General features: G+C 38.5%; 1 protein-coding gene across 1 annotated transcript; it reads left to right on the forward strand.

Moving 5' to 3' along the window:
- Nucleotides 1–12,914: 12,914 nt before the first annotated feature.
- BARX2 (BARX homeobox 2) lies at nt 12,915–39,374 on the forward strand. Its single transcript, XM_072156705.1, has 4 exons — nt 12,915–13,311; nt 31,599–31,905; nt 33,574–33,658; nt 34,142–39,374. Exons 1-4 carry the CDS (start codon nt 13,125–13,127, stop codon nt 34,439–34,441), a joined length of 879 nt encoding a protein of 292 aa, XP_072012806.1. The 5' UTR covers nt 12,915–13,124; the 3' UTR covers nt 34,442–39,374.
- Nucleotides 39,375–72,089: the final 32,715 nt, after the last annotated feature.

Below are 72,089 nucleotides of genomic sequence, written 5' to 3' on the forward strand. Positions count from 1 at the left end.
GTATAGGAGTATCTACGGCAGTGAACACTGACCCAAATCCAGAAAGGTAATGAAAAAATTCACATTTATTAGTGTCTTACAACACATAAAATAAAGTGATTAAAAGCCTTAAAAAGTGCTAATAAATAATGTAACTTCTGTGAAAGTTACATTACTTTTGAGATGTAAAAAGTGATAAACTATCGCATTTGATAAATAAGAGCCAGCCTTAAAATGCCTTTTGTACAGGCGCCACAGTACATGACATTGCTGGGACGTATCTACCTGGTGGTAGAGAACTGTGGTTAGGATTCTTTTGTAGTGATCTGTTACAAGAAGAAACCTTAATATGATGATCTGAATGAAATGTTTTCTTCTATGTTGCCCATTGGTCTTCTCAATTTTATGATTGCCTAACTGATCACCCCTGCACGATTATAGGTATCTAGAGTTTGGGTGGTGAATTTGCAGCTGATAAGACAAGTGTCTACTGGAATGAACAACCACAAGTGTGTTTTTCATTTCTTAGTATTTAGAGGATTGTATTAATGCTGGGGTTCAGCCTGTTTATCTCCTCTCAGGCAATGAGGCAATGTTTCCATTTTGTAATGTGGGGGGTTCCTTTTTCATGAATGGGAATAAACACTGCCGCTCCCTTATGCAATAAATCTGTAATAAGAAATAAAGAGCAATGTGTTGTGATGATGACACTGATGATACCGGGCGGGGGCTTGTCATAGGATTATCTGCCATACAACAGCTTTAATTATGAAAGTATTTATCAGAGATAAAAATGTCAGGGAGTCATTGGGAGATGTCAATCAGTCTGCAAACGGGCAGTAAAAATTACTGTAATTAAATCAACACTACACTGGAGTCTTTTTTTTCTATAAATTAAGTCATTTGTGCAAGAGGCCAAAACCCTGACAGAGGTAAATGTGATTGATGAACATGACAAAGTAATAATGGCATTTCCGCTGTTTTATGCTTTGTTCGCCTTCATAGTTTATCGCTTATGGATAGAAATATGAAACTGGAAGCAGTGGGGAAAGGGCAACTAGTGAACACGAGAAAAGGTACAAATCTTTCTATTATGCAATAGAATGTAGATTCCATTCTTTTGTAAAAAAAAGAATTTTTTCTGGTGACATGAATTTTTGGTAAATGCATTTTTGATCAGCAGCAAATAGGTGACATGTCTGCAAGGGTTGAGCTGCGCAAAATGGTGGCATTATACGTGATTGTGACTGGTTTCTGATGCTTTGGAATGGATGCAGGATTACTGCTGGGGTAAGACTAATGCCACTGCCGCCAACTGATAATTATCACAGTACCCTTAAGGATGTTTAATTGTTTAAATTCCATGGGCATTTAAATGGCGGTGGTGCATGTTTGCTACCATATTGGTGCAGATCTTCACTCATCATGTTGTCATCAAGAGGCGGCTATCTGTTCCCATGACATCTGGGAGTCTATTTGAGACTCCCAAGTCTATCATTTGGCCACATCTGTAATAGTCTTCTAAGATCACAGTGTAACAGATGAGCAAGGAAAATCATCATGTGCTACAAAACAGTTGGAATTGCAATGTATTGTATGGGCAATCGGACACTGAGGGTTTAAAGGGAACCTGTTATCAGGGAGGTCATTTTTACTTGAAGACAAGTTCCAATAGCCTATAACATGTTCATTTCATTAATCCCTTTGCCAGCAGCATGAATAAATCCACAGCTTTTTAATTATTTATTTTACATTACCTAGTACCTGCTCCTTGGGGGAGTACAAATGGCGCAACTCACTTTCTTCTCAATCCCTCCTCTCTCAGGGAATAAGGGAAAGGCTGAAGGAGGGCCATGAGTGAGGAGAAGGGTTTGAGGAGGACACAACTTGTGCCGTTTGAACTGCCCCTTCCCCGTGGCTCAACACATGCAGCTGGTAGGGAGGCAAATCATTTAATTAATCGAATAAAAAACACTGAATTAATTCCTATTGCTGACAAACGCATTATTGAAATGAACATGACATTGGCTATTGGAACCAGTCTTCATGTAAAATGACCTCCATGATGACAGCTTCTCATTGAGTATCCCAGGGGCCTATAAAATAGTAAAATAATCATTTAAAAAAATGTTTAAAAAATAATAAAAACCCCCACCCCCCATTTCCCTATAACTATAAATAAAAATTAATTAACATAAACATATTAGGTATCTTTACATCACAAAATGCGTGATCTATCAAAATCTAAGAACAATTATTCCCAACAGTGAACCTCACAATGGAAAAAAGTCTCCAAACGTCTGAATCATCACTTTTCGCAACATAAAAATGTTTTAATAAAAAGTAATCAAAAGGTCTCAAAATCCCCATCATGAAAACGTCAAATCGTCCTGTAAGAAAATGACACCATCCATAGCTCAGTATACTGACGGATATAAAAGTTATGTGACCAAAGAAGAGAATTTTAAAACTGTATAAATTTGAAATCCCAGAGAAACCATTCAAATTGTGCAAAGAAACCCATAAAATTAACCCACAAGAGAATTATGTTTTTTCAATAATTTCACCACATTTGGAATTTTTTACAGCTTTACAGTACAGTGCATACAATATAAATACTGATACTGGAAAATCTAAAATGTTACAGATAAAACAAGCCCTCATACAGCTCTATACATGGAAAAGTAAATAAAAGTTATGGATATTGAAATAAGGGGAGCAAAAGATGTAAATGCTAGATGGAAAAGGGCATCGGCTGCAAGGTGCTGTGTAATCAAACATAGAAGAGGGCTCATGCATTATCCTTACTATGTACGTAAAATGGTTTATACCTATAAATGCTTCATACCAAAGTTACTCTCACATCCAAAATCCTCTTCAAAAGAGAAGGAACAATCCCTACATCGAAATCGTCTACAAATTTCTCAAAAACAATATAACCTGCAACAAAGTGGACTATTTACTTATTGACACACATGTTTCACCCAGAGGTTAACAGGTTGACGAAGTAGGAAGACCCCACAGAAAGCACATGGCCCAGTCCTGCTGCCAGCTGGTCAGCTCATTCACCCTGTTCATTAAAGTTGTTAAACCAAACAAAAACTCTAATTTTCCTCAACTCCCAGAGTACAAACAGTGTGATTGACAGATACAATATGTGCTGTGAACATAAACACAACATACATAATATGACTAATGAGAGGTGATGAGAAGAGCTCTGCAATGGAAAACAAACTCAACACGTCCCAAGCTTCCGAATACAGACTTAGACCTGTGCGCAACTGAGTGCAGCTCTATCTGCAGAATGCAGCCCCATTACAAAAGCACAACTTCAGTCCCTAAGTGCAGGCCCAGCCTATAAATGGAGCCTAAGTTCCTGTGGACAGCCCCCAACCCCAAAACACAGCACTACTCCCCAGCCTAAAGGCATTTTTCATACCCTATGCCCTATACTCCCTATACTATGTCCCCAACTCCACCCCCTTAATGTGTCCCCTTTCCTTTGGCACTCCACTTAGCCCCACTGTATAATGCCTAACATGCTGTAACCAAATTAAATTATTTCCCTGTAATGTGCCCCACCAACTAATATTCCCTCCCTTTCTGTGCTGCACCAATTATAATGTCCTCCTTGTTATAGCCCCTCTTTATAAATCCAATCATTTATTTAATACACACTTACAATAGCCCCTACTTACCTCTCTTGGATCCCCCATAGAAGTTTCCTAGACTGTCCATAGACTGTCATTGCAGTCGCTACTATGTGCAGCTTTGAGACAGTAATAGTGTCATCATGTCACACATCCTGGCTTCAATGTTGCAGTAAGCAGTGGCAGAACAGTATAGTGGAGCAGGGAGCTAATGACTTACTGCTCCATCAATGTATTCATCTCTACATACATGCAGGAAATTAATTTTTCCACTGCAGGACAAAGTCCCAAATTTGTGACCATCCTGCTGAATGTAGGACATTTGGCAGAAATGGATTAGCCCTAGCCATGGCAGTCGTTATGGGCAAAAATAAGACTTTTTACTGAACGCAATCCAACGCCAGCGCTGGAAGTGAGGGGTGTGCTTGTCAGTCTATCTGGAAGTTGCTGGGGTGGAGCTTCCGTGTCCCTGTAAACAAAAAGTCTGCAGGATTGATGCACGGGACACCAAGAGTGCTGGAGCAGGTGAGTACAGCTTTAATTTTTTAAGAAGCCCTCCCCAGCCCACCTGCTACATTTTGATAACAGTTGGACAACCATTAATTTGTTGCTGATTGTCTGGAAATTGTAATATCATAAAAAAAAATACATCAATCCTATAAGAAGTTTTATGTTTAACACTTTCTGATTACACACTTTTTATAATTATGTTCCTATTATTTACCTTGAAACTTGTGTATCGGATGTGTCACTACAATCATTGTTATTAAGAGACCTGGGCGACATGTGGTAAAAAGCAATAGCCAGTAATCTAAATCTGCTGAATTGCTGGTGACTTTAATATCACAAATGTAAAAAAATTGATGATCCCTATAAGACCACATGCCCATTTTTTACTTGCAAAGCAATCATGGTGGCGCTGTAATCTTTTGCCCATCGATGTGCCACAGTTGCCATGTGTCCCTAGCCCTAAAGGAAATCTACCATCAGTTTAACTGATGGTAGACGTGTCCTAATAAGAAGTTTTGCAGGACTTCTCTTATTACTCACGTTGTGGCAAAATTGTGCTAATTAGTCTGGTTGCTCAAGCTCAATCACCAGAGGACCTAATCTTTTAATTTATCCACTCCCCCCTTTCTAGGACTTGTATCAGAATGGGGGGAATGAATAAATTAAAAGACAAGACGGGCTCTGACTACGTAGACAGGGAGCCCTAATTAGCATAATTTGTGTAACTCTTTTCTGCCACAATCGCGGTATATAGAGTAATAATAAAAGAAGTCTTGAGGAAAATCATTCCTCAGAAATATCTAAGTAGGACACGTCTACCATCAGTAAAACTGATGGTAGATGTCCTTTAAAGGGATTGTCTGGTCATAACAAGTTATACATTATCCACAGGACAGAATGTTTTGCTGGAAATCCATTTTACCAAAATGAATGGAGCCACAGGTTGAGCATGTGAGCTGCCACTGGTGGTGCTTGACTATGTCTGTCAGTGCCATAAAGATTAATAGAGAAGCAAGGCGAATGTGCCTTTTATTGAGTCAACTGTGAAAAACAGTAAAGAGTTGCTCATGTTCTACTTGAAAACAGAACAGACGCCGGAAACGTTAAAATAACGTGTATATTGATTAAAAAGTATTGCATTAAGTACAGCTGTGTGCTGTCCGTTCAAAAGCAGATAGCAAAAGGATGTGTTTTTACTATTTTGCACAATTTTCAAAAGAGGCACGTAAGAAATCTCACAATATTGAACTGTAAATAAACAATGCCGCCTTTCTTGAGCAACCCAGAAAACTGATGAGGTCCGAGCAGATATAGCTTAAAAAGGCTCAAGTAGGTCTCAATTTAGGCACATGCAAATAATTTATTTAATAAAGTTGACCCTCCATTTTTACTGACCTCTCAGCACTTTCTCCTCGTCCTGATGCTATCACTGTCTGCTGAGATCATAGATGTAGGAGATGCTACTTCTCCTAGTGTCTGGTATAAAGCAGGGTAAGCATAAAATGGGGTACTGGTACTCTAGATATATATCTACTATAAATACTCTATTTACTGCACTGACACTAGAGCCTAATGTACTCAGCACCAGCACCAAGTAGATTTGATATGAGTCTACAGTTCATTGCATCACTAGCACTATAGGTTTTAATTATACACAGCACCAACAGCAGAGGGCATATATATATATAGATCTACTGTACATAGCATCGACATCGAAAAGGTTATAAGTGGAAAAACTGTATACAGCACCGGCTCCAAAATTATTATACATAGATCAACTGTACACAGGATCGGCAAGGTTGTATATAGATCTACTGTTATGTATATTTTGGAATGGATACTTGCGGATGGATCTACAATGGATAGATCACTCCTTGTTTTATAGTTTGTTTCTTATTGCAAAAATTTAATAAAGATTTAATTAAAAATATAGATCTAATGCAAACAGAAGTATCATCAGAGATAATATATAGTTCTACTGAACAGAACTCAGAGAGGGCATATATAGATATACTGTACACAGCACCAGAGAAGTTACATATAGATATAAGGTATACAGCACCGGCCCCATAGCCATTATAAATAAATCTACTGTACTTACACATATAATAACAGGTATAACAAACATAATGATGATAAATTAAGAGATGAGCAAATCCAAACTTCTCGTTCAAGTTCAGGATAGGCTGATGAAAGGCCAATCTAGAAAATTTATGGCAAGGAAAAAAGAAAAAAGGAAATATCCACTCGATCCGCACTGGTGTAGAGTTAAAAAATTGTAAAGTTTACTTTATTCAAAACATGGAAAAAGGTTAAAAACAGCAAGCCATCACAAGAAAAAATACATATGGTGACGCGTTTCGGACAAAAACAAATGTTAGCCCTTAGTCATACCTGACAAAGCATTGATGTGAGGTTGAATATATGGAAACGGACACCGGAAGCAGGAAACTCCCTAAGGAATGAGACAGGTGTGTGAAGACCAAAGAAGTAGTTAAGGTATTCGTCATAGGGGAAGAGCTGTCATGTGATGAAAATGCACGTGATCTAGAAGGAGAAAATCCACGAGAAACAGGCACAATCGCGGTAACCAAGCAACCGCGGAAGGCATAGTATGTAAAAGCGTAAAGACTTTGTATATAGCAATAGCAAAATAATAATACAAAAAGAGTAGAAGATAGAAAGCAACAATGTAATTGCCTGTGTCAATAGATGTACATTAAATCATTTTTATAGTTCATGCCCTTCGGAAATCTGGTTTCTAATCGCATGATCCAATAAGCCTCGCGTAAATGTAAGCGTTTTTCTCGGTTGCCACCTCGTTTGTCATAGGGGATTTGTTCAATGGCTGTAATGCTTAAATGATGTACTGAACCTCTGTGTATGTCTCGGAAATGTTTGGAGATGCCAGATATGCTGCGGGTGCTATTGTAACTGTTGGTGTTTGCTCCACTGATGTGTTCTGAGATACGTGTCTTAAGTTTGCTTTTTGGGTGAGCATTAGCATTTTTTCCATTTTTCTCGTATTTGTTTTGCTAGAAAATTTATGCCCCTAGCTACTAGCCATGACTGGCCAAGGGGACACTCCTGGTGAATAAGAGCCATGTTTCTAGGGATGTTAATTTGCCAGATTGGCTGTTCGGCAGCCAATCCGGCAATATGTCCAGGTGGCGAGGGGCGCACCAGAATGGGATGTTGGCATCTGCTCATCTCTAATGATAGAGATGGAACTGCAGGACTGGTGCAGTGTTACCATCTGCACAGTGTTATTGTATCTGTTATCTGGTTATTGTACACCTCCAGTATTACTGATAATATGTAATAATAATTCATTGTTTTTTGTGTGATGGTAGGGAGCAGTTTTTTCTTTTCTTTATTCACATCTGATGTTTTTATTTAGTAATATAGTAATATATTTCTCTGTAGCAAGACAGATTCATAGGCAGTAATTTGCCAATTTAAGGCAAAATCAGAATACCCTGCAAAAAAAACCAAATCTATCATCACAATCAAGCATGATAAACCAGCATGGGCTATACTGTACCTTCACAAGTAGAACAGGCTTCAAGGGTGACTCTTAAGGAGGGTTCGTTAAATCTATTCTATACTGTTGTGGTGCTCTGCTGCCATACAAGAGTTGTAAAGGAAATCTACCATCATAATCAGGCATGATAAACCCTTTTCCATTGTTGTGCTCTTTTTCAGTCCTCATATTGAAAAACCACAACATTTTTACTTCTACGGAGCTGTGTGAGGACTTGTTATCTGTGGGACAAACTGTACTTCCTGATGGCAGCGTTTCATAGTCCATGCAATGTACTGGGAAGCTGAAATAAAATTTCCAAACCACTACAACTGTACAATGTAGTAGAAAACATAGACACCATTTTTTGCTGGATTTGTTTTATCTAAATTATATGTATGGTTTGTACAATCGTGGAAATACATACAGGCAGTCCCCCGGTTACGTACAAGATAGGGACCAGAGGGTTGTACTTAAGTTGAATTTGTATGTAAGTCGGGTTGCTGGTAACTAAGGATGCATTAGCTGGTGCGATTTCACGCTTCCTTCGTTACCTGGAATCTCCGGCATCTAGTGCACTGGCTGGTAACTAAGGATGTGTGAGACTGCACCACAAACACATCCTTAGTTACCTGAACCCCCAATACTGCTGGCAATTACTTACTTTATACATCGGCAACGGTTTGAGCTCCCCGTCACCTCAATGGCCCGCTCCAGCCTCTCGCTCTGCCCAACGATCCCCGTCACCTCCACGGCCCAGTCCAGCCTCTCGCTCCGCCCAACGATCCCCGTCACCTCCATGACCCGCCCAATGAAGAGGCGCAGCACTCCAAGCAGCGCTATTGAAACCCGGAAGTGGACTGCGCATGCACGGGGTGCCAAGTGCCCCGTTCGTATCTACCGGTTGTCCGTAACTCGAAACGCCGTAAGGCAGGGACTGCCTGTAATTAATAACATTTTTGTTAGACGCTAAAGGAGAAAAAAGAACACCAAGAACTTTTTATACTTTAGTGGAGCTATGTAAAGTATAATTTTATTTGACATTTTAATTGATACCATTTTGTGGGCTGTACAACATTTTGATCACTTTTTATTAAAATTTGGCAAAAAAAAAGTGGCAATTCAAGCTAAGAAAATTGGGCATTTTGAGATCTGGGTATACCTAACTTGGTTATGATTATGTTTATTTATTTTTGTTTGCATTTAAGGGACAGGAAGGGGGGTAGATTAAAATATGTACTTTTTTAATTTTTTTTTTTTACTTTTGCTTTTAGGCTCCAATGGTATTTGAACTCTAGGGAGTCTGATCACTCATACGATATAGTGCAATACTGTTGTTTAACAGTTTGTTGGCAGTATGATGCAACTGTATTTTGCAGCTATTGGAGTCATGGGGTATCTTATTGGTGAGTGTGTGGACATGCTGCTTTCTTCAACATTAACATTTGTATACTCCCTACGGTAGATACTTCCAATTACAAAATACTTTCTCTTCCTCCTCCAACAGGCCTCTTGTCTTAATCAGTCATAATATAAAGTGAAGGTTAAGTTCTTAATTGATAATTGATAAGGCCCTAAGAATAAATTGTGTAGATTCAATAATATTTCTCTGATAAAGCAAATAAAACTGGAGATAAAAAGATTGATGAGTTTACAATTATCAGAAAGATGGTAACACTTAAATGTTACATTTTTAGATGAAAAGCAGATACTCTAAAAAAAAGAATCATAATTTTTGTCAAAGCATGGAAAATTATTTGTAAAATTCTTAGAGGGAATTTACTAAATTCCTGGAGCTAAGATATATTACCATATGAACATCCAAACAATTAGTCCTTTTAGTTGTGGGAAGTAAAAGGACTGGATTGGGTACATACATTTTGTAAAAGATTTTACTTTAGAAAATGTTTTTTTATTTACCGAGATAGCAATTCAACATGATTTACTAGATTCTCATTAGCTTTATTACGCCCAGATTATTAATCACCTACAGACAAAGAAACCAGAAAAGACTAAACAGGCTGCAAAGCACAGCTCTGGGAAAGATACTTAGTAATAAAAAAGCATCCAGTATCCCATATCTTTATGTTCAAATTAAAAACTATAGAGCGAAGGGGTGTAAAAACAAAAATGCATGAAATTGATGTGTGAGAAATTCATAAGAGACTAATTAAAGGCCTGAATGCAGTAAGATACATAACAACATTCCAAATCTAGAAGTAAATGCAGTGAAATGAATACATAGAATGGGTTAGAAATGGAATCAACATTGCCAATGTGGGAAAATACCCAAAAAGCAAAGAACAGAACTCATGGGGGGGGGGGGCCTTATATTTATGTTTCTTTCAAATGTTAGTGGAAAAAAATTCTCATTTTTTTGAGTAGTTTGCTTTTTTCACATTTTTCAGCAACTTTTTCATAGGTCCACCACTTGTGGTGCACAGGTTTTAGCTGGATTAACTTTTTTTATTTAAGGATTACAGCTGTTTATATAGGATTCATAATTTATAACTTTTGAAAATCTTCCCAAAAAGTGTGCAAAAGCTTGCTTGGTCTTATATAGCGAATTGGCAGGAAGAAGAAGGACAACCAACTTTGCGACTTTTTTGAGCAGAAACTTGCTACTTAAAAAAAGTTGCATCCTACACACCGGGTACAGGTGCAATTTAACACAAGAAAAATCCATCCAAGACAGATTAGACTATAAAACAAGACAAAAACTAGAAAGAGATAAGAGAAATCTCCCCCATTGTAATTGAATGTGTCGTGTATTAATACAATTCTGGGACAAGATCATAGAATGGGTTTAAACACATTGGAAGACAAAGATTAAAACAATTATTACAAATATTTTTAAAGACTTACTTTGGATAAAGGAAGACTAAGGAAAACTAAAGAGGAATATGTACAACAGTCCCATTGCAGCACAGATATTGGGAAGTTCTTGGAATTAGAGTATGAGATAAAATTACTATTATTGTTGTAAGAAGTATGATATATACATGTTTTTTAATTAAAAAAATAAAAATTGTCATTTTGTTATTTTAGTGTTTTAGGATACAGTACAACATTTCATTGTAAAATAAGGTGGTCATTTTTGGCAGGAGAGAACCTTGCATATTCTGTGTTTTGGAAATTTGTATTCAAAAATACTGAATACAGAAGACTGCTGAGTAGAAATGGCTTTAATTTCTAAATTTAAAATAAAAACATCTTCTACATTAATCTCTCCAAAAAAAAAAACATATCACACCGCATTCCCATATTGATAAAAGCCATGGAGCTGAGAAATATTTACACTTGTGCTATTTACACAAGGGACATAAAAATAACATGTGAAGTGCAGCTACCTGGCCAAACCCATATGTCACTTGTTTTTAGCTCTTTTTTTGCAGATTTTTTTTACCCTATGCATTGCCGATATCTTATGGGTTTTTCTTTTTGATTTGTCAACATAAATCCTTAGCATATTTCAAAGTGTACAGTAAAGAAATGCCGTGTCAGCATAAAAATTGACCAGGGTATGAATTTATTTTTATAGAAATTCACCTTATCATATTTCAACTTTGGGTCACAACTGCAAAGGTATTTGCTTCAAAGTTTATTTGTAAATATTGTATGTTCACAGATTTGCTGGGATATTGAAGTGAAATTCTCAATATATTTATTTTACTTGCCCTTGAAGGGACACAGTACTTGTTTGTGGTTACTTTGCAGAAAGAAATGATTTGGTGCTGATTCTCATAAAAATCTTATTTACTTTGCTGCTGTTTGCTGCGGCCTTTTCTCTCTATGTCCGTGTACCCTCATGGTCTCTACTTTAAGGGGTTGTCCAATTTCAGCAAATAATTGATATTGTTTATTAATAATAATAATTCCTCTATTAAAAGCTATTCATACTTTCTGTATCAATTACACACAGTTTTTTAGATTTCTGCTTGCTGTCCTTCTACAGAAACCTTCTGTTATTACTTCTACTGGATAGAAATCTGTCTATGGTCATGTGATGGACACATAGGTGCAGCAGCCCCTATTATCATAGAAAGTCATCAGAGCTGTGGGATTATTATGGCTTTTGCACAAGACCATGGACAGATTTCCATCCACTAGAAGTAATCATAGAAGGTTTCTATAGCAGGACAGCAAGCAGAGATTTAGAAAACTGTGAGCAATTGATACAAAAGGTATATTGTAAATTTGCATAACATTGCCTTACACTAACAATGTCAATTATTTCCTGAAAGTGGAAACCCCCTTAAAATTATCTCAAGTTTAAAGGGAAAATTCAGTTAAAAGTGAAGACATCATTCTGAAACCTGAAGCGGTCTTAGACATCATATAACACAAACTGAACACCTTGAGCTGTATTCTCCTTTTGCTGATACAATAATTGTTGCAAGTTAGCCACTGTCTGTTTTATGGGGGATAGTCTGCAGTGATTTGTATGCCTTGTTCCAAGATACCACCAAGAATCTGGTGTGAGATACATTTATAGTGTTACAAATTCTTTATAGCTGGAAACACCCTAATAACATTATCAGTCTCCCATTTGATATTGGAGGTAGCCAGGTTCTACAGCTACAAGCAAAGCCAAATTATCACCTATCCCCCACTGTGCTTGAAAGTTGGTATGAAATGTTTGTGCTGATATTATAATTTCTATTATAATAACAAATATGTATATAGATCCCTCAAATCATGAAGCTCATTATAGATTTTTGGGTATATAGGCCAACAAAATATGTAGTGTTTGATTTACCTGAAATAGGGTTCTGTACATTATGGCCAAATATCTCCACATCATGAAGTTAATGCTGTCAGGATGCTGTATCAGAACTGTATGTATATGCACCCTGAATATGCTACCCCTGGGCTGTATGCACTCTGGATGCTGTGTCTTATATCTGATTTGGGATATACTGAAGACGTACCTGAGCGCTGTACAGGGGGAAACAATCAGGATCCTACTTCTCACCTCGCCATAGGTTTATAGGATATACACAGGCTAGCACCTATCACACTGTATAGATAAATCAAGCATCATGGTATATATATCATACTGGCAAGCCTCATAAATTCTGAAGAAATCAAGATTTGGAGCTGGTTGAAGCTTAGAACAAGTAAGAGTCTTATTAGCAGTAAAGGAGCAACAAAGAGACAAGCAGATGGGAGTAAGAGACACCCACTAATAGAGGGGGAGTGACATCCACATATAGACATAGATTTGGGAGTGAGATCCACACTCAGGCAGGAGGGAGTGAGTCTCAGTGACACTCAGAGGTGGCAGGCAGGTCGTGGGCAGCTCCTTGCTGACTGTTCCCTCCCTGTACTCGGCTCTCACCATGCACAGCGCCGCTCTCTGATTGACAGCTGCTCTCTCCCAAAAAGGGATTGAAATGAAGTTTATATAAGAGAACAGGAGCCAAGCCCCGCACACAGGACAGCACACACCCGGGCACAGCATGCACTGCCAGGCCGAGCTCAGGCTCACCTCCCCCGGGCAGCTGAAGGCGGCCAGGCGGCGCTACAAGTCCTTCATGATAGACGAGATACTGTCCAAAGAGACGTGCGATTACTTCGAGAAGCTGTCACTTTACTCCGTGTGTCCGTCCTTACTGGTGCGACCCAAACCGCTGCACTCCTGCTCCGGTAAGTTCCCAGGTCTACTGTACAGATCTATATGTGTCCTGTCTGTCTGTCTATCTATCTATCTATCTATCTATCTATCTATCTATCTATCTATCTATCTATCTATCTATCTATTTTTTGTCTATATATCTCTATATCATATCTATCTATTTATCTCTACATCATATCTATCTATCTATCTATCTCTATATCATATCTATTTCTTGTCTATCTAACTATCTCTACATCATATCTATCTATCTATCTATCTATCTATTGCTTGTCTATCTATCTCTATATCATATATATTTCTTGTCTATCTATCTATCTATCTATCTCTACATCATATCTATCTATCTATCTATCTATCTATCTATCTATCTATCTATCTATCTATCTATCCATCTATCTATCTATCTATTTATCTCTATATCATATCTATCGATTTATTTTCTATCTATATATCTCTATCTATCATATCTATCTCTTTATTTCATATATTAGATTTACATATATATCTATATTGTGTATCTGACATAGTATCTATAACATATCTATCCATTTCATCTGTCTCTTTATTTTATTTCATTTCAGTTATCAGATATACTATAACTATATTGTCTATATTCTATCTATCTCTGAAATCTATCTTATGATCTATATTTTATATGTTTCTACATTTATAATCTATTTCATATCTTACTATAATTTTGTCTGTATTAATTGTTCTACTAATTAATTGCTTCAAAGTCAATTAATCTGTATTAATTGTTTGTTTCTATGATCTCTCCCCGATTTATCTGTAGTCAGTGTGTGGGAATAGCGGTTCTGAACTGTGTGTATGTGTACACAGGGGTCACCTGTTATGTCTCTGGCTGCTCTATGTGATGCTCTGGATCCTGAGGGGTTATTATGTTACTATACTGCTGAGGTTATACATTGTTATCAGTAAATATTATCACTGTTTTGTTATCCTGTAGTTGGGTAGGAGGGAGTTGTGGTTCTTACGATAAGAGGAAGGGCAGAAGTGATGGCAAACAAATACAGAAATAAAGGAATTGCAGAAAGTGTGACCAGACTCCATTATATATAATTCACCATTTGGTGTCTTCTCATCTCCAGGGATGACATTTTAGATGTAGCTTTCTAAACCCTAGACCACTATATTACGACCCCTATATCTGCTCCTCACTGCACCTTATGCCATCCCAGAGCTGACACTTATACCTGCATCCCCTGCCTACCCAGAGCTGACAATTGTACCTGCATCCCATACTTCCTTAGAGCTCACACTTATACCTGCATCCCCTGCCTCCCTAGAGCTGACATTTATTCCAGCACCCCCTGCCTCCCTGGAGCTGACAGTTCTACCTGCATACCCTATCTCTCTAGACCTGACACGTATAACTGCATCCCCTGCCACCCTAAAGCTGACACTTGTACCTGCATCCTCGGCTCACTCCTACTGCCTATTTCACATATAATCCTGAGCAGAGGTCATGCTGGAGATGAAGGCAGTGACTGGGGAGGATTGGAAGCACTTGGTTCCCGTTGAATGAAAAGAGACCGTTGGGAAATAAAATCATCTGAGCACAATCGGTCTTTGTGTGAAGCAGCAGCATTTGTGAGCTGTCACTTGTCTGCTGGTGTAACAATGCAGCAGCCTGTCAGAGAGAGACGCAATGTGACTGCCAGCCATGCACTCCACTCTGGAGCAAGGATCTTTACTAGGAGAACTGGAGCAGGGTTCTGTACCATGTTCTTCGGAGCAGAATCCTGTACAATGTACTCTGGAGCAGGTTTCTGCACCATGTTCTTCGGAGCCGAGCTCTGTACCATGTACTTTTTGGACCAGGGCTCTTTAACATTTTCTCTGGAGCAGGGTTCTGTACCATGTTCTCTGGATCAGGGTTCTGTACCATGTTCTCTGGAGCAGAATCCTGTACCACATACTCTGGAGTAGGGTTCTGCACCATGTAGTCTGGACCAGTGTTCTTTACCATGTTCTTTGGAGCAGGGTTCTTTACCATCTACTGTGGAGCAGGGTTCTGTACCATGTTCTCTGGAGCAGGGTTCTATGATTTACATTATCTGAATCTTTATGTACAGTAAAGCCGGGATCTCTGTTTCTGCCAAATACTTTAAAATAACTCGTCAAAGAGTGGTGCCTCTTCTGCCTTCCCTAATACCATATAATGTGCAGGCCCATATAACTGAGCAGTTTTGAGCGGAACAGCTTCCTCTGCTTATGTTGACTGTTTAGTACGTCTATATTACATGGCAGATTAATGAAAACTTTAGATGACAGAATATATGTAGATTTATTTGTAACTGGTAGTAGTTACTCAAACTCAGAGGGATTAGGTGCGATGATCCTACATACAGTAAGAGCTGTATACAGCGTGTTTTATTAAAATGAATGACCTCTGCTCATTAGGGTTCAATTCACTTTGGAAGTCTTGATATACAGTATGTTAGTAACATTAAGAAGGAACACTTTAGGCACAAAGGTCAGGAAATTATAATGATATATGATATCTTCCGATGATTGTATGAACGATCTGATCCGCCATGATCGATGCAGCTGTCACTACTCCTGGCAGCAGTCTCTTCTTGGGGCAGGGTCTCTCAGTAATTGCCGGAAATAATATATATGTTTTTGTTCGATTCCTTGGTACAGGTAATAATTTGATACGTTCTTTTTTTCATATTTTTTCTAATTTTTCGAGCAGCTGCTTGTATTGTAGATGTGACTTGTCCAATTGTCGGGTTCCATGATTTCCCTCAACAGATCCTATCTCCAAACAATTTAGCAGTGGAATTATTATATACATATATATATATATATATATATATATATATATATATATATATGAAACATAGACAGTGTTCTGCTGTGCTGCATACATACAATATGGCACTGGCCGTAGGAGCTGACATTCTGAAGCACTCCATTACAGATCTGATGCATAGGTTACAATATTAACGCTAAAAACACTTAGATCCTGGTCCCTAACGAACAGCCCCTGATATTATATACCAGCAGCTGTATGGATGTGAAATGCTTGCAATCTCTTGTTGATGTCTTGTTTATACTCTACAGTTAGTAACTAGTTTCTAGTATCCAGTTATATTGTGTGTGCACAGGATAACTTAAGGAGCACCATCCATGTAAAAAAACCTTATTCATTCACAGATTCAACCAGCCCACTTACTTATTTTGTACCCTGTAGATGATAAGCTCATGTGGCCAGATGTGCTGTATGATACAGTTCCCATACTACCATGTCTACTATACGTAATTTACATGTAGTTTTTGGTGCAATATATTTTTATCTACAGGGATAAAAAAAACTCTTTTTTCAATACTCACTCCTAGTATTGGTCCCACTTTTGATTAAAACTGAAACACAAACTGAGTGAATCTCTGCAGCCTTCTGGATGCAACCCCAGAACCTTTGTTACTAGATTAAATTAAACAAAGATTCTATGGGTGGTCACTATGGGTAATAAAACCATATCTGTGCATAATTTGTTAACTGTTTTCAGAGTATTAAAAAAAGCAATGAAAACATTTTATTAATTATTTTACTATTTCAAAAGAGGGTTAATCAAAACAAAAGATATGATGATAATTGATCGCGATCCCACCAATTAGTTTGAGTCGTTTTTTATGCAACAAAACTCACAAACCAAACAATGTCCAGTGTGAACCAGTCCTGATGTTTTTATCTGTATTGTAGTTCAGCCTGTCTTGTCAGATAGTTACAAATCACACAATATGACACTTCTTACAGAGCAACAACCACCATAATATTTTATGAGTTTATAGGATTTATCTGCCCTTTCATGCTGAATTCACTAAACAAAACATAAAAGTGGCGATGACAGCTCATGAAATGGGACCAATGCCAGGATTTTACCTATTAGCACTCTGCCCTGATTCAGTAATTCATCCTTCAATTGATGTCTCATTTTTAACAAAACAAAGAGAAGCTTTAGGCTACTATGTATGTGTTAAACAGAAAGATAAAAATGAAACAATGCTTCTGATATAATGTGTCACTCCTACTGTTATTGTACAAGTTACTCGAAGCCTCTGTGACTTTTGTTAAAAATTATGGAATGTTTCAATGTTTTTTTTATCTTTTAGTATCTTGTTCACAATTTATCCATTAAAAATTGTTGTTGAACAATAAAAATTGTAACTAATAGTGATTTCTATTGGTACTCATGTAAACAGCATAACACAAAAGTTCTTCTTTATACCACAAATCTTCCAGATTTTCTACATACATTAGGGATAAAAGAAAATGAAAAATAAAAAATTACATACTGCCATCTACATATATTTGTTATGTAGAAAATACTTAAAAATATTGGAGATCTTAGATATTTCTCTCAATTCAATTCAAAATACAATAATTAGACTATAATTATTTCAAACATCATCCCACCATCCAAAAAAAGGTTTATGTGCATTTTTGTGTTTCTTTTCTTTTCTTTTCTTTTTTAATATGTTTTGGGTGGATTTAGCTATAAGGAAATAGGGAAAATAAAATATTCATTATATTTTGGGTATATGGCTTTTTTTCCAAAACACAGCTTGCACCCAGATTATTTTTGTAGTATATAAAAAGCAAAATAGCAAAATGTTTGTATAAAAAGAAAAGCAACATAACAACACTTTGAAAAATATGATATTTTCTAAAGCAAATCTTTATCAAAACTTTACAAAAACTAAACAGCATGTGTAAAATAAGAATGATACTTATTGAATTATTATTTTTCTCCATTATCATTGATTCTTACTTTGTTATGTAATTAATTCTCACTACTTTGACATTGATGATTGATAATTTGATATTTTATCAATAATCCAAAGGAGTTATTTATTGCTGCCAAACAGCGTTATGAGTTAAACTTTACTTGTAGAAGATCTGTATAATTAAAGAATCTAAGCGGGACATTAATCATAGAGGGTCTCAGGTTAACCTATTTTTGCACCTGGTATGTTCTTTTTTTTTTTTTTTTGCCTTGTGATTTATGATGGTTCTAGTTCTGCCTTAGTAAATGCGTTTTGGAATTGTCGCAAGTCCGATTTATTGGCGCCTAATTTTGAGTAAATTTGTCTCTAATTTTTACCCTACAAGGTAAATCTCATTTGAGACTAATAATGGAACGAGATTCAAAAAAGGTGACATAACCTTCAGGGCTTCATTTTTACACAAAACAGTATCATTGTGATGCAAATGTAGGGACTAAAAGTTGCAGATATTTAAGAAAAAAATTCCAGCTCAAATGAGTCTTTGCCTTTTTTATTGTAATGTACAAGAAATGGAGTCTGATAATATTTTCAGATCTGTACAATAAGATAATAATCACTCACAGAGTTGATCCCATAGGAAATGATGAAGTCGTTACTGGGGAAATTTTACATCTTAAAACTGCTCTGAAGTATTTTTTATAGTGCATAGATGTAATTTTTCATTTGGCAAACAAAAACCTATGTTTTTAGTAATGAAAAATGAAGTTTTTTTTGAAGCGCACCTGCTCAGAGTAGGTGCATTTTTCAGACTTTTTGCGCCTTTTTAGGTGCAAATTAGTGATAGATGCCAAGCAAGCATCTGTATAGCAGCTGCTCACTATGTCAGATGAGGCGCAGGGACTGAAAACCACTGAGTGCCAAACTTTGACGTGCGCCTGATAATGGTGCAAAAATGCACCAAATTAAATAACTGCACAGTGTTTTGTGCAAAAAAATGCCAAAAACTGTCTAACAAACTATGATCAATGTCCCCATAAATCTTTTCTCTGTTATATCCACTCAACCAGTTCTGGGAGGTAATATGATAATAAGCTTACAAAATAAACAATACAAAAATGAATAAAAAAAACTATTTTTCTGGAAAAATTCCACTGCCATTATAGATGTCGCTTTTGAAGAAAATCCAGAAGTAAAACCAGCAGTTTATTGAAGTACAACGCTTGTTTCAGATGAGCGTATTGTAACATGTCTATAACATAGATGTATAACAATACTTGAAATAATAATAATAATAATTCTTTATTTATATAGTGCACACAGATTACACAGCGCTGCACAGAGCTTGACAAATCAGTCCCTGTCCCCAATGGGGCTCACAATCTAAACAACCTACCAGTATGTTTTGGTGTGTGGGAGGAAACCGCATATATCAGTATTATATCAATATATGATAAGCGTTTTGTCCGTATTTGCATTCCGTGTTACTTATACTATACAAAGAATGCAGTTTATTTTCCTTAAAGCTAATAATATCCATGAATAGAAATATTAATGTAATACTAATGAAATATTGATAGAATACAGATAAATTCAGCATCTAGTTTTCTAAGAGCTTCTATACATTATAATGCATATGTATTCTGGAGACAAAACTAAAGCATGCAGCTTTTATCTTATGTGGATATGAAAACATGAGTTGGATATTACAGACCCCAAAACACAGATGTCAATATGCTCATTGGAAAAAGACATAAGATGGTTTCATGCAGATAAATTTCATGTGGGAAGTGCGGCCCATTGTCTGGGTGTATTTCATGGATTGAAAACAGCTCAGAAGTTAATCTAACAATTTAGAGAATTTTTAATGAAATGATGTACTTACCTTGACTATAAAGTCATAGCTTCAGAGTTTTTTGGACCAAACTTAACTTAACCAATTTTATAATTAGTTTATATATTGTTGGAACACAGGGGACTTATACTATTTTGTTTGTTAGTTTTTTTGTAAAATTAAACAACTATAAGGGTAAACGCAGTCTAAACATGTTCAGTAGAAAGGACTGGTAGCAAATATGAATAAGAAATCGATTAATCCATGTTTTAAGAATCAGCCAAAGACAAATTCCTGTTACTCTCCTTCAAAGTCCTAAGGCAATGAATTTGATTTTGCATATGAACATAAAGAAGAGAGGGGTCTAAAAAAAGAGAAGATCTGCTTTATTTTTAGCTGCGGGAGATAGGAGCTCAGTACCAGTGACTTTGGCTGAACTTAAGTCTTACTAACAACCCTTTACATTTAGAAGGGAATCCTGAACCGGCTCCATCGTTAATTGTGCACGTACTCTTCATATAGCTGGGCACTAGGCCGCCATGACATGATGTACATGAGCTCAGCAAAACTTATGGAAAATGGAACAACACCTATATCACACGTTAAATTTAGAACAGCTTCATATGCATCAAGGTCACCTGTTCCCCCTCTCGGGACAGTCCCTTGTTTTGGCTCCAAAGATTTTTTTTTTGCTGTTGGAAGAAATATAGAAAAAGTTACATTTATATCTTGATATAGTATCCTAGTGTACATAATGGTGTAGATCAGGTTGAAAAGCACAATATAGTATATTACAATACAAAGAGGGGATACATTTTTGGAGAAAGGAGAGCTGTGTGTTCAGGAACCCTTGATGGCGAATGCAGTTCTGATGTTTCTCTGCTTTGTAGATGAGGATTTACACATGTTCTCAACTGTAGTACAAACAATAAGAGGGCCATTTATTATTGTGTTTACGGCAGTTTTTTTTGTCAGTGTTTTTGTGCCTTGCTGCACCAGTTGCACCTTATTCATGAACTGTCCGCGCCACAATATTTGTCCATTTCCGACACTCATGACTTTTTTTGGGCGCACAACTTGGGGGCAGCTTTAAAAATCCCAACACTTTTCCTGCGCTTCTAGCTTCCTGAAACATTTTTTGGGGCACATTTACAGCGGCAAAAAGCTGGTCTACGGTGTTCTATTTCACCTTCATGAATGTGGAGACAGTTCTAAACCTTTTCAGTCCTGCCCCAATTCATTAACCCATTGCACCACAATCTTACATCCCAGTGTAAATTATAGCAGGATCCATACACCATAAACACAGACCATTCATCACAATTGATAAATGCCAACCAAAATATCTAGAATAATAAGGGAATAAGGAAAACTTTAATATCCACTGTCTTGAAGAACAGATATTTTATGAGCAATGTCAACCTAGACCTGTAGGTAAATCTAAAGGGTTAGGAAGAAATGTCAAAATACATTAAGTGAAATTAATAAGTTGTTGGTACAAATGTTTTCTACTGACATTACATACTTTACACAGCTTGTAATTCAGTTGTGTCAAATCTAGACAGAACTGGACTAAGGATAGATGCACATGAAGGAACCAATTATTGAAAAATCCTCATCTGTTTTTTCACTGATCCTCGTAATCTATAGTTGGTGAGTGAAGTTAACAAGTTCCGGTTAAATTGCGGTTGCAACATGGCAGTTTTTTATGACCAAATTGTATTCATATGGTTTTTCTTGTATATACTATAGTCTGTGGGAGACATTTATTACTGACTTTCTGACTTTTTTTGTGTTTTTTTGCTTGCTGTGCCTATTGCACCTTATTGATGAAGTGTCAGTCTATGAAGTTTTGGTGCACTCTTATAGCTGCTAAAAGCTGGTCTACAGAGTTCTGTTTCACCATCGTGAATGTGGAGTTAGTTCAGACCATTTTAGTTGAGTACCAATTCATTAACCCCTTGTGCCATAATCTAACATCCCAGAGTTATGTATTGTGCGTCAAAACACGAGCCTTGTGCCACAATTGATGAATCCCCCCCATATGAATTTTCCTTGAAAAACATTTAAAACATGCTTATGTATGCCGTCTATAAAAAGACAGTGTAAATGGATACAGGCCAAATGCAGATCTCTTTACTTGTGTCCAAGGCACAACAGTTCTTCTATTACATAATGTTGGATGCATCCAATAGAATGAATAGAAATAAATAGAATATTGTTGAATGCAGCATTTTTTATATTGCTGTCTGAAAACCTTAGTCAGAAACTGATGGACACAAATGTCATCATCCATGTGCGACAAAGTAAATCAGAAAGTTAAAGAACATTTACAGACCTTAGGTAATACTATGGCTTGAAGTAAAATAAATTTGATATTTCATTCATCTTCTTCTATAAATTTCATATTTTCAAAATGTCTTTTTACTATGCTTTCACGTCACACTCACAGGACATCACCTGAAGGTAGCAAACTGTACGAATAAGTCATTGGGTAACAGTAGGTGAACAGTAGGAGTTTGGTAAATGGGTATGAACTTTCTGTGTCCTGGTAGAAATATATGGCCACCTATCTTCTCACATGGTAGCTGTACTATATGCTTACATGCCCTGGCAATGAGTGGTTAGAATAGTTGTTGGCATCACACCTTGGGCCATATTCCATTAATGAATCTTTCTTCTGGCTGTGCTAGAAGATAAGTGACTTTCTACATGTGAACACACTCGAGGCAATGTCAGAAATGTGAACATGATAAACAAGATTTTATACTGACTTCAATCAGTTTTACAATGTTAGTCTCACTGACCTGGGAGCTAACATGATTCCATTCTTCAAATACAGGGACCGAAATCAAAGGCATCATCAATTTGTATGATTGAATATGTATGGATGATGGAGCATTATCATCAGGGAAATCACACTGTACGAAAATAATGTTTATTTTAAGAATTTTACCCTAAAAAATCTAGATGTTAAGCTTGACCCTCAACAACCTTAACAACAAGTCAGTTCTAGTGCTTAAGGGTATTTTACATGTACATATATATCTAACGTGTCACAAAGAAAAATGGGTTATTGTAAATAATCCATTGACCCAACAAATATTTATCTCAGAAAAATGATCTATTCTGCATAGCACTCTTCCAAGCAAAATGATTGTGAAATCCTTGAATATATTTTACAGTTTATTATAAGGAATAGTAACTTTGTTTCTAGAAAGATCATAATCTAGGAGGAAGATGCCCATTGGTCCTATTATAACAAAATATTTAATTTAATTATTTAATGATAAGGAAGTAAGGAACAAAATATATTAGAATGTGTTGAATGTTTCCCAATTAAAACACCATGATCAAGCTTTTATTTTTAGGAAACCATAGAAAATGTGGGCAAATTTTCTAGTTTCTTAACAAAGTAAAAATGGATGGGGGATAAATAAATTTACCCTTTCATTTATATTATATATTTCATTTAATTTATATTTTACTTGATCCTGATTGTCATCAACCAGTCACGTGCAAATATTCTAATATTTCAGCACTGTTATTGAGCTCCTTGAGCCATAATTATATGGGTCAATGGTACATTGTCAGTCTCAATGATGGGCAGGTATAATTATCGTGGGTGGCCATCTCATAAGTAACTTGGACACATGCACAAATGCTAATTGAAGATTTCAGCCTGTGTGAGAGGTCTAGAACTGGCAGCGCCGGAGATATAGTAGCAGGTGTCGATGTCAGCACATCTATATACAGATAATGAAACGTAATTAGAACAAAACTTATCGATGGGAACAGAAAGTCAATGTGGATTCTGTAGCTCCTCTCAATGTCATGCTCACACCACTAGGCTCAGGCCTGGAACCTAAGTCCTGCCTAATTTATCTAGGGTTTTAACCAAGTTTTTGTTGTTAAAAAGTGGTACATTTTGGTGCTGATGATTTTTACTAATAAATATGCTGGTTTTTACACTTTGTAAAGTGATGAAAAAGTGTACAAGGTGCAGCAGTCTGGCCTCCCAGGGGACAACAGATTTACTGGGATTTACTCCAGAATTGGAGTATGTTACATCGCTAATTAACGTCGGTTATTCAATCTTATGATGTATGGACAACCAAAGATGTAAATTTAGTACATTCTACTCCAATGCATGTCAGGAAAAGGCCTTATTCACACGACAACGAAAAACATCCATGTTATGTCCATTTTTTAACATTCAATTCAATTAATGGAACTTTTTCAATGCTGCTTTTTCTAACATAGCAGGCATCCTTTCAGTCTGGTCCATTTTCACAGATCATTCATAGACAAATAGAGAAGAATAGGCTTGGTTATGTGAATATAGCTTAAGACCAGTACTTAATCTGAGGTTAATTATTTATGCTGATGAAGAACAAAAAATAAACAGTGTAAGATCTATATAAAAAACTGTATATAATGTTATACTTTTAATTTGAGTTGCAATATTTTTCTAAAGAGAATACAAAATATTTGTTTCATTCTATGGCATAACTGTTTGTATTGGCTAGAATTTAGTTCAATTCTTCTTTCAATTTTTATTTACCTCTGTTTAGAAGAGATAGCAAATGTGAACCCACCACACTGTTAGTGTAAATAGAGGGGTTATCGCAATCGATTGCATTGTTCTAAATGAGCTGTTTACAGTGAAGTGAGCCCCTCGCTGCACTTTAGGGCTCTAGGGCACATGTGTAATGCTGCTGATGGATCAGTGTATTCTGTGTATTAAGTGCGGACGAGCGGCTGCTTTAATCTCCTCATGAAGGATCGTTCCCAGAGGCTGTGGGCTGGACACAGAGCCCAAAGTGAACTGGGAACAACTGCGGAATTCTCCCACAGTTCATGAAGTATGTGCCAGGGAGAGAACGTTATGCACCATTTACAGGAGGAGGATATTCTGGGACCATTTCTTCATGCTGCAAATTAAGGAATATTAAAATTTAAATAAAAGCAGTAAACTAAGGCATTGGCTAATATTAAGCCAGTTTCGATATGTTGGACAGTTTTGTAGATATGTACTGTAAATAATATTAAAGGGAACTCATCAATAAAAGTACAAAGTACAAAGCATGCCAAAAGGAACTCAGTGGGGCACATTTACTTACCTGGTCCCTGCACGATCCCCGAGGTGCATTGTCCACCGGAATACCCGTCTGCCACGATTCATGAAGATTGTGCGCCCGATTTCCTGCATGTGTCGCTTCCCTATCAGGTCCACCAGAGTTCAACATCTTCCTCCCAGTGCATTGGATGCGACACAAATTAATTTGTTAAATCCTGGGTGTTGTCCGATTTTGTCCGATCGTCCGTTGGCCCTCCCCCCCATTTGTGTCGTGTGAAAGCCGGCGTGATTGCAACACAATACAATCGCATGAGACGCAATCCCCGGCGCGATCCCAAAAACGTCTGAAAACCCGACGGAAATGCGGCCGCTGGACCTAAGTAAATAAGCCCCAATATGTTTCACTGAATATGTAAGATAATGAATTATTTTTTGTTGATTACATTACATTACTATCTGTGTACAGTCTGTGGATTAAAAATATAGAGAATAAGATATAACTGTGGTAAAATCTTATGAATAGAAGGAATCCGCCGGAATTGATAAATTTTAAAGGGCTGTACAGTTTTAGGTTTGTAAATCATAAACATAACCCATTGTTTCATATTAACCAAAATCATGGCCTTCAAGGCGAAGTATCCTGCATTATAAGTATGATTTGAGAAAATATGTAAACTGAATGTAGAGACATCTTGGTGCACATTCTGGTGCAGATTTGGTGTGGCCATGAGGTCTGGGTACAACCTTTCTTGGAGTCTACTGTCTATGAAGACCTAGTAGGTGGTAAAATGTTACTTGCTTCATTTTGTTTTGTAAAGCTCTTTTGAAGAAAACAAAAAAAATAAATGAATTTCCCTTTGAGGTTGGGATCACGCCTATCATGTTTACAGATTTCCAATGCATGGATTTCACTTCTGTGAGCTCTGCATAAATGAGAACAGGTGCCAACCAGGTTAATAGCTAGGAGTTATACCCTGAAAGGTATAGGAAAATGATTTAGAAATAAGGCAGTAGTGTTCATACAGACATATTACAGTATTCACTTCATATATGTCATGTGTATACAGATAAAAGAAAACAGAGAAGAAATGCCCCAGGTAGCAGAAGTGCATGGCTGCGACCCTCCCCTGCCCGTGCTCGAGCATAAACTGCTATTACCTTCAATGCTACTAGAAGAACATGAGGCAGAAACTCCCACGCAAAAAAAGGATGGCAACATGAGATTATGGACATCACCACAGCAAATAATAGATGTAATGATAGCCTCAGAGGCAGCAGAGATGTTAATGGATTTTCTGGGTGTTCCTTGGCACACTTCACTGCCAGAACAAATGAAAGGCAGGTACAAAGCGAGAAACCGATGCAGTTCAAGTCCCATTTACACTGAGCAAAGCATACAGCTGCCATCTGGATTGCAACCTGTAAGCTTGATGGACTTTAAAGAGAACCTACCATGCAAATTAACCCACCCAAAATATTTATTAAATACTATGATTAAAAGAATTGCCCTGCCTCCTTTTTCCTGATTGGCAGGTCTCACTGCTAGGACATGCTGTCATGTGGAACATTGAGAGAGATATCAGTCACATCATTGGCCACTTCATGTCATTTGACCAGGGTAATGTCACATAAGGTCCTGGTACATTTGCACAATCTACCCCATGTATGTATATGATCACAATAAATTACAACATGCCTCAATGGAGGACGGGGAGGGGCACGCTGTAATTTCATGTGATCAGATACATACATGGGTAACCGTTGCAAATATAACAGGTTAAAGGACCTTAGATGACATCACCCTTGTCACATGACATGTTGAGAAGAGGCATGCAACATGAGGAGCAGTAGAAGGGGCCGAGTGAGGAGGGCACGCCCCCTCTGATGCCAGGTAATCTAATTTATAAGGCTGCGTGCATGTATGTACGTCTGTCACACCGTTGCAATTACAATCACCAAAGTTTGCACAGCTACTCCCTGTGACCAGGTAAGGCATAGACTAGGTTTTGAGCTGAAATTTTCACCCAGCGCTTTCCAAAATACACTTATTAATCACCATCTACAGGAGCCTTATTTTAGATAATATGTTAGGTAATATGGATAGAGAGAAAGAGAGAGAGGGAGAAAGAGAAATATATATAGAGAGAGACATAAGTAGAGAGATATATAAACACAGATAGATATAGAGAGGTATACAGATAGATACATAGATATAGAGGCAGATAGATAGAAAGATATATAGATATAAAGATAGAGATAGTTATAGAGATAGATAGATAGATAGATAGATAGATAGATAGATAGATATAGAAGCAAAAGATCTAGATAGATAGATAGATAGATAGATAGACAAGAAATAGATATGATATAGAGATAGGTAAACGATAGGTAAACGATATAGAGATAGATATGATGTAGAGATAAATAGATAGATATGATATAGAGATAGATAGATAGATAGATAGATAGATAGATAGATAGGTAGATAGATAGATAGATAGATAGATAGATAGATAGATAGATAGATAGATAGATAGATAGATAGGTATAGAGATGGATAGACAGATAGAAAGATAGGTAGGTAGATAGATAGATAGATAGATAGATAGATAGATAGATAGATAGATAGATAGATTTTGCTACCCTTTCTATTTTGTTATAACTAAGAGCTACTATCATGGGCAATGCCAGATAAAGTTAATTTATGGTGATGAAAGGAAAACCGTTTTTAACTATAAGAAGGGTGTCAGTTAGTTAATAGGACTACATGGGAATTGGTCACTTTCTGTATATGTGAAACTGTGGTGACAGGTTCCCTTTAAATAGGAGCTTTGGTTCCCTTTGTATCCCTATAAACAGGGATAGACCACATGCCCTGATGTCAAACAGGGACAGGAATAATAATAGTAATACAATATGTGTTGCATAAAGAGATTAGGTTTTAGGGTACATTCTCACAGCCGTGTGCTGGAGGTGAGGAGGAGGTGACCCCTCCATAGTAAACAGCGGCGTACGGCCGCACACTCGCTAAAAGATAGAGCATGCTCCATCTTTTTGCGGTGTATGGCGCGGATCGGTGCCACACATGTGTGGCACCGTACCACCGCTGGGCCGCCATTGCAGTCTGTGGGGCCGTATAAGCGGCTGCAAATTTGCGGCCGCATGTACATCCCCATGAACGGCCGTGTAAATGAGCCCTTAAAGCGTATCTAACTTTACAACAAACTTTACAGGAGTGTGCACATGAGGAGTGACACTGTTATAAAAACAGATTATAGAAGAAGGTGGGAGGATGATAGAGAAACACTTCTCAAATCACTAGTAATCTTCTAGTGATGTTTACACAATAAAGATAATTTTTAAATCCTTATCTTACAATTTTACACAGTTTAATTGCTGTTTTAGCTCCTATAACTCTATGATGATCAATGGGGATTCTCTAAGCACATTATGCACATATGCACATATTTCCCATACCGGACCTCGTATCATTGGACTGAACTGATATGTTGAGTTTAGACTAATGATACGAGGGTCAGTCCAGTAAATCTCTCCTCCAGAGTTAATTTCCCTGATAGCCCTCGCTTGTGGTCTAGCAGCCTTACTATTGCATGATATATCACAAAGTTTATTCTAGTCACAAACGCAGTTTGTTTAAAAGTTAGTTACTATTGCTTTACTATTGCTATATGCTTTACCTAAATCAGTTCGGGTTAAATAAACTGTGGGAAAACAATCATGTTTTCTTGCTGATCTTTTGGAAAGATTTGTGCAAGTAAAACAGTGGCCGAAAGTTCACCTGTGCTGTGTTTATGACTCAGCGCTAACAGTTTTTTTCAATGCTGCTACTTATGACAAGTTCATTATATTCAATCATAAAAATCTAATTATATGTTTACCATATTTAATTACAAAAATCCAGCTGTGCATGTATTATAATTTTATGATGACAAGCTCCAGGAGAAGAATCATTAGCATTGAAGCAGCATTTTTCATCCCCAGAGAATCACTTAGGTTGCAGGTGGAGACATGCCACCCAGATTGGGCTGAGAATCTCATGTACGCTCCTTTTACACACCATGGGCACATAATAATTATCACAAGTACAGAGGATTTTTAGGATGGAACATGATGCACAATGGGGCACATTTATTAAGGGTTGTGCGCCAGTTTTCTGTCAGACTCTGCACATTCTTTTAAGTGCAAACTACAGGTGGCATCGGATTCAATAAGAAGGTGGCCCAGAAATCCTGAATCTGGTGCCCTCTGCACAGTACACAGGCAAACTGCATATAGTGCAGTTTGCACTTTTGTTAGTAAATGTGCCCCAATGGCTTTACCAATGTGCAGTACGTCTTATCCAATATTAATGGATCTGATAAGTAATGGATTATCCTGGAATATTCTGGATTATGGACTGTCATATAAAAGAAAATTTAAGTCATCTACAGCCCACAATAAACTGTTCATCAAAATGTGTGGGAATTCATTAACATTGATAAGTCTTCTCAGAGACTTACATCTCTGAGCATGTCACCTCTGAGCCTCTGATCGGCTGCAACGTGGTCAGATTATAACTGCTAGTAAATATTGGTGAAGGGGGGATTAACACTTCCCCACTGGATGTAAGATCAAGTAGATCAGCTGTTTTTTTTTACCATATAGTCATATAATGTCTTATGTATAGAAATCTTTTTAGGTGTACAGTAGCGGGTGTAAAGGAAGTAGGTATAATATACGCCTGTAACATCTGTTCTCGCTTAGGATTAGATGATGTTGTATTTACATGTATTCAGTGGCTTTTTCAATAATTATAGATCCCCATTTTGTTAAACAAGTTCTACTATTGCAGCACATGCTAGTTACCGAAACCGATGCTGATGATAAGTTGACACAATCAACAATCAATGATATTGTTCATTTAGTGACCTTAAGAGATGGTTCCATAATCCCACTGAAAGAATAGTGCCGCCTCATATTTTGCTGCAACCTCCCTGACTATTTGTCATGAGCAGTTGGGTATGTAGACAATCAACATTGCACTATTACAGATAAGGTATTAATGATTGCAATAGGCAGTGTATTTGAAAACCCACAGCATCCAGCAGTCCCTAAGAATATTTGGCCTTAAGAAGATGCCATTCCGGTGTTGAAATGCGATGTCTATTGCACTAATAAATGTCTTATGTGTATTATTCCAATCAAAAAGTATTGTTACATAAAGAAGTATTGTAGGGAAATAACATAAAATTGCCTAATATTAATTATCATTAAGGACCAGTTAACATCTCTGTTATGTCTTCAGTTATTTCCTTCAGTAACTGTGGTTTCACATTGGCGTTTTTTTTCACATCAGTGATTTTTCACTGATGCCTTACTGACCCATTATTTTCAATGGGTTTTTTCTCACAGTTGAGTCAGTGAACTCAAAAAGAACAAATTCGCTGATGAGGGAAAAAACTGTGTGAAAAAGCCCATTGAAAAAATGGTTCAGTAAGGCATTGGTGAAAAATCATTGAAGCCAGGGAGAGAAAACCAATCTGTATGTGTCCATAAAATGGGTTCAGTGAAAAATCAGTGATGTTAATAAACACGCCAATGTGAAACCACCCTTAATTAAAGCCAAAGTCAGGAGTGATTGAACATAGAGAACAAGTACAAGTCTTTCCATTATGCCTTATCTATGTCTTGTCACTAGAAAGATCTGCACCTTTTCTGTGTGTTTGACCACTCCAGTTTTTGGCTAGTGGTGATGATTATGAAGAGGCCATAAAGTATATGACCAGCCTAAAGAGCCTGTATATAGAGCAGTATGAAGGCAGTACCATGTACACTTTATATAGTACAGTATACAGTATATACAGTATACATAGCACTGCCTGCATACAACTTCGTTGACGACTTTCAAATCAGACTGGTATGTGAAATGTATGTGTTTGTATGCTTGGTTGCTTGCTGAATCTTCTAAAGTTCATTAATCTTCTATATTCAAACTCTTGACTTCCAAAACAGAACAGGTTGTTTTTGCCCAGGAGGCAGTTCAATCTCTTTAGTGATAGATGGTTGAGTCTTAAAGGAAATAATTCTTTGTGGATGCAAACAAAACGGAGTTACTAATGTTTCTTGTTTGGCCCTGAAGATCCTCGCTGCTAGAACTTGGACGCGCACCATGCTCTGAGCCAACTGTAAACTGCTGTGAACACATTAATTCAAGGCCTTTGTCAATTGCAGCAGCTGTTAATTTATATAAGCGCTAGCGATGACACTATTATTAGGGTTTTATAATTATAAGGGGAGAAGTGATGATGCTGAGGGAAGTGTTTCTCCATGGAGAAGTCACAACTCTCATTATATGAAGAAATCATTGATCTCAAAACCTTTATGATATAATGAAGATTTACTTACCTAATTGGTAATTATAAGGGAGAAGTTGTGATGCCAAGGAAAGTGTTTCTTCATGGAGAAGTCACAACACTCGTCATATGAAGTAATCATTGACCTTATAAGCTTTATGATATAAGGAAGTTTTATTTAAGTTTAATTTAGAAAACCTCAAGTCACAGAAAATGACACTGCTTTTATTAACCTGGACCATAATAGAGTCTTCCATTCTGTGTTCATGTTGACAGGCACATCACCTCTTCGGTCATATCCTCTCCTCTCTGTCATCAGTCGCCAGCCTGGTGTCCTAAGCCACATTGTTCCCTCAACGTCCACCTCGCCCATTCAAGTTCTGTCTCCCGTACATCTCTCTCCACCATGTGCACGCTCTGAGACACCAGCCAGCGAAGCTCCACAAAGCAGCGAATCAGAACTTGAACAATCAGCTCCTCGTGTCAAGAAGCCACGCCGTAGCAGAACCATATTTACAGAGGTTCAGCTGATGGGGCTAGAAAAGAAATTCCAGAAGCAAAAATATTTGTCCACTCCAGACCGGTGAGTACACATGTAACTTGAGTTTTATTTAAACCATTGGCAGTCGCGCCAACAACTATGTGCTATTATAAGCAATAGCATCAGACAGTGTACGATGATCTATAATCATTATGAAATTTAGGGGTTAATTTATATGATTCTACATTTGGGTGTAAATGAACCCACCTTTACACTTTCCTTGTATTGTTTGGCTGTGCTGTTACCAGCCAGAAGGGGTTCAGAGAAACCAGTGTCCACAGACTTGTATCCTTTCTATCTGTAACTTGCCTCCCTATGTTTCACAAGTTTAAGGGCTCAGAGGTCATCTGCACTGAAGCATTCTGAAAAGTACAGTCATAAAATATAAAATATTCAAGACCAGACAGTCATATTACACTGTTCAAAGGCTTCCCCGGTTATCAGTTAAGCGGCAGTGCATTTCCATGAGCTTAAATTTCAGCACTTGAAAACTTGGAGGACAATCCTCTCCGAGCAGCAGGCATCCTGCGACAATAAATGATTCTATTCACTTTCATTTCATACTTTTTTAAGGAACGCAATTTCTTTGGTCTGTCCACATTCCCTGCCAACCTAACGATACTCCAGCTGTTTGTGGCTTAAACTGTTCTCCAGCTGCACGGTGATGTCAGCCTGCAGCATGGCCAAATCCCATATACAGCTCTGGCATCTGAGTTGGCACAAGTACTCAGTATGAAAGATCAATCAGTCTGCCTGTGACCCACATGCACAAGATCTGAAGCATTTGTACAAATAGAAAGAAACCACTGTAGACTGAGACATTTATTATGGTAAATTTCGAGCTCCCGTATTGTGAAATGTCACATCAAAACTTTCTTTAAAAGTAAACCTGCTGAGATCCAACTGATATATTATCACATATATGCGTTCTTCTTTTAGTGCTCTGATGATACAACCATCCAGTCCCAAATAACTGTAAATAACTGGAGACATTTTGCAAGATATATATTCAGTTATAGTTTCACAACAGCCAGAAAGGTTATTGGCTATTGGCAGGGTCGTCTCCAGGTTTCATTAGGCCCCTGGGCAACTGAACCACAGTGGACCCTTTTGCAGTGAACTCACGTGGTGGCATTAAAAACAGCTCCTCATTGTTATTTTATGTAGGCCCCCCTTACCCCCATGGATTCCTTATGGCCAGTTTTATGTGGGCCTCCCTAACAGCTCTGGGCCCCGGCAATTGTCCAGGTATGCCCAGTGCATGCGCTGGCCCTTGCTAGTGAGCCATACTGTGAACACATAATAATAACATACCAAAATACCATTGCCTTATGGAGGGGCAGATTAAGACTGCCATGTGATAAATATTATAGCATCTATAAGCCTGGAATTCACTTCCTACACATGGTACTAGAATTAAGCTTCTTGGGAAATGGTTCTCAGTAGGAACAAATGTATGAGCATTTCATGGGTAATGGTCCTTATGAGTATTAAAATTGTTGGAAGGTTTGGGTGGCCATGGGCCCCTTAGAAAGCTGGGGCCCCAGGTTACCACCCAAACATTAAGTACTCAAATAACACCATGCAGTTTCCTTCTACTTGTCCTTCCGCTTTTTTAGTTTAATGACCACAGTCTGTGTAACATAAAGGTAACCTACTGCTTAAAACTTCTCCAAAGTTTTGGCACTTACCGATCCACTTATTTTTCAGGCTGGACTTAGCTCAGTCCTTGGGTTTGACACAGCTACAGGTTAAGACGTGGTATCAGAATCGAAGAATGAAGTGGAAAAAAATTGTAAGTCTAGTGTATTCACTGTAAATTGCCATAGATGTAATGATTTTACGTATGTTGAATACAACATATAATCAGTTAAAATGACTGTAGATTAGTCTGTGAATGAAGAATATAAAGACAAAAGCTGTTTTGTGTTGCAAAATACAAAAGTATAATATAATATTAGTATAGACATATTGGCAAAAAAATTAGTTATCATGACTAGTGGATGCCAGGAAATATGTTTAATGCATGCTCCACCAAAAGACTTTGTTATAGGATCCCCAAATGGTGTTTGTATCATCTTATGGATCACCAAAGCCCAGGTAGAATTTGTACCTCTTCACCCCCCGTTGTTAAACCCTTTTTTGTAACTATATTTAAAGAGGTCTTTCATTAATGACGCAGTGCCAAATGTAAGATGTAGAATTGGCACTCTAAAACTAAAAGATGTTATGAACCAGTGCAATACAGTTTTTAATAAGCAAACATTTACTTTCCTAGGTTCTCAAGGGTGGACAGGAGGCACCAACAAAGCCAAAAGGACGCCCAAAGAAAAATTCTATTCCAACTTCAGAGGAAATTGAAGCTGAAGAGAAGCTGAAAAGGCTTGCTCAAGAGGCTGAGCTTGAGGCAGAAAAAGCTGAAGAGGAGCAGGAAAGTTTACAAGGAAAAAATCAGGACGAACAAATACTCGAAGGAAATGAACTTGAAGAAAGCACAAAACTAGTGCCAGAGACACCTACCACCACATCCACATCACAGCTAAGCATCTCAACAAATGACAGAGGATGCTCCAGCTAAAAACAATATATATAAAAGACACTATGCGTTCCTCAAGAAAGTACACCAAGCTGCACCCAAAGTTTCTTGGGGTTTACCGGTGTGTGCTCAGGAATTACTCTATGTGCTAACCCTGGCCCTTAAAGGGAATCTTCCCCCCACGTCCTTTTATCTAGTAGAGAAAAGGTTAAAGCCACATGGAGGAGGGAAGAGAATGGAGGATCTCTGTGACTAATGGGGTCTGTACAGACAAGACTGGGAATTTTTGCTGTGTTTGGAAAACAATTGGACAGTGTATATATAGTGTTCTTTATTATTGTGCCAGAAACTGCAGTGGAAAGGGTGTAAAAAAGCCAAAGCACAAGGGAAAGAAGCTGCTTTCTCAGTATAACTTACTTAAGAATGCTTTCACATTAAGTGCCTTTTTGCATGTTAAATCTTGTAAAACAATCTTTATTTGTTAATTCATGACAACAGTCATTTAATCTGTTCCCTATCGAGAACTAGGGCTTAAATTCCATAAAATGGGGAATAAGAGGCTGCCATCAGACACTGCACAGAGCAGACGTTCTCTCAGTAAACCAGGTTTTTGTCTGGTTTACCAGCTGGTAAGTCACAACATAAAGCCAAGAAATACAAATATATCCAAAGCATTTCTATGGTCACAAAACATTAAATTGGTGTGGTTTATCATGTCTTGCACACCAAGGCACGAAAAGAATCTAAATTTCTGGTGCAAGCAATGTAGTAGTGACATCCTGACTTTAAGTGCCTCAGAGTAGAAGATGCTCCACATGTGCTGTGACCATCATCAAGGACTCAATGTTACTCTAACGTAGGTAATGCTACTATTGAAAGTAGCTGGTTAAATCTTAAATTTGAACGATATTTGGGGGCTTTGACTGAGGAAATGTAATGTTATTAAACCTTACCAAATGACATCCAAAGAAGAGAGCAAAAACACTGGTGTTGATTTTTTTGAATGTATTTTTAATTGTCTAGGAAAGGGTTTAAAAAACAGCCAATACAAACCTTTAAAGAGGTTGTCCTCTTTCAGCAAATAATTGATATTGTTTGTATAATGAAAAGGTCTACAATTTTCCAATATCCAATTCCTCGCCATTTTCACGATCTCTGTTTGCTGTCATTCTATAGAAAACTTCAAGGTTTCCTTCTAGTAGATATATTTAAGAAACACCATGTGTTGGACACGCAGGTGCATATGCTATTAGTATCACACAGCTCTTATTACTTTCTATGATATAAAGGCCTGTGTGCCTGCATGTCCCTCACAAGACCATGTACAGATTTCTGTCCACTGGAAGTAAACATAGAAACTTTTTATAGAATGACAGCAAGCAGAGATCTAAAAAAAATGAGCAATTGATATAGAAAGTATATTGGAAAAGGGGACTTTTCTTTGCATAAACAATATCAATTATAGGCTAAAACTGGACAACCCTTTAAATTTTGCTGATGCTTTGATAATCCTGCAGAGATTAAATCATGTACAGCATGCAGATGACCTCTCCAACCAACCCCTTGCTTCAGAGGGGAAGCAAATGAAGGGTTGGTAACCAATGAGGCAGGTTAATTCTAAACATGAAGTTATCACCGCAGTACTGGCAGCAGCGGTCTAGTATCTGATATATAGGATTTCATTTTATACTACTTTCTCAACAGACCTGAAAACATTTGCTGTCAATAAATGGTAAAACATCTTAAAGACCATTTTCATTCATTCTTTTAATGGAGAGTGTTTCATTGACACTGATGCAATCAGTGTCCTTATTTTTGGATGGGCAATTCTAGGAAGTCAGCTTCAGCCCAGGACCAACCATAGGACAATAGACAGATTCATATCCCTGAAACCGTGCTTACTACACTTTCTACTGTCAGATGGTTGGTCTAGACTGGAAAATAAAACAGACTATAAGAGTTTTGAGAAGGAAATCCTTATTCAGCCTCTAAAATGTGTATCCATTTAGCTTCATTCTGCTCTCCCATAACATGTTGAAACCTCACCTATTCATGGCTTAAAATAGCCTCTTGATGATGCAGCTACAACTCAGTCTTAATCTCTGTGTATGGTCGCAACCATTGAAAACAGAGGTGAATGGGACTTTGGTTGTTTCCAGTTGTCACAAGGTTTCCCCTTACTCTTAGATAGAGTGGATTATACATAATGGATATAATAAAAACAAACCCTCTGTTGGGTCAGGAAAGGTTAGCAGTCTCTGACTATAAATAAGAATGTCCCTATACAATGACAAAGAAAATTTCAGAACTTATCATATAATTTTTTTTAAAATTAAATTATCACATACACCAAAAAAAATTTGTCTGGGGCTAAAATGATTAAATATTCAGTTCCACCTTACTTACAAATTCAACGTACAAACAAATCTACAGAACCTGTCTTGTACGTAACCTGGGGACCGCCTGTATATACAGTATATATATATATATATATATATATATATATATATATATATATATATAGAGAGAGAGAGAGAGACAGAGAGAGAGAGAGACAGAGAGAGAGAGAGAGAAAGAGATAGAGTACAACAGTCACAGTGCCCTGATCTATGCGTAAGCGTTCCTGGTTTATCAAGCTGGATTTTGATGGTAGATTTCCTTTTATTCTTTCAAAATTAAAGAAAAATCATGAGAAGCAGCTCATTCATATTCACCATCCGTGTGCAAGAGACAGGCTCAGGAACTGTATTTGTGGCCAATTCACCTCTATGTGCCTTTCTAAGATTCCGTTCATGTTAAATTTAAGCCAAAGAGTGACCTGTAGCCTTAAAGTATTATGCTAAAGTCAAAAGTCAACACTCAGGGTTTATCCCACTTATATAAAAGGATGTGTCTTCATGACATGGTTATTTTGATATGCATGTATAAGTGTGAAATGTTTTTGAGAAAGTAAAGTAAATATATTGCAACTTTTTATAACAGAATTCTGAAGTAAGAAATTGATCAATGTTCCACTTATAACACTGATTCCTCACCATGTAAATCTTCTTGTAAGCAATGACTGAGAACAATTTTGTATCATAGTCTGCTTGCGAATAATTAAACGGATGAACACTGGGCTGTGATTGGTTACTGCGGGCAATAAAGGCGGTAATTAATGATTTGTTCTTTCTTTAGTTTCAGCAGTGGCAGGTGGCTACATGCAGGTTTTTCCATATATTTGTATGCACATAGAAGGGTTTTTAAATCAGATTTTGTGTCATCAACTTGGTTTCATTCTGTTTGTTGTTTACAATCAGAGGGTGACATTTACAAGTCAGTTGTGAAGAGTGAAGAGATAAGATACATCACAATCAGTCAAAAATTGTATCATTTGTTTTCTGTTGTGACCTTTTAAAGTTATCTGAAGTCAGGATACTTTAGCAGTGCTATGTATCAGTTTGCCGTGTCCTTTTTTTTCTTTGTCTCTATTTTGCAGGTTTTTTGATTTTTTTGAGACTTTTTAGGTGAATTTATGGAACTAAGCATGGGGTCAGTTATACTTCCTTTTGCACCAAAAAAGTCTACAAGTTGATAAAAAAAAGCAGCAAAATAAAGAAACATCTGTCTTGGAAAGATACATTTAGGAACACTTCAACAGACACACCCTCCAGCTCACTTCTTAAGGGGAAGTCAAAAAAATACACAAAGCGAAAAAAAACAGGTCAAAATAAATGCATGTCCCCCAATAATAATAATTTACATAAAAACTGGAAACCTTTCTAATGGTGTTATTGCCAGTGGGGTCATAGTGGATAGTTTCAGAACTTCTTTGAAGTGACCCTTTCATTTTTAATAACTGTAAGATTCCTTCTCAGGTGTTCAGTGCACAGGATTATGCTTTAAAAACATAGAATGTTTAGATGCAATATTCTAGGTCAAATAGTTTTATAGTTGATATTTATAGTAGTCAGACAAAAGATTTGTATGACAAAATTCTAATTGTTTTATATTTAGTATAACTATGACCAACTTTAGCTGTAAAAAACGTAGTAAGTCATTACTTGGTCATGGGGGAAATTAATTGTCAAGTAATTGCTTACACATTTCAGGCAATAACAATCTATTGTATCTGGAAACCTTACACTGACATTTTCCTGGCAAACAAAATGCTTTCTCCAAGGCTGCAATATACAAAATCTTAAACATGTTATCTTTTAATCCATACAGCACAGAAAATGTTAATAGTAACTTAATCTATGAAGCATTTTATATCGCGGAAATAATAATAGTTTAGGTGATAATAGTAAACTTTGTAAATATACTTCCTTAAGTGAGTCTTCTCTGTGCCTTTTTTCTGCCTTGTCTCCTGTAGTGATCATTGTATCTGAAAGCTTTCTGAGGTACACCCATTTCATACGGATAAGAAGACTGATGGTTAATTCTTTCCATAGCTAAAGAATATTTCCCTTGATGATTAAGCTCTGTAAGATGATTAGACTATTAAGGGACGGTGTGTAAAGAGTTATTACAAACTCTATCAGGTTCCTAGGACAAAAAGCTTATTTATGCAAACTGTTTAAATAAGAACGAAAAGCAGGAGGAACATATTTATATAATAAAGTATACCGTACTATTATCATCTGCACTATTCAATTATAACATTTTGTTAAAAGTTTAGTTGCATTTAATTTCTCTCCCAGCTTAAAGCAATAAAACAAACAAAAAACACATTTTATTTATATGTCTCACTAGCGTGCATTTATGATAAATGCAGACCACTGGTTCTGTGTGTAAATGTCAGGTAGGGCTAACCGTACATATTTTAAACCCATGTGTATCACTGACTTGAAATAAGATTTATAATAAAATATCTATTTTTAAACAAAATATGGGATTAAAGTATGGAAATATGTTTTGTGTTTTTTTTCACTTAGAATGGACATGACAGTGAATGATTGATGGACATTGTAAATCAGAAGTATTAATAATTAAAATGTCATTATATTGATCTGACTTCTCATTACAGGGAAAGCAGAATAAAGGGATGAGCTCCATCTAATCCTGTGTCAGAACAGCATTGTTAGTTAAATCCTCTAGATCTTTTACAAGAGTTTAAAATAGAAAACATAACAATAATATATAATCATAATAACAATAATATAAACACAAAACCAAATGTTGATTATCCGTCTACTGTTAAAGAGGACTTGTCACCCATAAAAAAGGCACTAGCAATACCCCATTTTTGGCAGTAATAAGCTGATTCATACAATTTTTCATGATTCATACAATTACATTTTATATCTATTATTATTATTTATTATTTTGGGCAGACATGTAGTAATAATATATTCATTATGACCCCATGATGAGGTATTATATAAAATAAACTGTAATATATGATATTGTAATTGAGCATTATGTATTGTAATTCCATAATATTTCATTATGGGGACAATATGTATAATATATATATTCTCCCATATTCCCAGATATCTTTTACTATGCCATTAACCATAAAAGAGGATTATTTTTATATTTGAATAGGTTAGAAATTGAAAAAAAAAAGAATACAACTCTTGATTTATAGTTGAAGGAGTGCTGTTTTTTAAAAAAATATTTACAAAGGAGTATATGAGTGGGGTATTTTTAGACGTATTTGATTCCTCGGCACTGATGAGCGGTCTATGAATAAAAAGAGATAGATGAGCGTATAAAAATTTACCCAGGGTATCTTCTTGTGTGTAATGAGTATCTATGCAGAGGACTCACCTCGTGGGTTTGTTTATACGTCTCAAGAATCACAGATGGGTCATCTATGTTTCTCCTTGGGGAGATATCAAGAATGGTTCACCCCAGTGTGAGTGACTGTCTGTGGAGTCAATAAAGGAAAGGTAGATAGGAAATACGTGTGGAGTACATAGAATGAAAAATCCAGGGAGGAGTGATGGATGTCCGTATGGGCTTGGGTCTTGCTGTTAGTCGTAAAAAATCCCTAGGTTAGAAATTGGACATTGGACATTTTGGGCATTTTTTGTTGTTCTCATTTATTTTATGATGCAGTATAGTGTATATAAACTGCATTCCTATTTTAACCTGCTTCTGTTTGTCTGTTGTACAATACAGTTGATACCAGTTGTGTATAGAAAGGACAAAACTCAGGACTCTTCTATACATCCTGACCGGCACTATGGCATAATTGTATATCACACGTCGGCAAAGAGTTAAGAAGACATAAATACATATAATAAAATAATTCTCTGAAGAAGCCCTAACGCTATAAAGGTGCAATGAGAAAGTTTTACATTTACTAAAACAAGAGGTAGTGATGCTTTTTTTAAATTTGTTTTTATTTTACTTTCCTCATTTCAAATGCCATAAATTATAGTATGGTGCTTTGTTGCAGGACACTTTGTACATCCTGTTAGCACCATTAAAGGGGTATTCCCATCTACAAATGGGTCCTTAAAATATAAGCTAATGTGTAATTAGTTAAAATTCTGCTCCCCTTAGCAGAAAATGCTGCTGACATGCACTGTAATGGGGAATTAAAATGCTACTGGCCCTTTAATCAGTCCGCTGATTTCCTCCCCGCGGAGCAGACACAGGACAGAAGATGGCCGCTGGTCACTTGTCCACATCACATGTCCTGTCCTTTGTTTGGCTGTAGTGGGTTGGTTGCAGTGCACCCAGTATGGCCGGTGTTGTGGTGATGGAAGTTACACATCATTCCCATGGTAACACAGCTGGAAAGTCTGTTAGATCATCATAGGGAGCAGAGTATAATAGGCACAAGCTGAGAACTAAAGGATCATGGGATCTGTATTTTCCAGTGGCAGCCATCTTGGTGATAACTCTGCATACTTTAGAGAGGCCATACATTTTGTAAATCATAAAATCAAACTTTCAAAGCTCCATTTTTTGACTAATGATATTGAGTTGTGTTATATTCATTTATTTATAGCATCATGGGTTTTTATGTCAGACGTTTATATTCTTAGAATACCCTTTTAAATATGCTCTACCATGGATAGTGATAATTGGAAAAAGCAGTAGTGAGATTTTCTTTTGATCTAAAGGCATTTGCAATCCATTAAAAATGACGCATTACAGGCAGTCCCCGGGTTACATACAAGATAGGGTCTGTAGGTTTGTTCTTAAATTGAGTTTGTATGTAAGTCGGAACTGTATATTTTATCATTGTAATCCCAGCCAGAACTTTTTTTGGTCTCTGTGAAAATTGGATTTTAAAAATGTTGGGTTGTCATAAGAATCAATATTAACACTAAAGCTTCATTACAGACACCTTTGATAACTGTTTCAGCTGTTTATTGTAGCCTAGGACTAAAGTACAATAAATTACCAATATCCAGAGGTCCGTTTGTAACTATGGGTCGTATGTAAGTCGGGTGTTCTTAAGTAGGGGACCGCCTGTATTAGACTTGAGCAAATCTATTAGGTGATGCATATATTTGATATTAAGCTGGCTATTGTCCTGCCCCACACTGAATCCAAATGGTTCCTGATTGGCTTCGGAAGAACAAAGTTTATTTAATTGTCATGTAAAATCATATAGGCATCCTAGTCTACTCCTCTAAAACACATTTCCTTTTTCTTTTTTTAAAGTCATTGATTTGCTCATTTTCAAAGCATTTTTTGGGGGTTAGCATAAGGTTTAGGGTTAGCATAAGGTTTAGGGTTAAACCTAAGTCTAATTCAAACCATAACCTTAATGCTGACCCTACTGCTAACCCTAATCCTCATGATAAAATATGTAGAAAATGAATGAAAATACAGTTGGTGCTGAAAGTATTTAGACCCCTTTATATTTTCCATTCGTTGTTTCATTGCAGCCAATTGGTAAGATCATTAAATTCCTTTTTTTGTTCATCTTGACAGAAAAAAATTGAAATGTAGATATTTTTGCCAAAGTATTAAACAAGAAAAACTGAAATATCACATAGTCATGAGTATTCAGACCCTTTGCTCTGATACTTATATTTAACTCAAATGTGGTAAATTTCCTTTTGATCTTCCTTGAGCTGGTTCTACTCCTTCATTTAAAGGAAACCTACCACATGAAATGGTAGGTGTAAGATGGAAATACCGAGCACCAGCTCAGGGTGAGCTGGTGCCGGAGCTTATTTTTGTTATTGTCCTAAACCGCTGTATCACGGTTTAAAACACTTTTTAAACTTTATAGCCGAAGCTGCTTCGGCGCAAGGTGGTACACGCTCAGTGCACCATGCGTGCGACCGTTCGCGCGCCTACATAGGAAGTGAAGGAGAGCCGCGTGCATGGTCGCACGCTTGGTGCGCCGAAGCAGCTTCGGCTATAAAGATTAAAAAGTGTTTTAAACCGCGATACAGCGGTTTAGGACAATAACAAAAATAAGCTCCGGGTACCAGCTTACCCTGATCTGGTGCTCGGTATTTCCATCTTACACCTACCATATCATGTGGTAGGTTTGCTTTAAGTCCAGATGTGTTTAATTAAACTGATTGGACTTGATTAGGAAAGACACACACCTGCCTATATAAAACCACACAAGTCACAGTGCATATCAGAGCACATGAAAATCATGAGGTCTAAAGAACTGCTCAAGGAGCTCAGAGACAGAATTGTGACAAGGCACAGAACTGGCCAAGGGATTTTTGCAGCACTGAAGGTTCCGAAGAGCACTGTGGCCTCCACAATCCTTAAATGGAAGAAGTTTGGGATAACCACAACTCTACCTCGATCTGGCCAAACTAAGCAATTGTGGGAGAAGACAGTTGATAAAATAGAGGTAAAGAAGAACCCCAAGATCACTGTAGCTGAGCTCCAGGTACGCAATAGGGAGATGGGAGAAAGTCCCACAATGTTAACTATCACTGCAGCCCTTCACCCGTCGGGGGGGTTTATGTGTGGAAAAAAACAGGCACTGCTCATCACCTGCCAAATACAATCCTAAAAGTGAAACATGGTGGTGGTAGCATCATGCTATGGGGGTGTTTGAATACTTTCCATACCCACTGTATATAGGACCTTATCATAAAATATCTGGGATTTCTGCTGCATGCTATGACAGTTGTGACTTTTCTATAACTTGCACTAAAACACTTGGCACAGGTTCAGGGACCTAGATACTTAGCCACTACACTCCCCATTAAATACTCATTTGTAGCACGCAATCATCATGTTTCCCTCGTTTCTAAGTACATATTATGATATTTTTTCTGTGTTAACAAATGGACACTAAGGATAAAACTATTTCTTAGTGATATTCGTAACTTTGTATCCCATATATAACACTCTAATCCTAAATACTATTGCCAGATTTTGCTCCATTCTGATTGACTATGACCCCCTTTTGCCCAACTCAAATATACCAAATGTGCTTTCTTTGTCCCGCTCTCATACATTATAAAACCACTTTATTATTTTTTATAATACCATAAAGCTGTGTCCCTACCCATATCTTCTATAAACCTGATTCCTCCACTACCACTTATACTATGACTGCCTTTACATCCCATACACAGTATAAGAAAGAGATGGCAAACACAAATAGGGAAAGGTATAAGGAGACTAGTGAACCAACAAGGTGTAATGGAACCTGGCAAATATATAAAGGTGTTCCTGGACACCACGACCAGCAGCTGACTGGACCAACGGTCCATCAGTGTATTCCAATACAGCAGCAACCTTAGCCACAATTCACACACACAAAAGCAATGCCTTCTAAGTCACATTATGCACGTGGAGGACAACTGTGGCACAAATGTTACATAAAAGTTATTTGTTTTCCAAAACAAAACCTAAAAATAAAGCAAATTAAAACTGCATTTTTTTGTGATTTCAGAACACAGGTACTCCAGCACTAGACTGCATGACTTTATCAGTTATGTTACAGGTTATATGCTTAATTCTATCAATATTACTGATTCATCTTTATTAAATGATAATGACTTGTCTTTAGTGACTTATGGATGTACTATGACATTAAGGGTTAAACAAACATGGCAATGATATTTTTGGTTTTTGCCTGGGTAGGGCATGATTGAAAGAGACGGCTAGCTTTATATACAATATCAAGCCTCACCTTACTGCTTTGTTAAAACTTGTGCATGATGCTCTTCTATAACACTGACACTATTGTGTTCCTCCAAGAGGAGAGACATAAGATCTGTAGAGTACGCCCATCTACAAAAACTGTCATGGGAGAGCATAACATCAGAGGGAATCATTGTTGTTCTAGGTGGTTCAATTAAAGATATCGAAATGTGTCCTGGCACCCGGAATAATGATTGTTAAATGAATGTAAGGCAGTTGACAAATGCAAAGCTATAAAAATTTAACAGTTGCTACAGGAACTGCTCCAACTTCCCACAGTATCTCAGAGAGGTAGTGTCACTATCAACTGTATAAAGAACATTGGCCCCATAGCTGACTGTCCCATTTAACTATCCTATGCACTGGAAACAACATTTGACTCATGTTCTATGTAATTTATGTTCCTGGAAAAAATAAAGGGGGGCATTTATTAATTTGGGCCAGGGCTGTAACTAGGAGAGGCAGAGCCCAATAGCAGAGCCCCCCTTCCCTCTTTAAAATATGCATATTTGTATACTCATATATATATATATATACACACATATATAAACAACATTTGAAAAGTCCAGCAGCACCAAGATTGCCAAATAACTTTGTGGGTGCAAACGCCAATATCCTGGTCTTGACACACCAGACGAATATATCCAAGAAAAAAATGAGACTGCACTCCAAGGTAAATGTGAGAAAAAACAGATGGGAGCTTTATTAGCCCAAGTGCAACGTTTCAGACCCTGTTCGGGATCCTTTTTCAAGGATCCCTTTTCAAGCAATGTCATAAATCCAACACTCCATATATGTGGACAACATCATAAATCATGTGATCATATCAGGTGCATTTATACAACAAAATTACACCTCAAAACATTCATATATGTGACATAGTGAACAGCTTCCATTGATATATCAAGAAACATCAGTAAATAACCATGTGTAATAACCCCATTTCTTTACCTTTTGTAACTTGGTGACAATAATACTATCTCCCTCGGCGTTCAGAAGTACAAAGGATCCTGAACAGGGTCTGAAACGTTGCACTTGGGCTAATAAAGCTCCCATCCGTTTTTTTCACATTTACCTTGGAGTGCAGTCTCATTTTTTTCTTGGATATATATATATATATATATTTACATATACACACACTCATATATACACACATTTATATACATATGCATACAACACACACACACCATTTGCACGCAGATGGCGTTAACATACACTACCGCTCAAAAGTTTGGGGTCACATTTTCTTTCAGTGAAGCTAACATTAAATGTATCATAAACATACACTATACACTGTTAATATGGTAAATGACTATGTGGTATGTGGTAATGCATAAAAAAAGTCTGGTCTTTAATGCAATATTTACATAGGTGTATATAGAACCATTTCCAGCATCCACCACTCCAGTGGTTTCATGGCAAATTGTACTTGCTAACTGTGTAAGAAATCTGATGAATCTTTAGAAAACCCTTGGAAACCATTGTTCAAGTATGCTAGTGCAACATCCCCCACCGGGGCCTAGCCCTTGAGGTGAGGCCTGGAGTCAGCCGGGGCCCGCAGTACCGGAGTGGCTGGCGGTTGCGGCCTAAGCACGCTATTGTCACGGTGCTTGGTACGGGGGAACCGGAGGGCTGTCCTACAGCCTGGCAGGTCTCCAGCAGGGTGGTGTTGGCAAGAAAAGATGAGGGAGAGGCTGCTATAGCGGATCTCCCTGGGGCAACCCCTTAAAGTCCCGAGTGTGAGTCTCTGGGTGATGGACAGGGTGCCGGTGATGAAGGCAGCCGTATTAGCAGGGACCAGACGGAGACAGAAGTTGAAGAAAACAACTTACAGTTCTTTATTTGAACCGCAGGAACCGCAGCAAACGTGCCTTTAACAAGATGGTGGAGTACTGGAGAGGTATTTGGAGGGAGCCACATGATGTAGGTCACCAACCTGGATGTAAGAGCAGGCTGGGAGGCAGCTGTGTCCTTAGAGGATGCTTCAGCTCGGTCCTGGATCTCTTCAGGTATCACCCTTGAAGGTAGGATGATACCCCTTTCCTCACTACACTAACTCTAGTCTTATTCTCCACTTCAGGCAGGGGCTAGGCTCTTCCTGCACTGGTCCGGTGTGCTAGAGACTCTGAGCTGCTGCTCAGCTAACTACTCTCTGCATGCGTCCTGCAGACCCAGAGGGCCTGACTAGGACCGGTCTCTTCTCCCTTCTGGGAGAGACTGCTCTCCTCTCTCTCCTGAGAGAGACTTCTCTAGAACATTCCTGGCCAGGGGGTTTTATTACCTCCCTTTGGTCAGGTGGTGGCTGCTCCTCCAATTACCTCTCAGTTCACAGAGCACAGGATGTATCACAGATCATTGGATACTGGACTTGTACATCATATACAGACTTAACTTCTGCCTTGCCAGGCAGGATTAACCACTGCAATGTCCCCTGTGTGATGTGGTGACATGTTATGGGGCTTATTCGCAAACCCTACCTCGCCATTGCATCGGCGAGGGTGTTGCACTAGCATAACTGAAAACAGTTTAGGTAATTAGAGAAGCTATAAAACCGACCTTCCTTTTAGCTTGTTGAGAATCTGGAGTATCAAATTTGTTTGTTCTATGAAATTCCATGTGACAAATTGCCAAGAAATTTCCTACAACAGTGTACTACTCCCTTCAGAGGAGAGCACACACAGGCTCTAACCAGAGTATAAAGAAATGTGGGAGGCCCCGCTGCACAACTAAGCAAAAAGTCAAGTACATTAGAGTCTCTAGTTTTAGAAACCGACACAGGTCCTCCACAGCTTCATTAAATAGTATCCGCCAACGCCAGCGTAAACCTCTACAGTGAAGAGATGACTCCAGGATGCTGACCTTCAGGGCAGAGGACCAAAGAAAAAAGCAATATCTGGCACTGATTAATAAAAAAAAGATTAATGTGGACAAAAGAACACAGACATTGGACAGAGGAAGAAAAAAGTGTTATTGACAGATGGATCTAAGTTTGAAGTGCCTTATGCCATTTGTTAAGCATGGTGGAGGTCATGTGATGATCTGGAGGTATGTTGAATAAGGAAGGCTATCACTCCATTTTGCAATGCCAGGGCTTCTATACTACAATCTTTGAAAAAGTTGCAAATGCTAGCAAACCACAGCAATTGTGATTATTATCCAATTTATGCCAAAGGGCCATGGAGGGGCATGAAGAGGAATATGGCCAGCGTGAGAGTGGGTCATTGCTGGGTGTTCCTGTCCTGTGCCTGCGCAATCGCTACAGCCAGCGAACTTGTAACACCAAAATACGGGCTACATATGCTAAAAGGGATATCAAATTGGTACGTTTACTCTCCATTATGGCATCGCCATGATGCACTCCTAGAGGAGGTTCCCTTTTTCATTAATGCGTTAAATCATAAATTGGCTATCAAATACTAGACACCTACAAACAGAACATTAAGCCAATTCGAAAAATATATTTACTTTATTGCATATTCATTAAAAACAAAATATCACAGTACATATACAGTTCAACAGGAAGAAGCATGTGGGTCAATGGGGCTATCACATAGAAATGTTAAAAACATGTGGGACAGGATTGAAAGGTGGGGTACGTAGTCATATGGATCACATACATATACAATTTCAAATGCATAGTGCAATTCTTACCCAATGGTGGGTTACTGTGCAAATAATGCAATAAAGTGCTTGCCATACAGCTAAATGTACACAGGTTCCCTATAGGTCTATAAAGTGCTCAATGCATGTGCAAATCCTAAAATGGAAGCATACCTTTAGCCATCATACACCTCCCGTCTGCCACAAACAAATTCCCCGACGCGCGTTTCGGCGCTAGCCTTCGTCTGGGGGTGTGGTTACTCTAGCTGCACCAGAGTTTTATCTGACTATCAGCCAATGGCAAAGAACATCGCTCACCTGTTTTATATTTCTATAAAGCCGCCAAAGGGCCATGGAGGGGCATGAAGAGGAATATGGCCAGCGTGAGAGTGGGTCATTGCTGGGTGTTCCTGTCCTGTGCCTGCGCAATCGCTACAGCCAGCGAACTTGCACAAGTGAAAGTTTGAAGGCTGGGCGTATTTCTAAGTCAGGTAGGACCTTGCGTAGAAATATGTGCTTTGCAGCTCCCCTACAGATACATCAGGAGGGTTAATTTAGCCCCTCTGTGCTGTAGCTTCACAGGCTTTTACACTGTTTAGGAGCATGTCTCCCCCTCTCCCATTTCCTGTAACAATCTATGAATCAACAGCGTGGAGGGGATCTGGTGATGCCTCCCATAATGCATCTGGCTCATTGCCATAATTTTTAACATTGATTTTAGAAGGAAGGAACAAATATAAGAATTTTACCATGGTCTGGTTTCTCATGCTTGATTTTGATGGTAGATTTCCTATAATACTAATTAAACTTATACTGAAACTGATTAAATATGTCAAATACACATGGCGATATAGAAGGTTTTTTAATCCATAGGAATTAAACTATAAGCATAACAGGATCCAGGTCTGAGAGGGAGTCAGGGTCAGTGCTGCACCCAATTTTTTTTTTTTTTGCTTTCTTACTGTATGAGATTGCTATTAAGTTGTTCCAGGTAAAGCTTAAACACTAGTACTAAGAACAAGAGATGCACATATTAATCAACCATATCAGGAGGTGAGAATTCTGGGTGACGGTGTCACGGTAAATGCGATTTAACAAGATAAAATGTTACATATTACTTTTATAATCCTATAAACTCTGTTGATTTAAAAAGAAGAACAGGATAAAGCACATTTTATTACATTAATGTGCCCAGATTAATTTAGTGCACATAAAAATGCATCATTTACTTTAACTCTTATGCTGCTGGCTAAGAGCTCATGTAGAACAGCGCTCCAATAGACATCTAGAGAATGCTCTTTTTGTAGACTTTGTGTAAGTTATACTTGATGTTAAGGGATTTGCTTTTCAAGGCAGCACTGTTCTGCACTGAGGCATATTTGCATTTTTCCTTCCCAGAATACCCTTCATGTATCCATGGCCTTTAAGTCTCTGTACACCTGCATTTGTGGCCTTCAAAGGAAAATTTTCTATAAGGAGTTTAGTTTCTTCCTAGATCAACATCTACAGCCTCTCACCTATCCAAAAATATCAAACAGTGCTGTCTACAGTTAGGAGTATTTTCCTTTTGGCAAAGAAATACCGATCGGGGAAAGTTTATTAATGCACTTTTGTCAGAGTTTTGGTGAATTTGTGCCAAAAAAAAAACTGTCTACAATGCATTGCACCACATTTATCAAGCCTTTTAGACCTATTTTTGGTACTTTTCCAACTTGTTCAACTAATGGGACGTGGCCTTGGGAAAATGTGCGTGGTTTTGATGGAAAGGGTTTGGCCAACAGAAAATACTCTGTGCATCAAAAATTCTGGCGCAGAGTTTAGACCAACTGGCGCCATGTTTAACATAAAAACAAACAGTCTTAAATTACTCCAGAATTTATCATCACAGTGATCACTAGGGATTTCTAGCTAGAGACTGGTGGAACCTGAGACACATTGTTAAATTCTCCCCATCAAGTTACTAGCCCTCTTTTAAGACATGGTTGATGTTTCTTATGGTAGAACTTTTGTTTTCACTTGTTCTAACTTAACACAAGTGGATCCTGCACAGCTGTGTAATGTAAAGTACCAACAAATGTAAGCTACGGCCAACACACTAGAAAATTGAATATATGTACAAAAAAGACCAAAGAAAGTGTGTATAGGCAACTATATAAAAGCTTATTTTATCATATCAATAAACATGCCACACAATAAATTCTCAACATTAAAACCACCTAAAATGTACCAAAGTACATATTACCAAAGACCCATATATGGGACCCTATTAAGCCTATATATCACACACTGCTCAAGAGAGAAAATCTAAATACTACATGCCACTTAAATATAACAGTAATTATAAAAATCCAAATTTCAAGATTAATGAATTCTTAATGTGCATAGACAAGTTAGATGGCACAGCTTAAGGGATAGCATTCTTAGTTGCTCCTTTCTTGGTTGACATAGTTACCAATCTGGTTGTTAATCCCACGGGCAAAGTATTTTGGGCAGTGTGAGGTTAAGCCCCACGCGTTCCATCGCTTTGTCGCAACTTCCTCAGGGGTCCGTTAGATCCACATTTTGGCTACACATATTTGCAAGTTTCCTACCAAATAAAAAAGAGAAGCGATTGAATGTGAACTGTTGTAGTGACTGTGTATTCTTGGTTAGCGATTTTGATTTATTTTTAATGATTTTTCGAAGCATGGATATGTAGATTTACTACTGTGATTTAGACATGTTAATTGCATGAATTTTTCTGGCCTATGGTACACAAGAAGTTTAAAACTATCCTGAATATTTCTATTAAGAAACTATTGATGTGATCAATACTCCTCCAGGAGTAATAAAGTTGTATTGTATCATAAGTGAATACCCTACAAACTAAAGGACTAAATTGGTTTTGTGTAAATTCATTTATTTGGGATTTACATATTTATTTGGTTAGTACTTTTATTAGCTCACAACCCACATAGAATTTACATGTTTTATTTTAGATCTTTGTAAATAGGATTTTTGATTTTCTATTCATGGATAGGCAGCTTGTTCATTGTGACATAACTTGATTATTTTCATTGGTGCATTTTCCACTGGACTTTTTATACTTGAAAATTTAGCATTATTTTAATATGATATAAAAAGATTTTTGTCAGTTTTTTGTCCTGTGCTTGACAGTTGGTAAGAGGTGTTTTTTACACTAAGTATTTTTTTCACCAAATGTGGTGCTGCACCAAATACTGTGACGTAGATTTACTATTAGTGAGGCAAACATAAACGTGGCTATCAGTGCACGGAATTGTGTTGCAACGTGTATAGTGCAGCCGCAACACAACACTAGCGCAAACACTTCATAAATACATGTGCAACCAATTTTCACAGTTCTGGCACAGACTGCTTCAAACCATCAATCCAATTACATATAATTTATAAGAAATAACCTCGTACTTTACATCACCAAGATTAATTTCTTTCAACATCTCCTTTCAATTTTCTCCCACCAAATACAAATGTTACAATTGTATATAATTGTATACAAAAATCAGGACAAAAGACACAGTTAAAGAAAAAATATATACATCTCTCTTAAATCTCAATGCAGTACTTTAACCCTAGGCTATAATAAACAGCTATAACAGCAATCAAAGGTGTCTGCAATAAAGCTTTTACAGTTCCGACTCACATACAAATTCAACTTAAGATTCTAACTTGTATGTAACCCGGGGACTGCCTGTATAGCTATTATGCCAGGCCAACCATATGTCTTTGAATACCTGTTTTGATAAACCATACTCCCATTTTTCTGCTGTTACCAATAAATTGATTTTTATTTTCCTATTCCAGAGACATCAGCACCATATATGACTTCCAATAAGTCAGAATACCTTTCTAGGTGAAAAAAGAGTTCCTCTTACTTACCAGACCCGTACTTAATCCTAGAATACAGTTTTTTGGGTCATAAGGAATTTAAATATTGAAAATAGACTGCAATATTTCAATAACATTTAGCCAATATCTAAACAGCTTAGGGCAAATCCCCAGCATGTGGATCCAGAACGCTCGTAGCAGTCCGCATCTTGGACATCTGTCAATCCTATTACCAAAATAACCCAATTGTTTTGGAGTATAATACACATCATTCATCAAAAACAACTAAGATATAATAAAGGATCTATTTTTCGTCGTTCTTCTCTCAACCCTGATGGCCCTGTTCCATTGATAAATCAACATTTTCCCCCACCTATTATATCCCCAGTTTATATTGGTTTCTGATCTTGTATGCAACAGTATATAGAATCTTGACATAGCACCATTTATCTGCTTACAGGATTCTTCCCTACACTCTATATTCCTTAACACCACATAATATGCATATTTAATTTGAGCATAGTAAATCCATCCCTGGTAATCAAGTCCAAATTTACCTCTGAACTCTTCATAAGACACCACTTTTTAATCTTTTTTGTATGGCGCCATGTGTATACACAAGCACAGTTGTGCATTAAGACAAGTGCTGAGACCTGTCATCCATCTCCTTCTTCTGTTTGACAAGGGCTCATGGTGTTGAGCCAAAACTTCATAATTTGTTTGTACACTGCCACAATAAAAAGTTTAATTAATTCAACAACAGAGTTCCTGGATCTATTATGAGTTGTATATGTGGTAGGAATACTTCCAAAACACCTTCTACATTGTGGAGAACGTAACCAGTACTCACCATATTATATCTTGCAATAATCCAGACTGATCATTATGGACTACTGATCGCACTACCTTATGCAGCCTAACTGCCAAGACTTATATGTAAAGATCTTATAGTAAGTATTCAGCAGGGATATTCTTCACTTATGTCATCCTGTCTTATAATCTAGCTTCCATTACGGCGAGGCGGACCGTCCCTACATTAATCTTTGTTTAATTAGATGTTCGCCCATGGCAGTCTTATCAAGAAAATGGGGAAGATATATAATCTGCACCAGATTTATATAAGTGTCTAGTGCTGGATGATAAATCTGTCCTAGTATAAGACTGTCTAGTCGTACTCTGTACCTCCTATTAAAATGTTAATTTTAGCATCACTGTCTTTTCAAATGCATAACTTTTTTAATTTTTGGCTGATAAATCTGTGTAAGGGCTTATTTTTTTGCAAGAAGCATTGTTCTTTTTAATGGTCTTATTTTGGAGCAAGTAACATTTTTTAACACACTTTTCAGAACATTTCTTTAAAGGATTTATTAATGAAAAATGATCTTTTTTTGAAACATTTGTTTTGCTTGTTTTACGGGGTTCACTGTACGGGTCCAGTAACAATTCTGTTTTATTATACAGATTATCACGATCACAGTGATACCAAAAATATGGGGGGTTAGTGTATTTTATTTCATTTTACTTAATAAAAACTAACTTGGAGAAATTTTTTGCATCACCATATTTTCAGATGAATAACTTTTTTATTTTTCGGCTGACAAAGCTGCTTAACATATTTTTAATCACTTTTTAGAGCCTTTTTTAGCTTATTAATTAAAAAATTTCTATTTCCTGGCATTTACCATGCGGGTCCAGTAATGATTCTGCTTTATTATACATATTGTTATGGATGCTGCGATACCAAAAAATGCTTAATTATTTAGCAGCAGCCGCTACTTCTGGTGTTAGCTCCATTTGTATTATGTCCTTGTGCACAAGGGGTTTTATGTCATGAGAAACCAATCAAATATAAAGAGATTGTACTTAAGAAATCCAACTTATTAAACCTGACAGGGCATACCTGTGATGTGAAAACCTTTTCTGGTTACTACCTCTTGAAGCTTATCAAGAAAATGCCAAAAGTGTGCAAAGCAGTAATCTATCTATCTATATTATGACATATTTTCAGTTGTTTCACACTCTTTTGTTAAGTATATAATTCCACATGTGTTAATTCATAGTTTTGATGCCTTCAGTGTAAATCTACAGTTTTTATAGTCATGAAAGTACTGAAACTCTTTGAATGAGAAGGTCCAAACTTTTGGTCTGTACTGTATACACCTAGGCACGTTAGATGAATGAAATAGAGCAGAAGAAGCGTGAATAAATCAGACGCTACCTTTTAAAGGTTTACTGAGTATATTTGATGGTGAGCTTTCGAGATGTTCATGTTTTAATGTTCATGTCTGATGAAGAGAACTAGTATTCCCAAGACATCATTTTGGACAAAGAGAACTATCACTATCACCATCAAATATATTTAGCCGCAAACACCCTTTGCCCTATTTCTTCACTTCTTTCTACAGCTAATACGGTACAAATCTTCACTACATAAAATAGAGTAGAAACAGCTTTGGCTTCTCTCCAGAAAGGTTCAGGCAGTTGAAATCGAATTGATTTTCTTGTTATCCATCATAAATAATAGTTACTTTGTTTACAGCCTAGTTCATACTGCACTCACTACTTTGATATGTTAATGATACAGCTGTCAATAGTGATTGATATATTTGTGATTATTTCAGTTATTACCCAGTTATTAAACAGTTACAGTTACATATATATCAACTGTGTGAAAGTTTAGAGCAGCTTTCATCTGATTATTTTAGGCTTAGTTTACATCTGTGGAGTCTCCATCACAAGTGCATTCATTACTATTGTTTCCCAAGACAGCCTTATAGAAACCAATAGGCCCAATTAACCCCTTAACGACTTGACCTTATTTAGTTTTTTCACTTCCATTTTTCACTCACCAACTTCAAAAATCTATAACTTTTTCATTTTTCAACATAAAGAGCTGTGTTATGGCTTATTTTCTGCGTAACAAATTGCACTTCATAGTGACGTTATTTAATATTCTATGGCATGTACTGGGAAGCGGGAAAAAAATTCCAAATGCAGTGAAAATGGTGAAAAACCACATTTGTGACGTTTTCTTGTGGGCTTGGATTTTACAGCTTTCACTCTGCGTCCCAAATGACATGTCTACTTTATTCTTTAGGTCGGTACGATCATGTGGATACCAAATTTGTATAGGTTTTATAATGTTTTCATACATTTAAAAAAATTAAAACCTCCTGTACAAAATATTTTTTTTTTATTTTGCCATATTTTGGGGCCAATAACTTTTTCATACTTTGGTGTACTGTGCTGTGGATAGTGTCATTTTTTGCGAATTTTGATGGCGTTTTCATTACTATAATATTTGGGACTGTGCAACCTTTTAATCACTTTTTATTAATTTTTTTATATTTTTCAAAATGGCAAAAAAATCCCATTTTCGACTTTGGACGCTATTTTCCGTTACGGGGTTAAACGTAGTGAAAAAACATTATCATATTTTGATAGATCGGGCATTTTCGGACGCGGCGATACCTAATGTGTTTATGATTTTTACTGTTTATTTATTTTTATATCAGTTCTAGGGAAAGGGGGGTGATTTGAATTTTTAGGTTTTTTTATTATAATTTTTTTTTTTAACCTTTTTTTATTTTTACTTTTACTAATTTTCAGACTCCCTAGGGTACTCTAACCCTAGGTAGTCTGATCGATCCTGTCATATACTGCCATACTACAGTATGGCAGTATATGTGGACTTTACTCCCCATGCATTACAATGTGCAATTAGCACATTGTAATGCATGGGTTAAAACGAAGTAGCCTCGGGTATTCGGAACACCTGAGGTTACCATGGCGACGGATCACCGCTCCTCGTGACGTCATCGGGGAGCAGCGATCCACGACAAGATGGCGGTGCCCATACAGCGGTGCTAGCACCGATCGCGGGTGTTACCGGTAAGCCTTTGCTGCAATATGCAGCAAAGACTTACCAGCTATGGAGAGGGCTCGGCCCGCGAGCCCTCTCCATGCACCGGGACCCGGCGCGCGCCGTACTAGTACGGCGTGCGTCGGGAAGGGGTTAAAAGTCAATGTGGTCCATTGGTGGTCATCTATGGTTGTCACACTGGCCGTATCCATAAAGCCGGCTGCACACAAACACAGCGTATGGAAATGGACCCACATGTTGGCTGGATACTATGTACCACTCACAATACTCAGATACAAAATTATGATGCAAGGATCTACAGTCTGCAAGCTGGACTGTAGAACCGCCACTCAAACAAGAAATACAGTGCTGGCACTGCAATTTGGCCGGCAAATTTCTGTATGATACAAGGACATATATTGTGTGCAATGTGTTCAGTTCACATGGCACACTAGTTTACAGCTGATATGCTCTTAATTTTAACAGTTAAAAAAGCATGAAAATTTTTGTTACAAAAGCACTCTGAAACCACAGCCTAACAAGCCAAGATCATTCAAGGGTATGTTCACACAAACACCCCAAAAAATTATGCATTTTTGCATATTTTGATCTCCGATTGAGTTCCATGGGAGGGCCATACATATTCTGCCTGAAGATAGGTCATGTTGCTATAAAAACTGTAAAACACTTCCATTAAAAATAATATATAAATATATATATATATATATATATATATATACTGGAGATCTATGTTATATAAATAATCCATATAGAAGCCATGCTACATTTTATTTAGCATTTAAAATTAGTGACATTCCTAGGAAAAGATGTAGAACTAGGTCTTTTGTATCTTTCTTACTTAATGTCAGTGCCACAAAATATACAATCTTTAATAAGAGTTAAGTGAACTATAGCAGCGCAGATCTGTACCACTATGTCTTGTATCTGTGCACATATTTTCCTCAAACAGGTTATTCCCAGAAAGTAGAAATCCATAATAATTGTGTAGATGTAATTGTGAAATTTTTATTGGTTGGAACATAAAGGACAGAGCTGCCATTGTTCTGACCAGGCTCCACCTAGGGTCACAGATTATGTGTTACTCCATTACACCATGGTTCCGTTTTGTAATTATGATTCAGCTGGGAAATATGGCCAGGCATATACTAGAACCCATCATCTTCCTGAAATGAAACCTATAAAATAAATAGTATATGTGACTAATTCTCTGGGACATTAATGTGCTTTAAACCTTTATGGCAACAGTAGACAGCCAACATTCTGAATGATTCACTTTGATCATTGACAGATCTGCTAGCCCCGATTGAGATGCCCAAGTATCCAGACATTAACGATATATCAGAACTGTTCTGATACAATTTTGTATTGAACACTGTTCATGAGATAAAAGTTTACATGGAGTTGCTCCTCTATGGCAGGTCATTACTGAGCAATAAATTATGATGAACAAAATGTCATTTTTCTTGATGAGCATGACCCAACCTCCACAACTACTTTGCAGAAGAAGGTCCCATGCACGCAACAATAATTGAGGGCTTGATCTGACTGCACAGATTGCGGCCAGATCACAGCCACAATAGATGTCTATGGTACCCGGTCACAGTGCAATGAGAACACTGGGGCACATTTACTTACCCGTCCCGTCACGATCCCTGAGATGCACTGTCCGATGAGGATTCGGAGCTGCCGCGATTCACTAAGATCGTGCGTCCAATTTCCTGCATGTGTTGCTTCCTCACTGAGGTCCGCCGGAGTTTTCCATCGGAAATCGTCGGATATTCTGACGATAGTGCGGTCCGCGGACCCTTAGTAAATGAGCTTTACTGTGTCAGCTCAGCTTTCTATGCAGAGGGAGCGATGAGGAGCACTCACCCCCTCCATCTTCTCCACCCCGCTGTCTGCTACATCAGGTTATGACCAGGTGAGTACAATGTTGACTTGTGTGCATGTAGCCTTACAGTAATGTGCGAAAATAGACAATTGCAAATGTACAGGGATTCTGCCATACAACATTACATGTATTTATTAACCACTTTACCCACTTACTGTGCATTGTCTGGTAAATGGATGGGATTTCACCAAAAAATGCCCCAGTCCAAAGATTTTCCAGTTCATACAGCATATACCACTGTGATGAATGAACTGTTTGGTCTAAATCTTAGGATTAGTAAGTGTAAGTGCCGCAGTGTGTACATTGTGATTTATGCCCAATATTCAATGACAAATGGCAGTGGAGTGTAGGGTCTCAATCATAATCTCATCTTGAAGTCTACTATTTTTCATCCAAACAAGCTCCTCATAATCAAAAATAATTTCCTATATTTCTGGTTTCATAAAATTCTGATGCCTAATGGTATAATACTGAAATAAAATCACCACCCACATCCCTTGACTTTTTTTTTACAGGTTGGTGTTTATTGGTCACTTATTGTGCAAACCTAATATTGCATCTGGACAGCAACTGCTCATAATATATTATGATATTTTGATTTTTATGAACAGGTTTTCTTTGAAACATATTAGTCATTGGGAGTTTCCAGTAAGGATTTAATTAGACAAAGCGTTAATTGTTACACTCTGTATGAACCTTGCACATTTGTCACGTCTGCAGATTTTTTGGATATTCGCTGTCATGAAATTCAGTAATACTCAGGGTAGATTTTGCAGGTTGTGGTGTTGTTAACTAGATCTGTTTCCTATTTCAGGGTGAATTCACATAAGCACGTCTTCAGGATCAGTTTCCCTCTCACAAGAAATGGTGCAGGGAAACTAATGCTTGAATGGATCAATTTTATCAAAGACTGCATCTGTTGATGCACCATATAGCGCCACACCTATACAGAATCTGGATCAAAAAACACTGCATGCAGCATGAGCCCAGTTAGTTGCATCAAATGTACAATAACTGTAAAGATGATCATAGTGTTGTAGCTATTTTGATACAGTTAAAACCAGATGTTTAAATCACATAGTATCAAAGTACCGTAGTATCATAGTATATAAAGTTGGAAAAGACTCAAGTCTATCAAGTCCAACCTTTAAGAACTAAACTCTCCAGAGTTCTCCAAAAAGTCACCTTGGTCTCTCTTGAACATGTACATAGAGTCCGCTATAACAACCTCCTGCGGCAGAGTCCCTTAGTCTCACTGCTCTCAGAGTAAAGAACCTTTGGTAGAACCATCTCCCCTCTAGGCGTAGAGGATGCCCCCTTGTCCTGGTAACAGGCCTAGGTATAATAAGATCTTTGGAGAGATCCTTGCACTGACCGTTCAGGTATTTGTACATTGTAATGAGATATCCCCTCAGCCGTCATTTTTCTTAACTGAATAAACTCAAGTTTTGTATTCTATCAATGTATTCTAGTCATCCCTTTTCCCTTATAATCTTGTTTGCTTTCCTCTGCACCCGTTGTAGTTCTACTATGTCCTTTTTATACACTGGTGCCAAAAATTGTACACAGTATTCCATGTGTGGTCTGACCAGGGATTTGTATAACGGCAAAACTATGTCCTTATCATGAGAATCTATTCCTCTCCTGATACATCCCATAATTTTATTTGCTTTATTAGCAGCTATTATGTTTCCATGGCCCAAGTGCATAACCTCACATTTATCTACATTAAACCTCATGAGCCATTTCTCTGCCCAGCTCTATTCCTCCAGCTTCCACAAATCCATCTGGATTATGTCCAATTATAAAATATACCGTTCCGACTTACATACGAATTCAACTTAAGAACAAACCTATAGACCCTACCTTGTATGTAACCCAGGGACTGCCTGTATATATATATATATATATATATATATATATATATATATATGTATATATATATGCAGGAAGTAAAGTGTTGTGTGCGGCCCCCTCCATCTGTCGTAAGTATGCAGTACAGGGGACATCGACTGCTATGGACTGAAGAATAACTTTTCTAGTAAGCATAAAATAGGTGACCCCATTAGGAAATTGTACTTACCCTGGTAAACATTTTTATTAATGATATAATTAGGGATTTTTAAATATGGTTCCCAGGAATGAATAAAAATATCAAACTCGCTGTACTTTCAAACTGTAATTTTCATGCAGGACAATGCCCCCTGTTGTAGAGTAGAACAGGTTAAGCAGTTCCTTCACACAGAAGACATTGAAACAATGAAATCCTGTGGTAAACCCAATAGAAAACCTCTGGAAAATCCTTGGTGACAAAGTTATGGCCAAATAGTCACAGAACTGTGGAAGAGGCTGGAAGAAGTGTGAGAGACTAGTGATGTCCTGTGGCTGCAGATGTGCTGAGGTCATTCAAATCAAAGGCCTGTACACTCCCTACTGATTGGTGACTGATGTAACCTGCAGAAAATTTTCTTATAATCTTTCTCCCTGCATTAGTCACTGCTGTTCTCCAATTATGATCATCATGGTTTTGCAAAATAAAAGTTTTATGTTGAGATACTTTGGTTATTTTGTAAAACACTGTTCTAGTGGCATGGTTAATTAGTCATAATGGCACTGTATCTAGCAGCCACTTTTAAAAATAATTAAACTACTACACAGCATTTCTGCACTCCTCCTTCTATCTCATGGCAGTTTCCTTCTTTCCTACCGGCCAGCTCCTGTAGTAGTGACTCAGGAAGCTCGATGAAGCGCACCCTGTGTCCGCCCCACAGGACTGCAAAGAAGTAGGTACTAAAAAACACAGGTACTATTGTTTGTTGTAGTAATTGGAGCAGGGACTGAGCTGCTCTGCCGACATCCAGCGGGGGACAACCCTCGGGTTATTGAGGCAACTATTTTTTGCCACAAATATTAAACTGAATCTGCCAGAAGAAATCGACCCAATAAACCACTATATACTTTTATATATAGTGCCCCATCTACTGTGTTTGACATCATGCGTCGGACATCAGAAGAGACGGTTAGTGATGTTGTCAGATGCAGAAAGAGACATCATGCTAAAGGGGTCATCCTGAAACGTAGAGAGCTTGACTTCAGTGCCAAACTCTTCCTCTGTGACTTTATACAACCAATTTACATCTCACTTTAAAGTTGATTTTCTACATATTGGGGCAGATTTACTTACCCGGTCCATTCGCGATCCAGCGCCGCGTTCTCTGCGGAGGATTCGGGTCCGGCCAGGATTCACTAAGGTAGTTCCTCCGACGTACACCAGGTGGCGCTGCTGCGCTGAAGTTCCCCGAGGCCCGCACCGGCCTATTCCTAGTGAAGGTAAGCGCGAGTCTCGCAACACTTTTTTTAAAAAAAATGCGGTGGCTTTTCCGAATTCCTCTGTTTTTCGTTCGACCACGCCCCCCGATTTCCGTTGCGTGCATGCCAGCGCCGATGCGCCACAATCCGATCGTGTGCGCCAAAATCCCGGGGCAATTCAGGGGAAAACGGCGCAAATCGGGCCCTTAGTAAATGACCCCCATTGCCTCCAGTATTAGTATTTTACAAGATTTCCTTACATACAATAAAACATGTCTAATTTGAACAAGGCTACCTGCACACACAAAGTGCCATTTTCATAGCCATTGTCACGGCAGGGATTACAGATACAATTTTACACAAGACTGTAATTGGCAGAAAGATTCAACCTATATCCGGACATAAAAAATATTTGTATACCAAAAATGTATCAAGGTAGCAGTGCTACAACATGCTCAGAGGGGATATGTGTTAAAAAAAACTGTGACAACTCTCCCCTTATCTTGTAAACACTATTAGTTAGTAGAAATATGCTCTTATGATCAAAATGTACATGTGCCAATGTGAACTTGGTTTTAAGTGAGTACCCTTACTGCACAGAAAATGTTTTTGCCCTGTATAATATTTCAGACACCAAAACCCACTGGGTTTGCACAATGTGCTAAGTCGCCTAAAATATAGTCCTGTAGCCTGTCTGGAAGGTCTCTACTGGGATGTGCAAGTGGACTCACTATAATCTTTCACCTACATTTAGTTTATTATTTACATGAACTATAACAGTAATCAACACTGGTACACTCTCATAGTGCATTTGGTATAGAGTGAGTATATAGAGCAGTGCTCGCTATAGGGAGACAGATGGAGATCAACGCTGCTAATTAAAATTAAGAAGACATTAGCCCCCCTACATGTTTAGCCAGTGAACTGGCTTCATCAGGGGTTTAGGGCTCATACTGCCCTTAGTTTTGTTACTACATATTAAATAATTTTTAATTCCAGGAATTAACAGCCAAGCATTTCTAATTCCTGCAAATTTCACAAGACTGAAATAGCCTTGAGCCAATCCTACCACAAAAATCTAGGATGGTTCAGAAAAAGGTCAGCATAAGGAAATGGGAAGAATTCTATATAAGTACTGCATCCCCTTGTATATAACTACAGGTGGTCCCCTACTTAAGGACACTCGACTTACATATGACCCCTAGATTAGTTGGTAATCTATTGTACTTTAGTCCTAGGCTACAATAAACAACTGTAACAGTTATCACAGGTGTCTGTAATGAAGCTTTAGTGTTAATCCTTATGACAACCCAACATTTTTAAAAACCAATTGTCACAGACACCAAAAAAGTTCTGTCTGGGATTACAATGATAGAATATACAGTTCCGACTTACATACAAATTCAACTTAAGAACAAACCTACAGACCCTATCTTGTATGTAACCCGGGGACTGCCTGTACCAGTATTATACATTGTGATGTATAGCACAGAGCAGTAAGGTGACAGTGTGAAACAGACAATGCAATTTAAATTATTCAACCCATATTGAAATTAGGTTTATTAGCAAAACGGACACCCTTACTGGTTGTGATTTTATGAAGCATATGCAACAAGTACAGTTTAAATAGCTGAGGACATTTAAAGCTTGTTGCCTATAAGCAAGTTTATCCAACAAATTTGTGGATGAACGTGCAGGATTTTCTGGATAAAACTTGTAATCACTTGGGAGAATTTATCAAGAGCTGGTGCATGGTGACATTGCTCATTTGCGGCCCGATACTGGTCCCCATTGATGCTTATGGCATCCGGTCACAGTGCAGTGAGCACACGTATAGGACACACACATGTCCTATATTTTGCCGTGCTACACCACCGGCCGCTCACTTCTCTATGGAGAGGGGAGGGGTGAGCAGTGCTCACCCATCTTCTCTCCTGTGCGCAGCTGTATAATAATTAATAAAAATAAAAATTGGTACCATAATAAATTGTAAATTATGCACTATGCATCTCAATTAATTATGGGGGTCATATATTATTTATTTGGTGGTCTCTAGTTGAGGTGGGCACAGTGGGGCACATTTACTAAGAGTAGTACAAACAGCACTAAATGTGGTTTGCCTGTGCAGGGTGCGCCAGATTCATGAAGAACGGGCACTAGAAATCATGAATCTGGCGCTTCCCTGCACTGGCCGACAGAGTTTGACAGCATTTTTGTGGTGCACCTTTAACATAGGGCTTGAGACACAATTGTGTCGAATTTGCATGATAAATCTGGCGCACGGTCCAACTGTGCATCGGAGAGCCCCCTAATTTGTGTTGCATAATACCTAGTGCAGCTGCGCCACAAAACAGTCATGTGTGACACAAAAGTGTCTCAGACCCTTCTTAAATACATGTGCAAACAGTTTGTACTAGAAAGAAAGTGCAAAGTCTGACAGAAAACTGGTGCAAGGGCCTTAGTAAATGTGCCCCAGTATTGTCAATTGTGGTGTGAGGGGTATATATGATATATGTGGGGGGCACAGTGTGGACAGTTGTGTTCAGTTTACGACAGAAAAATGTATGAGCCTCTTAAATATTTTTTCACTTCTCAGCTGTAGAATGGTTTAAGACAGACTCTTAATCATAGATATCTGATCGGAGACACACTTAACACCTAATTCCTAAATATATATCCAAGGAGAGGAGGAGGGATAATCTGACACATAACTCCACCCCAGGAGCGGAATTAGAGTGGTAGCAGACATTGCAGTTCCTATTGGGCCCGCAGTGTCACAGAGCCCCAGCATTCAACCTGAAACACTAAGAATGGAGGATGTGCACCATTATATACATATTATGCTGCACAATGTACACCACAATATGCATATAACATTGCACATGTTCCACAGTCGGCAGCTCAGATAAGAAATGTTGGAGTAGGGTGGAAGCAGAATGACAGGACTGGAGGACTCTTATCTCTATTTCCTGCCATCTACTTCCCCCATGTGACCAGTAGCTACATGGACAGATCTGTGGCCTCTGACACCAGATAAGACACCAGATAAGAAGACTGCTTTAGAGTGAGGATATAAATATGTGTGTAAATGCATGTGTATCTGTGAAGTCTATCTGCTCTACATGTGTGTTTATATATGTAATGTGTTTATGCTGTATGTGTATAAAGTGTATGGTGTATACATGTTACATGTCTTTATATGGTACTCTATGGGGCACATTTACTTACCCGGTCCATTCGCGTTCCAGCGGCGGCTTCTCGGACGAGCGTTCGAGTCTTCCGGCGATTCATGAAAATCCTGCGCTCGATGTCCACCAGGTGTCGCTGCTGCGCCGAGTTCACTGATCTCTTCCTGGTGCATGTGAGTATGGCCCGTGCGACCAATTTTTTGTTTTAAATGCGCCGGTTTTCCCGAATCTGTTTGGTTTTCGTTCGGCCACGCCACCCGATTTCCGTCGCGTGCATGCCAGCGCCGATGCGCCACAATCTGATCGCGTGCGCCAAAAACCCAGGGCAATTCGTGGAAAATCTGCGCAAATCGGAAATATTCGGGTAACACGTCGGGAAAACGCGAATCGGGCCCTTAGTAAATTACCCCCTATGTGTGTATATATGTGAGATGCATATGTTGTGTGTATATACTACCACAAAAAAGTTACAGCGTTCTTTAGTAAAACCAAAAATATATATCTTTATTTAATATATAAAACAACACACAAATGTATCGTCATGAAATAATTAGTGTAACAGAGTAAATCCAAAAATAAGTCAGATCAGACAAAAACACATGACCGCGTTATAGGGTATGTTGTTCTGTTCCTTAGGTGACACATCAACAGGTAGTATTATTTCCACAATAGTTCACAGTAAAGGTAAATGTAAGATGTGCACCTAGACATTAAGCTTATAAATGAAAGACTAGTGTCCAACCCATTTCTTGCAGTCTGTGGTTGCCTCTCAGACTCCCCAACATGCTTTTCGCCCACGCTTCTTCAGGGGGTACGAAACTAACGCTGGGAAGCCGGATTATATACTGCTAGGCGGATATCATCGGCGCATGCGTCCCGGGCAGCTTCTCGGTCCGCCGTCTGCCCCACTTCTGGCAGGGATCCGACAGCGCTATCGGAGACCCAGTCATGCGCTGTGTGCCAGATGATGCCGGCAGGGACATCGACGGAGCCTTGCCATCCACTACGCATGCGCATATCCATCCATGGAGTCGTAGACTACATCACTATCCAAAGGTGGTGGAGTAGTTCTATATTTTGAATGTGGAAGGCTATATGCCTAACCTCAGCAATATGAAGATAAGGCATTTAATGCATTGTGTATATGCTGTATAAGTGTGTGGTGTGTATATACTGTATGTTTGTGTATATGCACTATGGGGCATATTTATCAGGGCCTCTGTGCCACGTCAGTGGCGTAGAAGCCCTAAAATAATTGCAAATGCTGGCTTATTATTCTCCCTAACCCTCCACCTTCTTGCCAGTGCGGCTTGCGAGCAGAGGGGGCGGCTGGCCCGGGAGTGGGCTGGTGCAGAGAGTTACTGTGCCCACGCATGCGCACTCACTGACATGTGAAAATTTGCCGGCTGCATTTATTTCCACGCCAGGCAGAAATTGTGTGTTGTTGTACACAACAAGGTGTAGTTCTTCATAAATTATTGTTATAAAATGTAACATTTCACCCACTATTCTAATTATGTGCTTCACTGCAGTCCTGATTTATTTTTTGGCCTTCACCTAGGTTTGTTCGGCTGCCAAAATCTATATTATCCTTTGTGGGGACTTGGCTCAGTGGGTGTAATTATGCAATTGTTTTCACTGTCATTGTAATTGAACTGCTTATTAGCATGACATAAGATTCTCACATATTGTAATAAATTAACTATTGAGGAGGTGAAATCAATATATGGGACTCTGATAATTCCCATTGATATACACCCAGCAGAGACACAATCACCCTATAGTCTATGCTTATGTATGAGGTGCACACACTGGAAGATATCCTTAATTATACTGCAGAATACCTGTAAAATGCAAATAAAATGGCATATACAGGCGGTCCCCTATTTAAGAACAGCTGACTTACCTTAGAGTACGATAAACAGCTATAACAGTTATCACTGGTGTCTACAATGAAGCTTTATTGTTAATCCTGGTTCTAATGACAATCCAACATTTTTAAAATCCAATTGTCACAGAGACCAAAAAAAATTTGGCTGGGGGTTACAATGAGAAAGTATACAGTTCCGACTTACATACAAATTCAACTTAAGAACAAACCTACAGACCCTATCTTGTATGTAACCCGGGGACTGCCTGTAAAACTATTTAGAAGAATCATATAAAAGTTTATCCCTTTTCCACTGTAGTCAGAGTACAGAGACAGATTCTTTCTTGTCACATCATCCATATGAGGGCAATGTTTTTTACAGAAGTGGTTGTAATTTTTTTAAGTTCACGCAAAGCTTACAAGAAATGTAATCTTTATAGCTCAGACCAGTACAATTATGATAACATTTTATATATAGAGTATTTTTTGTTTTTTACTACCTCAAAGAAAACTTTGCCATATCCTGACAGAGCTGAGTAAAGACTATTTAGTGGGACAAGTTGTGTTATTATTAATTATTTTTATTAAATTTTTTTCTGGGAGTCAAGGTGATAAAAAATTTTTTTTTGGCATAATAGGAATGTGATGAGTGATATATTGCATATTTGTGATAATTTAATTGTCACACTGAAATTATTAAGTTCATAAACCAGCTCCAAGCAGTGTGTATACATAACTGATGTAGCTTTCAAGGCAGTGCAAAGTCTGTGCCAAGTCCCCGACTATAATATAATGTAATGTAATAATATAGTTTATAGTTGTAGCCTTCTCATGTTTGAAAGTGACACCTAATTGTCCCCCCTGAGCTTCTTGGGCTGAGTCCCCCCCCCCCACCAAGTAACCCCCCTGCTTAAAGGTTGTCCCTAGTTTCATTGTTATCCCCCATACACAGCATAGGGAATAACAATTTATCACAGTCCACTAAAATGAGTGTCCAGATTTCACAAAATGATGGAGTAGCAAGTCAAGCATGCGTCCACTTCATTCACTGCCAATAGGAGCGTTCTGCAATTTTCGATGCTTTCATAAAACTGCAGGGGTCTGAAGATCCCAGCAGTTGGATGCCCACTATCAGATTGTTATCCTTGAGGGACAACAACGTAACTTGGGAGAGATTGGGGCTCATTTACTAAGGGTCTGGCGGACGCATTTTCGTGGGGTTCCATGCCGATTTCCATTTTGCCCCAGGATTTTGGTGCACGCGATTGGATTTTGGCGCATCGGCGCTGGTTTGCACGCGGCAGAAATGGGGGGGGGGCACCAGACAACCCGACGGATTCGGACAAACCGCGGAATTTAAAAAAGGATTTGTGTCGCAAGATCAAGCACTTATATTCACCAGGAAGGAGAAGGTGAACTCCGTCGGACCTCGGGGCAGAAGCGACGGATGCAGGAACTCGGGGGCATGAGCTTAGTGAATCGCGGCAGACCCGAATCCTCGTCGGACAAAGCACAGCGGGATCGCGACAGAACCGGGTAAGTAAATCTGCACCATTACATTTAGTAGTCAAGGAAACTTAAATCTTGGGGTGCTGTGTGCCATGGTCTTCAAACTAAGGAACTTAGGAGGTAGTAATCTTTTTAACCTCAGAAAGGGGCTTCATTAGATACTTTAATAAAATGTAAAAAGTCTGATGTTGCTACATTATATTATTTGTAGAAGAATACAAGAAATGCTATATAAGGAAAGATGTACAAACACAAATACAAATCCATGTTCAGCTTCAGAGGTTGTCACTTTTAAATGACTTTTCTGGCCATAGTGGGCACCTTGCATAAAAATAAGGTGAAGGTGACAGTTAACAACTAACTAGTGATAGTGAAAATAATGTCGAACTACATGTCTAGTTATGAATATGAATGCCCATGATAAGGCTCCATTCAGATCATGAATGTAACATGTGGTTTAAGAAGAGATCATTTCAGGGTTAGGAGGGGGTACAGGTGTGCAGTGCTTTTCATTTAAACATCTTGTAAACCTTTCATAGGAGATAAATAAATTAATTGGCTCTAATAAGGACGCATGCCCTATGTTTAGTGTGTTGGCAAAAATACAAAGCTTGTTGAGTAACTGGAAGCTAGCCAGGATCTAAATCCCTGCCTGCAGCGGATCACACTGTTACCGAGGGTTTGTCATCAACATTTTAAATGAGCATTAGTAATTTTACTGTGTTCTACACTTTTTCTTCACCTTCTATAATGATCTGTTCTTTATTTAGTTCTTGAGAGTGATTTATGAGCGGTGTGAAGGAAAAGGGGCTTATTATCTATACAAAGGTTTCTCTAAGGGTAAATTCACAAAGTCCAGTTTTGCTGCATGCAGATACCTCTTATTGAAACCATGACACCCAACCACATTGAAACAATGCTGTCTAGAGTTGGGAATCTGTTCCTTCTGGAATAGATATACTGGTTTGGCTTAATCCCACATAATGTTATTAGACTTCTTGTAGGTTATGTTTGGTGTTAAGGGGGCTGCCTTTCAAGGTAGCAAAAGGAGGCATTGTTTTCCATTTTCCACCCTAGAAAACGTATTTGCATATTTCCTAGAATTCGCTAGTGGAGCATCAATGGCTTTAATTCTCCACATGCCTATAAGGGGGCCTTAATTGGCAATCTCTCCATAAGGAGAGCTCCTACTTCCTGATCCTAGTCAATAGCCTCTCACCCAGCCAAACCAGTTCCCTATGCTGTACTGAGGAGACCTATCCTGGTCGAAACCGTACTGTCTACAGAAATAGATATACTGTTTGGTTTGAATCATACATCATGTTATTAGACTGCTTGTAGGTCATGCTTGGTGTTAAGGGGGCTGCCTTTCAAGGTAGCAAAATGAGGCATTGGTGTCACGGGTGTCCCCGCGACCCACGTCTCGGGTCGCGGGTACACTCGTGTCTTGCTCCGGTCCCTGGCACCTCTGTGGCCCCCATTGTCCGTCCCCCACCTGTAGTGCCTTACCGCTCCCGCTCAGGACTCGGCAACGTGGCATTGGTGCTGGCCATTTCCAGGAATTTTATAAAAGCCGGTCACTTCCTGCATTCCCCGCCGGATCTTTGTGCCTCACAGCCTTAGAAAAAGATCCCTAGCGATATTCCTGCATTCCTGTGTCTCCTGTGTGTTCCCGTGTATCCTGCGTTCCTGCTCCCGTGTGTTCCTGCTCCTGAGTTCCCATGTCCTGCGTTCCTGTGTCCCGTGTGCCTGTGTTCCCATTCCCATCTACCTGGACCTCCCATTGCTGACCCTGGTTTGGACTTGATGTTGCATTTCTACCGCTTGCCCTGACCCTGTGCCTGAACCTGACCACAAGACTGTTTTCCGCTAAGATACCTTGACCTCGGCTGCCACGGCTGGCTAGTCGCTCCTGTGGAATGACCTGGTGGTAACCTGCCGCAGCAAGACCATGGCGCTTTGCAGCGGGCTCTCGTGCAGACCACGTGCCACTTAGACTCTGGTCCCAGGTGTCGGCTAGTACCACCTCCTGAGTGGTCCAGAGGATCCACTCATCCCAAATCCTGACAATAAGATCCAGCCATGGATCCTGCCGAGGTTCCGCTGCCAGAACTAGCTGATCTCCCTGCCTTAGTGACCAAGCATTCCCAGCGTCTTGCCATACCAAGTCAGCAGCTGGGAGAAGCCACCCCCATTCTACAGTGGCTATTCTCCTCCCAGCAATCACGTCAAGTTCCTGCAGTTCCATCTGCGAGCCCGGTTTGTCTACCTTCCACAGAACCTAGGCTGAGGCTATCTATGCCTTCCAAAAATGATGGGGATGCGAAGTCATGCAGAGGCTTTATTACCTAGTGCTCCTTACATATTGAACTATGCCTACTCAGTTACACAGTAACTGAATGGTCGAGAGTGGCTTTCGTGATGAGTCTTCTCTCTGGAAGAGCCCTGGCCTGGGCCACACCCCTCTGGGACAAGGGAAACCCAGTAACAGCAGACATTACCGCCAGCCCGGGCATCTTCTGCTGAGACTGCAGTTCTGAACATGTGCCAAGGGGACTCCTCCGTGGGAGTCTTTGCGGTGCAATTCTGTATTCTGGCTTCAGAACTTTCCAGGAATGAAGCAGCCTTGATTGCTACCTTTAAAAAAGGACTGTTTAGTCAGATCAAAGTCTGCACGCGACCTGCCGTCTACCCTAAATGGTCTAATTTCCTTGGCTACTCAGATAGACATCAGCTTCTATGAATGCAAGGAAGAACAGCGGGTTGAACTAGCACAACCCAGAGTCCGACGTTTTTCTCGTCTGGCACTGGTTTTCCAGAAATCTCCTCTGCCGTCTCCTACCTCTGCTACCGAAAAGCCCTTGCAGGTGGGTGAAACCCAGCTAACACCACAAGAGCGCTCCAGACATAGACAGGGAAATCTCTGCATCTACTGTGCCAGCCCGGAACATTTCCTCCAGTTGTGTCCAGTGCATCCACAGCATCTAGGAAGTCATTCACACCTAGGGTTCCAAGGAAGAACATCCTTAGGTAAGAGTAAAGCTTCTCCATGCCTGCATCTTCCAGTTCTGCTCAGCTTCAGAACCAGTGATCCTGTTCCAGTCTCAGCCTTCCTGGACTTCGGTTCTGCAGGGAATTTCATGGATGCCGCTCTGGTCTTCCTGCATCATTTTCCTGTGGCTCGTCTGGAGAAGTCCCTGGTCATCTCTGTCAGTGTGCAGATCCTCTGTGACCCAGTCCAGTATCGCACTGAACCACTGTGTCTACAAGTTGGTGCCTTGCATAAAGAGAGACTGCTTTTCTATGTACTTCCCCGCTCCATGTCCTCCGTTCTATTGGGACTTCCGTGGTTGCAGCAACACACACCTGGGTTCTTCTCTGGGGTCCTGAGTGCCAGTCTCCACCAGATCTTCTTCTGAGTCTTTCAAGCCATTGGTGGGTCTTCCTGCTCTTTATATGAACCTTGCTGATGTCTTCTCAGAGAAAGAAGCCGAGACTTTGCCTCCGCACCATCCTTACAACTATCCTATAGAGCTTCTACCAGACACATCTCCTCCACGTGGTTGGGTATATCCACTCTCCGTGCCCGAGACTGCGGCTATGTCGCCCTATATCAAGGAGAATACGCAGAAGGGTTTCATCCGCAAATCCTCTACTCCTGCTGGGGCTGGATTCTTCTTCTTGGGCAAGAAGGATGGCTTCCTCCATCTGTATATCGACTACAGTGGCCTCAATAAAATCACGCTGAAAAACCTCTACTGTTACCCTGGATCACAGAACTTTTTGACCGTTTACATGGTGCCAAGGGTTTTCACCAAGCTGCATCTGCAGTTGGCATATAACCTCATCCGCATTCGTGAAGGTGTTGAGTGGAAGACCGCCTTCAATACTCATGATGGTTTTTAGAGACTTGCTCTACACCTGTGTCGTAGTCTACCTAGACGATATCTTGGTGTTTTCTGTTGACCTGGAGTCACATCAAGTCCACATACGACAAGTTCTTAGGCTCCTAAGGGCCAATTGTCTCTATGCCAAACTGGAAAAATGCCAGTTCCATCAGAAGAGTCTTCTTCTTCATCTCCGGTGAGGGCCTACAGATGGATCCAACCAAGTTATCCGCGGTACTTCAGTGGCCTTGCCCAGTTGGACTTCGTGCCATACAGAGATTCCTGGGTTTTGCCAATTACTGGCAGTTTACACCGCATTTTTCCTCTCTCGTATCTCCCATTGTGGCATCAACAAAAAGAATGCTGATCTTAAATTCTGGCCTCCAGCAGCTGAAGAAGCATTTTCCAAGCTTAAATCTACCTTTGCTTTTGCCCCTGTCCTTACATGGCATGACACTGAGAAACCATTCCAACTTGAGGTAGATGCTTCCTCTGTAGGTGCTGGAGCTGTTCTCACCCCTAAAGGCCGAACTCTCACGTGCGGGTCCTTTTCATGGACCTTTTCTTCCACAGAGAGAAATTACTCTATTTTAGATAGAGAGCTGTTGGCCATCAAACTTGCCCTGGAGG

This window comes from Engystomops pustulosus, chromosome 6 (genome assembly GCF_040894005.1).
Source record: "Engystomops pustulosus chromosome 6, aEngPut4.maternal, whole genome shotgun sequence".
Taxonomy (NCBI): Eukaryota; Metazoa; Chordata; class Amphibia; order Anura; family Leptodactylidae; genus Engystomops; species Engystomops pustulosus.

Excerpts from the sequence above, each read along its gene's own strand:
- BARX2 (XM_072156705.1), top strand. The coding sequence starts at position 13,125 with ATGCACTGCCAGGCCGAGCTCAGGCTCACCTCCCCCGGGCAGCTGAAG. Across the intron at positions 13,312-31,598 it reads ACCGCTGCACTCCTGCTCCG|GCACATCACCTCTTCGGTCA; the intron begins GTAAGTTCCCAG and ends TCATGTTGACAG. Across the intron at positions 31,906-33,573 it reads TATTTGTCCACTCCAGACCG|GCTGGACTTAGCTCAGTCCT; the intron begins GTGAGTACACAT and ends CTTATTTTTCAG.